At 61.3% G+C, this 70107-nt stretch overlaps 1 protein-coding gene across 10 annotated transcripts; it reads right to left on the reverse strand.

Annotated features, from left to right (window-relative positions):
• Positions 1-1353: 1353 nt before the first annotated feature.
• ACSF3 (acyl-CoA synthetase family member 3) lies at positions 1354-55040 on the reverse strand. Of its 10 annotated transcripts, none has more exons than XR_013968354.1 (13): positions 48417-51608; positions 46536-46621; positions 45730-46413; positions 44401-44556; positions 32299-32453; positions 31194-31339; positions 27216-27328; positions 14768-14894; positions 14288-14410; positions 12364-12927; positions 6152-6286; positions 5355-5466; positions 1354-1915 (listed from the first exon to the last, which is right to left on the reverse strand). XR_013968354.1 is itself a non-coding variant. In XM_080829437.1 (11 exons), the coding sequence occupies exons 2-11, from the start codon at positions 46536-46538 to the stop codon at positions 1747-1749; spliced, it is 1800 nt and encodes a 599-aa protein (XP_080685563.1). In that variant the 5' UTR covers positions 46539-46621; positions 54092-54455; the 3' UTR covers positions 1354-1746. The 10 variants fall into 10 exon arrangements, 7 of the variants coding, with proteins under 7 accessions (XP_080685563.1, XP_080685564.1, XP_080685567.1 ...); XR_013968355.1 differs by having other exon boundaries at positions 14288-14407; positions 48417-51607; XR_013968353.1 differs by lacking the exon at positions 14288-14410 and having other exon boundaries at positions 12364-12641.
• Between the last annotated feature and the right edge of the window lie 15067 nt (positions 55041-70107).

Raw genomic sequence — 70107 nt, forward strand, 5'->3', positions numbered from 1 at the left:
CAGAGCCCGGCTCCGACGCCGCTCCCTGACGGCAAGGCCAGCCTTCGCGCACCAGGACCTGGCTCTCAGCGCCGCCCGCCCTCCGTGGGCCTCGGAGCACTCCCACCACTTCGTCCCTCGGGGCACCTGGCTCCCGCCCTGGGCTGTGGGGGGTCGGAGGTGGTGTCCCAGCCTCACCTGGACTGGCCGGGGCCACGGTGGCAGGCAGCTCTGCCCACAGACACACCTGGAGTGTCCAGTCCCCAGGCCTACACCCCCACGCCGGCGCCTGTCCTGACCCCGAGGGCCCAGCAAGGAGGACTTCTCCCAGCCGGCCAGATGTCCATCCTGGGAGCAGCGTGGGAGGAAGCTTCCAGGGGAGGGCCCAGGGCACAGACGGCGGACACAGAAGGACCTGAACGTGGACACCGTGGTCGTGGGCTAGCCGTGGGCCTGGGTGAGTCCCTGATCACCAGGAACCCGGTGCTGCTCAGTGGCCCCAGGGTACCAGACATACGAGGCCAGGCACGCCTGCAGCTGAGCGCACACGGAAGAGATCAGTGGGGGCGCGGCAGCCTGGCCCGCGCTGACCCTCGGCTGCCCCAGTCCCGTCATCAGCCTCAGCGCTGTCTGGCACGGCCTGTGAGGGAGCTGGAGAGGCCAGGAGGTCTTGGCCCACGGGAGGCCGTGCTGGGGTCTCCAGCCTCGAGGGACCGGGCCCCAGGGAAGCGAAGTCCTCAGTCCTTGGTCAGAGCCAGAAAAGCCAGCCTCATGCCATGAACAGGGAAACTGAGGCAGCAATGAGGCTGTTTTGGGCCTGTTCCCCACCCTGTGGGCCCCAGCTTTGGCTGCCCTGGGGCTACGTGCGTGCGTGTGGACATCCACCACCTGGACACACTAGGCACACAGGCCGTCTCCCCTCTGCTCCCAGCAGGCAACACGCCAGGCACCCTGGACCCGCCCACCGCCTTCCAACAGGCTCAGCCCTGGGGTGAGTGGGCGGCTGACACCCCCGCAGGACGCCTCCAGGCGGAGCGAAGGCACTGATGGGCGGCGGACCAAGCCGCCGATGGTCCATCCCCAGGGCCCCTGTGCCTGGCCGTGTGCCGGAGTGGAGGGCAGGAGGGCCTGGGGCTGTCTGGCCGAGGATCGTGCCCACAGGGAGCGGGCCTGGATGTGTGTGGGTGGGAGGCCATCCCAGCCCGGGGGGGGCCCTGTGGGAGCCTCGTGACGTGTGGTCGCACCGATGCAGGACGGGGGCTGCGTTCTATGTCCTTAGAGACACGCGTCCTAAAGACAAGTCAGCGTCCTTCTGTGGCCTCCTCAGCCGAAGACGACGACTATTTGTTTTGCAATTACTTGATAAAAACCATAGCATAAACCAAATAATTACATAATATTTTTGGGAATCAAAATGTTCAGTATTGAGAGATACAATGTCAGATCAGTAGGATTAAGCGAAGACCCCGCACGGCTCGATCTGGTTTTCCCCGGTGGCACGTAGGTCTAGGTACCACGAGGAAGGCCACGGAAGCTGGAAGCCCGGTCACGTGGAGTGGGTGTGGTGCAGCGAGCGTCCTGAGTTTTGCTGGGAGACCTGCTGCCCTCGGGGACACTGCCGGGCACCACGGGGGCCCGCCCGGCAGACGGCACACGGGGCCGGGCGCCAGCGTGGGGTGGCGACGGGGCAGAGGTCCGGCCGAAAGCCAGCCGGGGCTGACGAAGCCTCGCCCTGTGCCCTCACTCGTTCCCTCTGCGGGAGGCCCTCTAGCTTAACGGGGATGCTGGCTCACTGGTGCCCGGCCTCGGGGCACCCTGGCCACCCGGGTAGAACCGCCTGACGAGGTCCTGCTTGTTGATCTTCCCCATCTGGTTCCGCGGGATCTCCTCCACCAGCAGGAACTCCGAGGGCACAGCATAGGGGGCCAGGACACCCCTGCGGAGATAAGCAGCCTCTGAGGAGCAGGCACTAGGGCCCGGACAGCTCCCCGGGATAAGCATCCTGGTCCCCCGGGGCCCCGAAGCCCAAGCATATCCCGTGCCCGCCCCGTGTTGCTGCCGTGGACGCGAACGTGGGGGGGGGGCCCGTGTTCCAGGCCCACCACGGCAGAGGCCAGGCCTCCCGGAATGGGAGAACAGGTCCCACCCTGGCTGACGGTCACAAGAGCAGGCCGCGGCCAGACGTGGGGCGCAGGCAGGTGGACAGACCCCCGGGCCGGTGGTCCCATGGGCCGGGGCAGCACTCCCCACAGAGCCCCGTGCTGAGCAGTGGGAGGGGCTAGTCTGTTGGTCCAAGAGCTGCTCTGCTGCCTGTGCCCCCACAGGGGCCCCGTTCGACGGTGCGTTCTCCGGTGAGGGGCCCCGTGGACGGGTCTGGCCACCCCCAGGCTCTACTTGGAAACGTCTCCTTAGGTGGCAGGCACCGGTTTTCTCCAGAGGCCCCGTCCAAACCACCAGGCAGTGGTGGGTCTGGGGAGCATGTGGCCTTCCGGCCCGCAAGCCGTGGGGGCGAGCTCAGCCACAGGGGCGGCATTGTGGTGAGCTCACCGTGTGCGGTGGCAGAGACCCCGACTCTCAGCCGTCGCCGCCGGTGCTCCTCCCCTTCGTGGGCAGGGCCCACGCGCACACCGACCCCGCGCGTCAGCAACAGCCCACGGAAGGCAACGTCCGCCTGGGGCGGCTCGCGCTGAAGGCGGCGGCTCAGGCCAGCACATGGGTGGGGGTGGCTTGGGGTTCAGGCGCTGGCCTGTCGGGGCCCACGGTGCCGGCAGCTATGGGAGACAGCCGGCGGCACACAGGGGAGGACTGGGCTGGACTTGGCGGGATGAGCCACGGGAATGTCCAAGGGACTCTGGTGGCACGGAGCCGGCATCAAGAAACGCAGCCCCTCGGAGCACCCCGGCCTCGCTGCCCAAACCCCTTGTGTCCAGGGATGTGTGCTTCCCCTGTGGCACCGGCAAGCCAATGCCAGGGCCCAGGGCAGAAGCCCCGAGACTCTGCTGGTCCCCGTGCTGGGCGGCCTGGTGAGCTGGCAGCGGAGCGCCGTCCCCCATCGCCTGAGCAAAGCGCCCTCAAGAACGAAGCCAAACTTAAGGCATTTTCAGGCAGAGATGCGGACAGACCCCGGGCGGTCCAGCCGCAGAGATGAGCGGGCAGCCGCCGAGGAGCCTGGGCCCGGGGGGCACAGGCTGGGACACACATCATTTCCTGGGGACTGAACCCTTTTGGAGAGATGACGCTGGGACAGAAATACATCGGTTTGAGTCGCACGAATCCGCTTACGTGGGGACTTTTTGATAAACACAGCGGGGGACTGAAAATGCGTTTGGTCTCCCTTGTGATTTTTCTCCCCGTTTCCTTTCCTGCAGCTCCCGCCCCTGCAAGAACACGGGACAGGACACGCACAGCGCAGAAACTACGTGCCGACCGGCCGTTCTCGGTAAGCGGGTGAGTCTGTTCCAGGCCCAGCCAAGCTAAGAACGAGGCGAGCCCCAGGGGAGAGCCACGGAGGCGGGTGGCCTGCACAGGTGGGGACGGTACGTGAGAGCCCGGCGTTAGGAACCCTAACCTGCAGCCACTTCTGAGAAAAGGAACGAAAGCCACAGGAGTTAGAAAGTGACGGAGAAGCGTCCGGAAGGGTGGCCGTGGGCCCCGGCATTTCCCACGTGTCCGCACGGCAGACGCCCGGCGCTGGCCGGGGCTCCTGTGAAGGGCTGAGCTCGGCGAGTGGCGGAGCGGAGCTGTTTGGGGAAAAGCAGGCTTCCCGGAGATGCAGGCCGCGGAGCAGGTGCTCTCCCGGGAGGAAGGGCGGCCTCCACAAAGCGAGGACGGGACGCTAAGCCAAAGCCCCCCACTCCTCTGGGGTCTCATCAGACATCAACTGTGGGTCAAGACCACGGATCCCGGATTCCTCCTTGGGTGTAAACCCCACGTCCCTTTCTGACTTGGTATCTCGGGGATAGGAGGGTAGTGGGTGGGCCGTGTCCCAGGCACAAACGTGGTGCTGCTGCCCTGGTCCACGCCACACTCACTGACTCGCAGGGACATGTGGCCTGAGCCCCCAACTCTTGGCCTGGGGAGCACCGGCTGAGGGAGGAATCGTCAGAAAGGAAAAACGTGGGAGCGCAGAGCTGACAGGGAGGGCCACACCTTCACTAAGGGCCACATCCAGGAGAGGCAGACCTGCCCGCCATGGGCTGTGTGGCCTCGGCGTCACCGCCCAGCGACTGCCTGGCTTGAGGACACAGAAGCCTGGACGTCGGCCTCACTGTGGGACAGTCCTGGAGGCGGCAGTCGGCCGCCGGCCCTGACCTCTTAGGGGTGTCGCCTGCTCCCACCCCAAGTGCACAGAGTACCCGCATCAGGTCTTCCTGCGGCCACGGTCCCAAGCCTGACCCGTGTGCACGGGCCGCCCGAGACCGGACCCCGACTCTCGGCGGACAGCTCCACACTGGTGACTGGAGTTTAATCGAAACCGCAACGGCGACTAGAATGCCCTCCTTCATTGAACACCCGGCTCCCAGTGTGCGTCGGCAAACCCAGCGGAGTGCATTGCGCAGCCCCGCTGGCCCTCACGGACAAGGGTTTCTGCTCCTTGCGGAATCGTGCTGGACGAAGCAAAAATACCTTTAGCACCGAGGAGGGAGGCACGTTGGGAAGGAGGGGTGCAGAGAGAGAGCAGAGGAAGGAGAAACTTCCTAGACTGGAAATCAAGAATTTGGGGGACATTACTAACCGCGTCCTGAGCTTGGGACCGTGGCCACACTGCCTGCAGCCCCCACCCCCGCGGTCCCTCGGGTTCTGGCGTGACTGACCGTGGGGCACCGCAGGCACAGGGAAGGGAGCCTGTGGGTGTCGGCACACGGAGAAAACCCTGGAGCCATGGCCCGTGGGCACCGAGGCCTGGGGACAGTCTAACGTAAGACGAAGCTGAGCCTGCAGGGACACACGGTGACGGGACAGGGCTGCGGTGCGGGTGCAGGCCAGGGGAGGGCTGTGGCCCCAGCTCCCAAAGGCCATGTTCAGCACAGGGTGGGTGGGTGGGTGGGTGAGGGAGGACGGAGGCTCTGTGCCTGTGGGTTCCTCCCGGAGCCGGGAGAACACCCTGTGCCCCTGTCCTGTGGCTGGGCCACCCACCCCGTGGTCCTGGCTCTCTCCATCCCCGGCGACCATTACACGGCTTCCCTGCAGCCCTTTGTGTGTTGGGGGCAGCCTTGGGAATATAACATGTCACCTGACCTTCCAGGCACCCCCCCGACCCTGAGATGGACAGTGGCCAAGACCCAAGTACCCCCCCCATCCTGACCCCGGGACAGTGCGTCCCCCCCACGTCCCCTCCTCCAGCCCCACAAGTGCCCCCGCCTGCCCCTACCTACCTTGCCCACTCTTTGAGCTCCCTGTGGGACGGCGAGTGTCCCTCTTGAAGGGTCACCACTGCAGTGACCCGCTGGCCCCACGTCATGTCTGGAACTCCAATCACAGCCACATCTGTGGACAAAGGAGATGCCATGCTGACTGCTGCAGGCTGGGGACATGCCCACGGGGGTGGGGTCAGCATGGGCTCAGCACAGCTGGTCCTGCCAGGGACGGGGCGAGGCCTGGTCCCCGCATGTCTCCCAGGTGGAGCTCAGGGTGGGGGCTGGCTTTCCTGAGTCCCTGCCCTCCCTGCACTGCCCAGGGACGGCGACAACCAGTGAGCCCTGTGGGCGAGTCTCCACCATCTCCAGGATCCTCAGCCTGTGACCTGAGGTCAGGGGCAGGTCTGGGTAGGCTCCATGCTTCCCGGACCAGCAAGCATCAGTGCCCACTCTGGCACAAGCAGGGGGCTCAGCCCACGGTCAAGGCGAGCAGGCCGGTGCTGCTGAGGTCCGGCCGGGACCCTGGCCGCAGTGCCGAGGCTGGTGCTGCTGAGGTCAGGCGGGGACCCTGGCCGCAGTGCCGAGGCTGGTGCTGCTGAGGTCTGGCTGGGACCCTGGCCGCAGTGCCAAGGTGGGGGGCATGCAGCTGGCAGGCGAGGGTCCCCACTGGGTGCGGCCCACTGGGTGCGAGTCACCTGCCCGGGTGTGTCCACAAGCAAACACAGTTGGAGGCACGTCTGGAGTGTTTCCAGGACCGGGGCTCTGTAGCCAGCTTGCTGTCGGAGGTCCCTGCCCCGGGGCTGGGGGCCACGTACCTGTGATGCTGGGGTGCGCCAGCAGCAGCCGCTCCACCTCCAGGGCGCTGACCTTGTAGCCACCGCTCTTGATGATATCCACGGATGTGCGGCCCCGGATCCAGTAGGTGCCGTCCTTAAACACTGCCGTGTCGCCTGAGGATGGGGCTCTGGTCAGCAAGACGTGCGTCCCGGGGCCCCGCCAGTTTCGAGGGGCACACGTGTGGAAGCAGCGTCCCCGCTGTCACAGGCCGGCTGTGTCTGGGGCACTGACACCCCCACACGGTGACCCGTGCTGGGACGGCATTGCACGTGGGCCGTTTCGGGACAAGGTAGCAAGGATGAGGCTCGCTGGCTGTGACCTCTGCCTGGGGTCTGACCGCGGACGGCCCCATGCAGACAGCAGTGTCCCCAGTGGCTGACGGAGTGAAGACCAGGGCTCTGAGAAGGGACGGCTGGGCTGTCACCACCCAGCTCGGTCCCTTCCCGCCCTCTCTTAGGCCCACTGTGGGGTCCCGGTCATGGCAGGGTCCTGGTGGAGAGGACCTCACTGCAGCACCTCCCATTCGTGGGGTCTCCCAGGCTGCAAGCAGCCCCACAGACTCTCCGAAGCCCTCCTGCCCCTCCACATCCATGGTGTGGTTTCCCACCGGGCTTCCCTGCGTGCTGGCCCCCCGGAAGCCCACCTGGTCCTCTTCTAGGCCATGCTGGGCAGTGGGATGGTCAGTGGGGTAGGGGCCAGCGGGGGCCAGCCCAGAGCAGGGAGGATGCAGGAGTGGCGGGCCTGAGTGTGTGTGTGGACACACATGGACGTGTGCACGTGGACATGCATGTGTGGACACGTGTATGGACGTGTGCACGTGGATGCACGTCCCTGTGCAGCGGGCCCCTGGGAACAGCACTGGCGCCGCCTGCCTGTGCTCCCGTGGCCCGAGCGCTGGGTCATCAGCTGGGGCACAGCTGGGGTTTCATCACGAGTCACGGCACCCACGCAGGAAGGCGCCATCCATCACCTGCCGACCCGCCGCGCCCTGGGCACGAGCCAGTCTACTAAACCAGAGAGACGCTGTGCGTGGGCGGGTGGCCGGCTCACTGATGGTGGCGTGGGAGGGCCAGGCTCCAAGAGGACAGGCCACGAGCGTGGCGGGTTCTCACTGACAGCAGGCAGAGGGAGCCAGAGATGTTGCAAGTGCCTCAAGGGCGTTGTGGCCACAGGCCGGCCTGACGGGGTGGCGGCTGGCCGGTGGGAAGGTGGGAAGGCTGCAGGGGTGAGGGGCCGCAGGGAGGACTGGGGTGGGCGACCTGCTGTGGGTGCTGCGAGGCCCACTGTGCTCCCCATACCTGGGGGCAGCCCCTGCTCTGGCTGCGTCCCCTCCCCACCGGACGGTTGTGTGCGCCCCCGAGAGCTTCCTGACCGCCAGCCACCTGCTCCTTAAAGGCACCGCCGGGCCCAGTCCAACCTGTCACTGGCTCGTGCTGTTGGACGGACACTGCACCACCCCTGAGTCCCTCCAGGGCTTTCCTGGCCCTGCTCCCAGCACCTCCACTCACCCAGAGACCCCGCGGGGTGAGAGACCCTGCCCCGGGCTCCGGTTCCTGTCTCTGGTCCTGCCAGAGACATCCCGCACTGCCCAGATCATGGCTGCTGAGGCTGGGGGGGGGGTCTCCCCAACACGGCAGCTGCCCCCCAGGCTCTTCCTCCAGTCCTGTGCTGACCGCCAGGAGAGGAGGTGGCAGGCTCTGGCTCGCCTCCCCGGATGGGCCTGCCCTGCTCTCCGGGGACCCCTCTCCACGCTGCCTGGAGACCCAGAGAAGCCGGCCACATCAGTTCTGAGTGCAGGACCTTGCGGGGGAGGGGTGCGCAGGCGGATCAGGGGACACACTCGGAACCGAGGCCCAGTCTGCAAGGCTGCTCGATGTCCCGGAGACAAGGGCCCTCAACGCCCTTTCCAGGCCCTTCTGCTCTGTTTGCTTGATGCTAAATCCCAGCAGAGACCATGGCTGGAGGCCCGCACTGTCCCCCAAACTCCCATGAGTCTCTAACCCACGGGCAGCCCACTTCCGGAGGGCAGGACGTGCTCAGGGCTGGGACGGGGATCAGAAAGAGGGGTCCTGGGCAGCGAGGGTGGGAGCCGTGTGTGCAGACCCTGACATCTGGGTGCAGCTGGCCGGCCACCTGCCGTGCTCCTCAGCGGGACACAGCCCTGAACGCAGGGGTGTGGGGAGGTTCTGGGGAAACTGAACCGAGCAGGAGAGTGGGACAGGTGTGCTACGACATCTGGGGAGGTGCTGGTAGTCCTCATGGCCTCTGTGGGCCCGGTAGCGCCTGCCACCCACGGGGGAAGAAACGCAAGCCTCCCAGACACAGGGGCACGACGGCCACACCGACCTGTATACACGCATGCTCAGAGGAAGTGGGATACTCCCTGACCAGCACACCCACCCCGGGCTCCCGTGGGGACCCGGAGCCTTCCCTCTGGCACCATGTGATGCACTTGAGGCCTGGCCTGGGGATGGACGACGCTGCCTCACCTGGGACACCAAGTCGCCCGCCCTGCGGCCAGCGTCTGGCCCTGGCGCTAGGGAGATGTGGGCTGAGCCTGGCCTGCGGCACCCAAGGGCCCTGTTTTGGGCAGTGACACCCGGCCTGGGCCTGCTCTGACTGCCCCAGGCCACACAGTTGGAACTCCTTCCCAGGTGACTGTCCCGTGCTTTCCCAGAGTGTCTGCCTCACCCGAGATCGGGTGTGGCACACAGAGCCCCGGCCAGGGGCCATGATTTCGAGGGAGTGACGTAGAGGGAAAAGGCCAGTCCGCAGAGGGTCTGCTTGTAGCGTCTGTCTTCACGCCATTCCCTGGATGAAAAGCAATGGGGGTGGAGGGGGACAGACGCGAGGCCGCAAACCAGCACGGACGTACACGCCTGATGAGGGCAGTGAGCACACACAGCCGGGCACACGTGTGTCAGGCTGGTGGGCCCTGGATGAGCCCCAGCATGGGCTCTGGTGTCGTGCTGGTGACGAGGACGCGGACACTGGGCAGAGGGATGGGGGTGCACAGGGCCACCCAGCCCGCCACCAGCATCTGCCCACGAATCTCTCCCGACCGCAAAGAAAACACATTAAGAAACCGCCGTTCGGTTTGTGAAGTCTCTGCCTCCCCTGGGGGCTCACCCAAAGCTGAGTCACCCCAGTGTCTGCACACACACACGATGACTCAGCGAGTTTCAGGAAGGTTTCTGCGCTGACTCAGGACCCAGAAGCAAGCCCGGCAACCCCCGCTGTGAGGCCGCCTCCTGCGCCGCTGAGGTCATCTGTCCGCCAGGGGTCAGCACCCTGCGCCTGCTGGGAAGCACCCGCCCTGCTCTCCGGGGCGGAAACGGGGGTGCGTGGGGGTGCAGGGCGGCAGCTGAGAACCCAGCCCTCCCCTCTGAGCCTGCACGTCAGGTCCCGTAGGCCCCGCGAGCCTGGCACGGGCTGTTCCTGGCATCGCCCCCCCACGGTGCTGGGGGGCGGGGGGCAGGTCGGGGACAGCTCGTGTTGGGTCGGCTCCCCCTGGCCATGGGGCAGCTCGGCCTCCGCTGTGTCCTTCCCGCTCTCAGCCCCCGGGTGACGGCCAGGCTCTGCAGAGCAGAGAATCAGCTGAACGGCTCCCAGAACCACAGGATGTGGTGTCCCGAGCGCCAGCAGGAGGAGGGACGTCAGCGTCAGAGCACCCACGGTGCTCAGCTTGTCCGATGTGGACTCTGGGATCGAGAAAATTCTCTTCCAAATTTTCCTGGAGGGAAAGGTCGTATGGTGCCAGGAAGGACACGGCCGCGGAACTGGGGAACGGATAAGGAGGATTTCTAACCCTGGAGTCTACCTCGCCCGCTGAGCAAAGACACTACAGGACACACGTCCCCCTGAAGTGCACACCCACACACCTGCCGTCAGGAGGCTCCTGGGGACGCAGCCCCACGCTCCGGAGCAGAAGGGCAGGAGGGGCCTGGTGGGGCGGCGGGCACAGGGGACTCCCAAGCAGGCAGGGTGGCCCTCATGGAAACAAGAGGACAGAAGGACCACGGTCCCCAGGAGACCCAGGCCTCACGGTGCATACATGGCACTGGAACCACGAAACGTGGCCCCTCCGAGGGGAGGATGGGTGTGAGGAGCGGCCTCAGAGCCCAGGTGTGAGCGGCTCCTGCTCTCAAGCTGGTAAAACCAGCGGCTCTTCCGGCCACGCACGTCGCTGTGAAATAAACCCAAGAGCCTACACACACGCACCCTGCGCCCAGGGGCCTGGGACGGACGAGGGGACAGTGCGGCGACCGCAGGAGCCAGCCCGCGTGCCGCTGGAGCCTGATGTCGACAGAGGGAACGCAGTCTCGTGTCACCACTGGGCACCGTGTCACCGCACACGGAGGCCCGTTCCTGCGGGTCCAAGACTAGCTTCACGAAGGCAATACCACGCAAGGGCGGAAGAGCCCCAGGAAACAAAGGACTTTGAAGACAGATGACAAAATACGGCACCGCACGCCCAAACCTTCCACGCACAGCGGCCTGCCCACGTGCAGACTGCACCGCCGGTCCTGAGCGTCCCCGCAGGGGCGACCCTGCCTCCCGGGTCAGCGAGGCGCACGGGTCGTGACGGCCGTGCCCTCCGCGTACCCACACCTGCGAACACGCAGCCCGTGGCCCAGTTCCTAACTGTGACTCACCGGCCAAGATGGAAGCTCTCCCGCCGGAGAAGGAAAGCAGAGCCCCAGCTGCGGCCAGGCAGGGCGGGAGCAGAGCAGACACCGTGTCCGTTGGAGAGGCGTGATGTCAGCCCAGCCTGTGCCCACTGTGCCCTGAGAGCAGCGATGCTCATGGAGGGAGCGCCGAGAGCTTTAGGGGAAGAAGGAGTCCTCCCCGAGGTGACCGCAGCCGGTGGCTGTGGGAGCCCAGCACGCACACAGACGTCACCCGTTCCTGTCATCACTCTCCAGAACCCGGTTTCTAAAGGCCTCCCGACCCCTGCGGCCGGACACCTCCCAACACTGGCAGCAGCCCCCAAGGCCGGGCGCGGGGGTCCTGCCTCGCACTTCACAAGTAATACCGTGGATGTCCGTGCCTGGCTCTGCCTGCCTCTCAGCTCCCCCTGCGATGGGGGTCCCAGAAACACTCCTGACCCACGGGCCCACCTGCAGAGGGAACGCAGCTGCCTCGCGGTCAGGATCTTTTAAATTCAGTGACAGGGGGCACCTGGGTGGCTCAGTGGGTTGAGCCTCTGCTTCGCTCGGGTCATGATCTCAGGGTCCTGGGATCGAGCCCCGCGTCGGGCTCTCTGCCCAGCACAGAGCCTGCTTCCTCCTCTCTCTGTCTGCCTCTCTGCCTACGTGGTCTCTCTCTGTCAAATAAATAAAATCTTTAAAAAAAAATTATAAATTCGGGGGCAGCAGTCCATCTCTGTGTCTGTACTTCTCTTGCTCGTTGTGAGGAAGTGAGACCGTATCTTATGTATTTTCATGGCCAGCTGCTCTGCCCTCCTGGGATCCGCCGGTCGCCTCTGCCATCCCCCCCAGGGCTGCCCGGGCCCCGTGAGCGAGCCACGGGGGCGCAGCTCTGGAGAGCTCTGGAGAGCCGATGCCCACCACGGCCCCCTCCGTCCCTCTGCCGCGTCGCTGGGATGCTGGGCTCTGGGAGGGACGTCATGTGCGTGCCGTGGGGAAGGCAGGGACCCATGATGCTCTGGCAGCTTCTCCCAGGGTCCTCGCCACCCATCCTCAGCCCCTCAACCAGGGCACCGGCGCGGAACAAGTGTGCCGTTTACCAGGCCCACGTCTTGACGCGAGACAGTGGACGAAGGAGCATCGTTAGAGGAAGTCACAGGCCGTCTGCGTCCGGACACTCAGCCGTGTCTTTAACACAGAACCGCTCGGCGGGAGGCCTCAAAGGCAGCAGAACCGTAACGTCTGCTCCCTCGGTCCCCCTCTGTCCACGTCCTCACCTCCCTCCCAGGTCACCTCCGTGTCCTCGTCTCCATGTCATCTCCATCCCGTGTCCTCATCCTCCTCACCCCTGCCCCGTGCCCGCACCTCCGCGTCCTCACCCCTGCCCCGTGCCCGCACCTCCGCGTCCTCACCCCTGCCCCGTGCCCGCACCTCCGCGTCCTCACCCCTGCCCCGTGCCCGCACCTCCGCGTCCTCACCCCTGTCTTATGTCCTCACGTCCGTGTCACCTCCATCCCATGTTCTCATCCTCGTGTCCTCACCTCCGTCCTGTGTCCCCACCTCTGTGTCCTCTGCTCTGGCAGCGAAGTCAACAAAAAGGGATGAGGGCTGAGGGCGCCCGGAACCCCCGTCCCGCTGCCCTGGGCTAGCGCCGGGGCCGTGTGTGTGTCGAACGGCTTCTCTCGGGGCGCTGCTGTGCCCGGGAGTTAGGGTTGGGAGGAGATGCCTGTGGCGCTTGGCAGAGTTTCTGGGGGTGACGGTGAGTCTCCTCTGCAGCAGCCACGACCGCTGGGGGCTTTCCGAGGGGCTCCTTGCGCATCTGGGGAAGGAGAGGAAGGGCGGCGGGGCAGGGCGGGACGGGGCGGGCGGGACTGCCAGTGACCTCTCTGCTCTTGTCCAGAGGCGGACCAGGCCCTCCCCCAGGCCCCCGGCAGCAGCGCTCCAGCTCCTGCCAGAATCCCGCGGCAGGAGGGGCTGGCCAGGGAAAGGGTTAAGTTTAACTTACCCTGATTTCTACTTAATATCACGCTCTCCGCTCTCCCCGCAGGAGCGGCAGCTGCGAGCTGATTGCGCCCGCTCATTATGCAGCCTGTGTCGCTAATGGCCTGTGACAAAGGCACACGGCTTCCAGGCCTCACCCCCGAGAGCCAATTAAACACACACACTCCCTTCCTGTTTGCGGCGCATTACAATGAAATTAAACTGAATTTCAAAATCATTTTCTTCTAAAGACATCTCTTTACAATAATTAATGCACGCTATTCCTTTCCAGCTCAAACATTCATCAGCAGCAGCGACTGAACGTTCTCATGCTGACGGCCCTGCACTTGGCCTTGGGGAGACCGGGCACCAGCGAGCTGCGACCAGCGAATCCACAGGGCTTGGGGTCCAGTGCCCGTAACGAAAAACCCTTTTATTTGAATTTAAAAATAAAAGATGATGACCACAGAGCAAGTCGGGCTTGCACACTTGGACCATTCAGAGGCTGCGGGAGGGACGTCCAAACCTGCACGGGAGGGACGACGACGGAGAGAGGCCCGCAGTCAGAGCGGCTCACGGGAACACCACGCTCACCAGGGAAACCAGCTGGGTGTGTCCCCATGCTGACACGCACCCGCGCACAGGGACAGGACGTCCCGAGAAACGGGACCAGGGCTCCCGGGGCCCGACCACAGAACACTCTGCTCCCGCATCAGGTTCCCAAGGTCCAGCCTTGCTCTGAAGGCTGACACACGTCCACGCTGCCAGCCCTCCCTAACCATCACATGCCCACGTCCTGTGTCCGGCATAAGGGATGGGGAGCCTGGACACCGCCCCTAGAGGCCGCCGGGACGCACGCTTTGCAGGCGCAGAGCCGAGAACCACAGACACGCCCCGGGACCACGGGGTGGATGTGGGACTGGCCAGGACCACGAAGTGTGGACCCAGTGCCACCTGGCAGGCAGAGAGGAAGGGGGTCCTTGACACCCCCACCAGGAAGACCCTCCATTGGCCGCCTTCAAACCAAACCCTCACCTGTGTCGGGAGCCGCCACAGACCCTGAGACTGCCAGGGTCCACGAGTCCCTGCTCTGCCACTCGGTGACCTCAGGACTGTGACAGCAGCAGAGGAGAGTGGACACAAGATCTCCCACTCCCCCAGACCCACGCCGACCCGAGCCCAGCGAGGGGCCCAAGCAAACGCTGTGTGGCCGCGAGACTAAGGACCACGGCCGCCATCCCTCTGAGAGGCGCACGGCCGCCCGCCCCCCCCCGCTGCCCCGCTCCTCGGCTCTGCGCCCCGCAGGACAGGGATGGAGGCAGACTTCTGACGGTGGGGCCGCACGTGGTGGTGCATGAAGCAAGCCTCTCTTTTCGGAAAATACTGTCCGGAGGTCACTATGCAACGATGCACTGTCAGCAACAAAGTTGTACAAATACAGACAGGCAAAAAGAAAGGAGGAACCGCCCAAACCCGGCCACCTACCCGCCAGGAGGTCGTTCTCAGTGAGCTACAACTGTAATGTTCAGTGTCTGCTTCCAAGTCCCCATTTCGGGACCACTGCGTCCAAGGAGGGAGCCGGGGGACCCTGAGCAGCTCTGGGTCCTGCTGGAAGGGACCACGGGTACACCAAGCACAGGGCCCCCCGGGCGTTGGGGGAGAATAATGGAAAATGACCCAAAAGAACAAGGAACCATATTCTGCCAGAAGGACCTGGACCCTGGGGGGTGGGGATGGGCAAGACGATTTATAAAGCGGGGCTCGGGGCAGGCGGGGGAAGGGCCGAGGAGGCTCTCTATATCCAGGCCCTGCCGCGACCCTCCTTCTAGAGGTTGCTGGGGCCCTGGGGCAGGGTGAGGACGCAGCCTCGAAGACGGGAGACACAGAGTGCATCCCACCCCATCTCTGCCCCGGACAGAAGATCCTGGGGTGTCTAGGCTGCCCCCCCACTGGTCCCCCTCCTACCTGTCTTGAACCAGCCATCCCAGGTGAAGGCACGTCTCGTTTCTTCTGGTTTGTCCCAGTATTCTCGGAACACGGATGGCCCTCTGACCAACAGCTCCCCTTCCTTCTCCCTGAACCCTGGGGTCACCTGCAGCGTGGGAGACAGTGGACCCCTCTCAGGATGGGGGGCCCCACCTTTCTCGTGACCCCCCTCACCACACCTTCTTCTGAAATCGGACACTTCTTTGGAAATGATTGAAGATGCATCTTTCAACACTGGACCTCAGTTGGACACCACGGCAGGGAGTGTGCGTCCCCGTGTTCATCCTCCAGACTCGAAGCCAAGAGTCGCTGACCCACGTCACAGGGCCTGGCTGGACTTGAGCTGCCCGTCCACGTCTCAGAGTGCGCTCCTGGCATCGAAGACTCTCCCTTTTCAGGGTGTTTCCTGCCCACTCCATGGCACACGGGAGGTTCGGGGACATGGCCAGCCGCCACAGCACACATCTGCTTCCGGCGGCTCCCGTGGGGCCTTCTGGACGTGGTCATTTTGCTTGGGGAGAAGGAAGCCGAGCCCGCAGCCACGCAAGAGAGGACGGGCCAGCCTCAGGTGCCCGGGACAGAGCGGCGCCCAGATCACGTGGTCCTGGGGGCGGCGGGGGGCCGCTGTGACCACAGGGCAGGGCAGCGCAGGAGGGAGGCAGGGCTTTGTAAGAAACGGAGAAGGGCTCCAGCGAAGCCAGGAAAAGGCGCAGAGCACGTGCACCTGCGGAGGCCCTGCGGGGGGCCGTCCTCACACGGAGCAAAGGTGACCGAACGGAGGCCAGGGACCCTCCGTTCTGAAGCATCCGCTCCCACCCGGAATGAACTTATTCTGGGGAAGAATCATCCCTTTGAAAAGGCTGTCAAACTGTCGGGCTCATCGTCTGAGGCCTGGACGCAGTCCACACTTCCAAGGCCGACGGCGGGCGGCCGACCAGAGCCGGTCCAGCCCCCACAGCCCTCCGCTGACACCGCAGCCCACTCCCCACGTCAGGGCCCAGCCGTCCGGCCTGCCTGGAGGATGTCTGTTTTCCAACCAAACCAGACTTTATTTCACCCATCTTCCCACTGCTGCCGAGATGGCGAGACCATCTTCTTGCCGGAAATGGGGGACCTACTCCCAAGCATCAGCCCCGAATCCCAGATCCAGGGAAAGTAACGAGCAGAGGATGCCTGGGGGGCTCCGTCGGTGAAGCGTCTGCCTTCGGCTCAGGTCATGATCTTGGGGTCCTGGGACGGAGCCCCGCGTCAGGTTCCCTGCTCAGCAGAGTCTGCTTCTCCCTCTCCTTCAGCCCTTCCCCCCAGCTCATGCGCGCGCGCTCTCTCTCTCTCTCTCTCACACAAATAAATAAATAAAAATCTTAAAAAAAAAAAAAAAGTAACGTTCAGGATGGAGGAAAAGACAAAGACACCTGTAGATACAGAAGAACCAACAGAACTTGTGGCCAACTGGTCTCACCTAAGGAATTACCAGGGAACGTTCCTCAGACAGAAGGGAAATGATGCCACAGTTAACATGAAAACTCAGAAATGAAATAAAACCAACAGAATCAGTAAATCCTTGGGTGAGTAACACTGACCATTCTGCTGCTCACGAGTTCTTTAAAACAGTTTAGAAGGCAGAAAGCAAACACGGTAACACTGCCTCACCGGCTTTACCCCCCATGCAGGATTCCACATGACAACCAGGCTGCAGAGGGAGACGGCAAAGTGACCAGGATTCTGTGCCTGACCAGGCTGCAGTCGGGCTCCCGAAGCTTCTCCTAGGCCACGTGGGCCCCTCCTGTGACATCCGGTTCTAGCAAGAACCCCGCTCCGTCAGTTCAGCAGGAGCCCCCCACCCTGATACCCGTCACCCTCAAATCTGCTATCACCCCCAGGTGACATCTGATCACCCCAGCCTGCCCTCAGAAGAGATCCTGACAGGTCGGTTTAGCCAGAATCCCCACTCAGCCCTGACGTGTCCCCTCAGCAAGTCTCCACCCGCTGACCCCACCCGCTGCTTGGGAGTGAACGTCCACTGGCCCGCGCGACACTCAGAGCTGGGACACCTGGCTGCGGGGGGCCCACAGCTTCCCCGTGGTCCTGAGTCCCGTCTGCCTCACCACCTCCAACAAGGGTCACTGAACGTCTTCTCTCTGACCGTAGCAGTTCTGTTTCTCCAGGACTGGTGAGGACTGGTCTGAGCAGGTCTCAATACGTATCGTAGCCCCCAGAACTATGAAACCTGTCCAAGAGCATAAGGTCAGGAACTCCAGCGCTGAATGACAGTGTGATACTGAGGAATGAGTTCAAAGAGGTCTGAAAGGGCAGCTGAGCGCCACGGAGCCGAGGGGGCAGCACGCGGCGGCGGGAGAAGTTCGAGCATCTCAACCACCAGGTCAAATGTAAGCACTGTTCTGGACATGCCAATCAGAAGACTGCGGACTGGACTGAAAAGCCGTACGTGATCCAACCTTACACCATCTGTGAGAAACTCACCTCCAGGGCAGCGCCACAGGCAGGTGAGAAGCGAGGGGACAGGGCCACGCACAGCACGGACACTGATCAGAGCAAAGTACACTGTACACAAAGTACACAAAGTACACTGACCACAGCTTCAACAACACCAGCCAAACTCAACATACGAGCAAAGGACTGATGACTGGACGGTCAGGTCACCGAGACGACAGAACAATTAAACGCATGCATTCACCAAGTAAGAGACTTTCAAAATACATCAGCAAAAATGCAAAAGCAGAAACAGACAAGGATGGTGGGGGAGTCACACATATCCCTCCCACCCCCCCACCCAAGAACTGGACCGACGCTCACAGAGCAGTGGGGCCGGGCAGCACCGACCACGGTCGGTGGCCTGATGTCTGTGTTGCAGCCCTACCAGAAGCATGCGCGTCCACCAGGAAGGCCACGTTTGGGGGCACACACACACTTTCACAAATTTAAGAGAACTGGAATTGTATCCAATATGCTTTGACTATAACAGAATTACACTAAAAATGAGTAACAGAAACATAACAATCTCCAAACACTTGGAAAACAAACATGCTTCAAATAATCCATGAGTCCAAGATGTCTTAAGGGATATAAGAAAATCAGAAAATATTTGGAACTGAATGGAAATGAAAACACATCAGAATTTGTGGGGGGCAGGGCGAGCCCCCACGGAGCTGAGGAAGGTCTGGCCAGTAAATGCGTGAACTGGGAAAGGGGAAAGTAATAGAGAAAACTCACGGAATCCAAAACCAAGTTCTTTGAAAACGGTTCAGTAACAGATAAACATCTAGGAAGGGTAACAACAAAAAAAGCAGAAGACACACACTGTCCACGAGATTAACGGGCAGGCGCTACCTCAGACCACACAGTGTCCACGAGAGAAACGGGCAGGAGCTACCTCAGACCACACTGTCCACGAGAGAAACGGGCAGGCGCTACCTCAGATCACACAGTGTCCACGAGAGAAACGGGCAGGCGCTACCTCAGACCACACTGTCCACGAGAGAAACGGGCAGGCGCTACCTCAGACCACACAGTGTCCACGAGAGAAACGGGCAGGCGCTACCTCAGACCACACAGTGTCCACGAGAGAAACGGGCAGGAGCTACCTCAGACCACACTGTCCACGAGAGAAACGGGCAGGCGCTACCTCAGACCACACTGTCCACGAGAGAAACGGGCAGGCGCTACCTCAGACCACACTGTCCACGAGATTAACGGGCAGGCGCTACCTCAGACCACACTGTCCACGAGAGAAACGGGCAGGCGCTACCTCAGACCATACAGTGTCTATGAGAAAAACGGGCAGACACTACCTCAGACCACACTGTCCATGAGAGAAACGGGCAGGCGCTACCTCAGATCACACAGTGTCCACGAGAGAAACGGGCAGGCGCTACCTCAGACCACACTGTCCACGAGAGAAACGGGCAGGCGCTACCTCAGACCATACAGTGTCTATGAGAAAAACGGGCAGACACTACCTCAGACCACACTGTCCATGAGAGAAACGGGCAGGCGCTACCTCAGATCACACAGTGTCCACGAGAGAAACGGGCAGGCGCTACCTCAGACCACACTGTCCACGAGAGAAACGGGCAGGCGCTACCTCAGACCACACTGTCCACGAGAGAAACGGGCAGGCGCTACCTCAGACCACATTGTCCACGAGAGAAACGGGCAGGCGCTACCTCAGACCATACAGTGTCTATGAGAAAAACGGGCAGACACTACCTCAGACCACACTGTCCACGAGAGAAACGGGCAGGCGCTACCTCAGACCACACTGTCCACGAGAGAAACGGGCAGGCGCTACCTCAGACCACACTGTCCACGAGAGAAACGGGCAGGCGCTACCTCAGACCATACAGTGTCTATGAGAAAAACGGGCAGACACTACCTCAGACCACACTGTCCATGAGAGAAACGGGCAGGCGCTACCTCAGATCACACAGTGTCCACGAGAGAAACGGGCAGGCGCTACCTCAGACCACACTGTCCACGAGAGAAACGGGCAGGCGCTACCTCAGACCACACTGTCCACGAGAGAAACGGGCAGGCGCTACCTCAGACCACACTGTCCACGAGAGAAACGGGCAGGCGCTACCTCAGACCATACAGTGTCTATGAGAAAAACGGGCAGACACTACCTCAGACCACACTGTCCATGAGAGAAACGGGCAGGCGCTACCTCAGATCACACAGTGTCCACGAGAGAAACGGGCAGGCGCTACCTCAGACCACACTGTCCACGAGAGAAACGGGCAGGCGCTACCTCAGACCACACTGTCCACGAGAGAAACGGGCAGGCGCTACCTCAGACCACACTGTCCACGAGAGAAACGGGCAGGCGCTACCTCAGACCACACTGTCCACGAGAGAAACGGGCAGGCGCTACCTCAGACCATACAGTGTCTATGAGAAAAACGGGCAGACACTACCTCAGACCACACTGTCCACGAGAGAAACGGGCAGGCGCTACCTCAGACCACACAGTGTCCACGAGAGAAACGGGCAGGAGCTACCTCAGACCACACTGTCCACGAGAGAAACGGGCAGGCGCTACCTCAGACCACACTGTCCACGAGAGAAACGGGCAGGCGCTACCTCAGACCACACTGTCCACGAGAGAAACGGGCAGGCGCTACCTCAGACCACACTGTCCACGAGAGAAACGGGCAGGCGCTACCTCAGACCACACTGTCCACGAGAGAAACGGGCAGGCGCTACCTCAGACCATACAGTGTCTATGAGAAAAACGGGCAGACACTACCTCAGACCACACTGTCCACGAGAGAAACGGGCAGGCGCTACCTCAGACCACACAGTGTCCACGAGAGAAACGGGCAGGAGCTACCTCAGACCACACTGTCCACGAGAGAAACGGGCAGGCGCTACCTCAGACCACACTGTCCACGAGAGAAACGGGCAGGCGCTACCTCAGACCACACTGTCCACGAGAGAAACGGGCAGGCGCTACCTCAGACCACACTGTCCACGAGAGAAACGGGCAGGCGCTACCTCAGACCACACTGTCCACGAGAGAAACGGGCAGGCGCTACCTCAGACCATACAGTGTCTATGAGAAAAACGGGCAGACACTACCTCAGACCACACTGTCCACGAGAGAAACGGGCAGGCGCTACCTCAGACCACACAGTGTCCACGAGAGAAACGGGCAGGAGCTACCTCAGACCACACTGTCCACGAGAGAAACGGGCAGGCGCTACCTCAGACCATACAGTGTCTATGAGAAAAACGGGCAGACACTACCTCAGACCACACTGTCCACGAGATTAACGGGCAGGCACTACCTCAGACCACACAGTGTCCACGAGAGAAACGGGCAGGCGCTCCGTCAGACCACACAGTGTCCACGAGAGAAATGGGCAGGTGCTACCTCAGACCACACTGTCCATGAGATTAATGGGCAGGCGCTACTTCAGACCACACAGGCACGAAAGGATGAATAAGGAGACTCTGAGAAACACTGTGTGCAAAAATCCAACAACTTAAATGGATCAATTTCTCAAAAACCACACTCTACCGGGGCGCCTGGGTGGCTCAGTGGGTTAAGCCACCGCCTTCGGCTCAGGTCATGGTTCCGGGGTCCTGGGATCGAGTCCCGCATCGGGCTCTCTGCTCGGCAGGGAGCCTGCTTCCCTCTCACTCTCTCTGCCTGCCTCTCTGCCTACTTGTGATCCCTGTCAAATAAATAAATAAAATCTTTAAAAAAAAAAAAAAACCACACTCTACCAAAATTCACCCAGGATGCTTTAGAGGACCTGAATAGTCCTATAACAATTAAAGAAAATGAAATCATAGTTAAAAATCTTCCAAAAAAGAAGCCTCTGAGCCCAGATCGTTTCACTGGTAAATTCTAGTCAACATTTCAATATGTATCTAATACCAATTATATGCAGAAAGCACAAGAGGAGGGAATAATTCCCAACTCACTTTATGACGCTAGCACTACCCTGATACCCAAACAGGATAAAGAAGCACAACAAAAGGAAACCTTAGATGAAAACACCCTCAGCGAAATGCTGGCAGACCCAATCCAGCACATCTAAAATAAATGACACACCACAAGCAAGTGGGGTTTGTCCCAGGAATGCGAGGCTGATTCAATACTAGAAAATCAAACGATGTGATCTACTATATTAGCAGCCTAATGAGGAAAAACCAGTGGATGTAAAAAAGCATCTGGAAATACGTCATCCAGGAGCACCAGGGGGGCTCAGCTGGGTAACCATCCGAGTCTTGATTTCGCGTCAGGTCATGATCTCAGGGCCATGAGACTGAGCCCCACGTTGGGCTCCCTGTTCCTTGGAAGCCTGCTTCTTCCTCTCCCCGTTCCCCTCCTCCAGGAAAAAAAAAAAAAAGAAAATATTTCATTTCATCCACTCACAATAAGAACTCAACAAATCATAAGTAGAATGGAATCCACAAAAAGCCTACAGCCAATGTTATTTTTAATACTCTTCCCATTCATCGTCACACTGGAAATCCTCATCAGGGCAATTAAGACAAGAAGAAGAAATGAAAACATACAGATTGAAAAGGAGGAAGTAAAACTACTCATACTTGGAGAAAACATGACTGTTGATATAAAAAGTCCTAAAAAACCTACAAAAATACCTTCTAACTCTAAAAAGAGAATTTAACAAGATTACTAAAGGATATGAAGCCAATATACTAAAATTGATTATATTTTTATACCCCAGCAATGAACAGTTCAAAAACAAACAGAAAAGTCCACACCTAAAGTGACTGAAAAAGGAAAGGAGGAGGATGGTGGAAGGAGAAGAGAAGAGAAATACCTGGTTATAAGCCTAGCGGGACACACGCCAAAGCAGACCTAAGTGAGTGCGGAGGCATACCATGTTCATGGATCAGAAGACTTGGCAGAGTGAAGATGTTAATTCTCCCTAAACTGATTTACAGATTTAATGCAATTTTATTTTTTTAATTTGTTCTTATTTTTTAAAGATTTACTTATTTGAGAGAGGAAGAGAGAGATAGAGAAAGTGATTACAGAGAGAGAGAGAGAGAGACAGGTTTCCAAGGAGCAGGGAGCCCAACACAGGGCTCGATCCCAGGACCCTGAGAACATGACCTGAGCCGAAGGCAGACACTTAACGACTGAGCTACCCAGGCACGTCTTTAATGCAATTGTAAAAAATATGTATTTATTTGAAAAAGAGAACGAGAATGTGAATGATGGGAGGGGCAGAGGAAGAGGGAGAGAACTTCAAGCAGACTCCGTGCTGAGCAGGGAGCCTGACGTGGGGCTCGACCCCACAACCCTGAGATCACGACCTGAGCTGAAACTAAGAGTTGGGTGTTTTGAGCCAACCAGGCACTCCATATTTAATACAATTTTGATCAAGATCCCAAGAGGACTTTTTTTTCTGTTAAAGATTTGTATTTATTTATTTCTCCTCTCTGAGAGGGGAGAAGGTCAGAGGGAGAATCAGGATCCCCATGTAGCCGGGAGCCCGATGCGGGACTCAATCCCGGGACTCCGGGACCATGACCTGAGCGGAAGGCAGTCACTTAACTGACTGAGCCACCCAGGTGCCCCCAAGAGGACTTTTTGTAGATAGAGACAAGCTATTTATAAAATTGGCTTGGCAGGTGGGGCACCTGGGTGGCTCAGGTCATGATCCCAGGGTCCTGGGATTGAGCCCCACACTCAGCAGGAAGTCTGCTTCTCTCGGCTGCCCCCCTTGCCCATGCTTGCTCTCTCTCTCAAATAAGTAAACAAAATCTTTTAAAAATAAGCTGGTGTGGTAGACAAAATAACTAGAATAGCGAGGACGACTCAATGAGAATAAACTTGGTGGCACAGCACGACCGTTCTGAGACTCACCGTAAAGCCACCGTAAGCCTGGTGTTGTCGGAGAACCAGACACACAGACCGATGGGGAGCATACAACCTGTGTACAGACCCCGCTGAACGTGTGACGCCCGCCACAGTTTCAACACCACAAACACAGGCACTTCTACCAATCCTAATTCCTGTCCGATTTGCCAGGGAATCTTGGCTCGAGGCAAAGCAAGTGCAAAGCAAGATACACCATCATTTTCTTTATGCACCCCTGCCCCCAAAAGGAAAAAGACAAAGCATTTTTTTTTTTTTTTTTCAGGGAGAGAGAAAAGTCATCCGGCGATATAAAGGTCGAAAGACACACCCCCCGTCACACGCTGGCTCACGCTCCCAACTCATCGCACAGACCCTGGACTACACGGTCAATCTGATTTCACTCGCTGACGTTCATGAATTTTAGAGACAGGAGAGCGGTGATACCACGAGGGAAGACAAATCAGGGGAGCAGAGCCGTCTGAGAGGAGCACTACCAGAAAAATGAGCGGTGTGAATCCTGCACAACACATTCTCTTAGACTGACCCATCGCCTGGACCAGCAGGTCACAAGCAGAGCAAGAGCCCCGCAGGGGTTCCGACGGACTCAGCATTAACACCCACCTCTGCTGGGAAGAGAGCAGGGCTGGGCAGGTGTGCAGCTCCGGGCACCCCGGTGTTCCCAAGGACACGCAGGTGCAGGCTGGAGAGGGCAGAGGGCCAGACCCGGGTGCCCGGCAGGCAACACACGCAGCTGCTGTTTTCACAGGGGCCTCCGGTCTTCGGGCATCGCATCTCTGCACGAGCACCCCCCCCCCCATCGTACTCTGACCGGGGGCCGTGCTAGAGAAACCCCAGGCCTCAAGGAAGCCTTCTCATCTGAAGGCGGCCTGACCGTCTTCCCTATCAGCAGCAGGTGTGGGCAAGGCCCTCGATGCCTACCCACGTTCATGACGAGGGGTCTGCTCCACGCTTCTGAGGGGGGGGGTGTGGTGGGAGGATGCGAGGGAAGGCAGGCGGGGGTGGGGGGGGGCTCTGGACCACGGAGGCCGGCGAGGAGAGGCAGAACCCGAGGCAGAGCTCTCGAGCCTGTGGGTCTCTCCTTGGCCGTGGGCTCCCGCTGCGTCCTGGTGAGTGGGTGCCCACTTCTCAGGCCTCAGGATGTGGCCTGGACCAGGAGGGTCTGGACGCTCACACAGGATAAGCCCACGGCAGGAAGGAGGACGCCTCTCGGGGGTATCTGGGGGCAGGCTCAGGTTGTCGGGAACAGCGAAGCACGGGGTGGCTAAGTGCTCGCAGCGCTCGTGCGGTGCATCAGGGCCACCGGTCTTCCTCGTCCCCGTGAAGCTTCCCCGCGGGGGGCAGGGCCACCTCCCACCTGCTTCTTGCTGGAGAGGGGGTCAACCCACCACCTCCCAAGAGACCAGGGACACACGGCCGCTGACGGGCTGCTCTTCGTCCGAGGTGAGTGCCTCTGTGGGCCAGTTTGGTGGCCTGCCCCCCCACCGTCGCAGGGCCAGAGCCTGGGCCCTCAGGCACTCCGCCCCCAGTCCTCGCCCTGCTGTGGGTCACATGCAGCAGCTGGCGGCACGCAGCTGTGACAGATGGCAGTGACAGGCAGGGGTGGGAGAAGACGCAGGTGGGGAGCCTGGGAGACGCTGGTGGCCGTCGGGAGAAGAGGCAGCCGAGCCGGCTGCTGGCCACAATGACAGCATATGGATAAACAAGATAATTAATTTTTAAGGGGAAATTTAAGGCGAAGCTGAGCTCGCCGCGGCCGCCCTGCTCCGGCCCGGACACCAGGCGCGGTGTGTCTGCGTCCTCAGCCACAGAAGATGTTTCTGGGTGGAGGACAGCGGCGACCTTCAGCTGTGTGGCATTTGTCCGCTGATGGACCCGGTGCTGCCGGCAGGCACTGGGTTCTCCGGAGAGTGAACACTTGGAAGACAAATACACAGACAGAGACGTATTTTAAAGGTGAAGCCGGCGGGCGGCCATGGCTTGTGGACGCACGGTGGCAAACAGGCACGGGGTCCCCAGGGCAGCTGTGGGACTCTCTGCGGCCCCGCAGGGAGAGGGAACAGAAGCCAGATGAGACTGTGGCAGCAGAGCAGGAGGCCCATCCAGGTGGGGGGCCTGCGTCTGCAGCACCCCGACTCCTGCCGGACAGAGCTGTGCACGGCAGGGATGACGGGGTGCCCTGGGCTGCTGGCCACATCACCAACCGGCCACAGCCAGAGCCACCCCATGATGGGGACCTGGCTGAGACATGCCAGTTTCACCACACAAGGACCAACAGTGGCAGCCCAGACTGTGCCCTATGGGGCCCACAAGTGAGCCCCCCTCCTGAGCAGTCAAGGCCTTTCCCAGACTCCAGCCCCACCCCGCTGCCACGGCCCTGGGAGCCCCAGGCATGTGCTCCTCCCCCTCCTGCCCCGGGGCTGTGGGAGCCAATGTGGATTCTCCCTCCTGTCTGGGAAGCACCGCTTGGCCCAGCCACCCCCAGGGCCCCCCGGCCACTCACTCCTGGTTCCTGGTCCTGGGTTCTGGCTAGAGAAGCGCCACGGGCCCCCGGGCTGCAGAGGCCCAGGGAAAACCTCGCTCCACACTGCCTCTGGGCCCCATTGATGCCGACACCTGTCTCTGGGCCAGGTGGCTCCAGGGGACACTGCGCCTGGCCCAGACTGAGGACCCCCGCCTGCCGGCCGGCCGGAAAAAATACATGACAGAACCCGAGGTCAAGGTGCCTCCAGCAGGCTGGCCCGGGGAGGTCTCCGGGAAGGCCTCCTGGGCATCGCTGTGCTTCCCACTCCCTGTCAGCACCCAGCGCGCTCCTGCTCAGGCTTCCCTGTCCCTGAGAAGTGTGGACATCATGCCTGTTCCTCAGGCCTCGGGTGGCATTGCCAAGCTCTGGGTCCCCTCGCTGTGAGGAGTAAAGGCGTCACCTGAGCCCAGACGGAACCCACGTGAAGGCCCCGTACCTGACGTCACCTGCTCAACAGACAAGAGGGACCGATGGTGGTGGGTGAGAGACCCCAAGGATATGACACAGGCCATGCTGGTCGCGTCAGGGACGCCCATGGTGCTGGAAGGGTGGGGTGGGCGCATGGATGGCAGGTGGGTCTGGGTGGGGGCATAGGCACGGCCAGCGTGGAGCCTGCCCACACACCAGGGAGGGGAGCAAGGGTGGGCCTGGAGCCCTGTCACCACCGGGGAGGAGAAGCCCCGGGAGCCTGGCGAGGGGCCACGGGGTGGCCCTCCACACGGGGCCCAGGTGAGGGGTCCCGGGCAGGCAGAACACCTTCCTCACGTCACGGTGAACGTTATCACAGGGTCACACCTAAAAGCACCCTGACCCACCGACCCGTGTGCTCGGCCGCCTCCTCGACCCCTCACTTTGGACACAGACGCGAAGACCACAGACGCGGCTGCCCTCTCCGAGCAGAGACCACTCCCACGGGGTGTCCAGCCGCGCATCGGCTTAGACCACCTCCTTTCATCAGGATCCGAGCCCCCAGCCCCCGAGGTCTTCCGTGATTGCCGCTCCCTTGCCATCAGTCGACTGTACCTACGGGATGCTCTGCGGAAGACAGAACACCCCCTTCTCCTGCCTCACCCTTGTTAACTCAGAGGAGCAGCGAGAGCCAGCAGTCGTTCCAGCAGCCGGGCAACCTTCATGTCTGGGGCTCTGGGAGTCGCCCACACCGGCCTCAGGAGGCTCCCGGAGCTGGCACACCCACCCCGGCTTCACTAAGTGGAGACAGGACCCCGCCAGCACGGTACTTTTAACCAGATGGCGCCTACAACAACCTCCGTTTTAACAAGGGCTCTGTGAGGCTGTCACGACCCACCTCATGGCGTCCCGGTGGACGGAGCCTGGGGGCAGCGGGGCAGAGCACTGGAGGTCGGGCCCAGCACTGTCTACACGGCCACGATGCCTGGAAACACCAGCAGCTCTGCTGTCCGGAAGGAGCTGTCCCCACGCAAGGGGGGCTCAGACTGGAAGCAGAGAGCCTCACCCTCTGGGGCTGGGCGGTCACGGCCACACGATGCCCGCGTGCTGCCCACCTGTGTTTCCCTTTCGTTTCCTTCCGCGTGGAGCACGTAGGGGCGGCCCTCCTTCTTCGGGTTTTCTGAGACTATGCGCACCTCCACGGCTGGCAGCGGGGTCCCCACGGAGCCTGCAGAAGAGAGACGAGAGGGCTGCACAGAAAGCCGTAGACCCCAGAGCCAAGGGTACAGGGCTCGGCTCAGTGCACGCAGGGGGCCGCCCGGCTCCACGGCTGCCAGTGCTCACAGCCGCCCACAGCCCGCGAGGCCCGGTTCTGGACATCCGCCCACTTGGGGAGGCTCCCAGCACCTGGGCTGGAGGCTGGGGCTGGGGCCGCTTCCCCACTAGTGGCCGGCTGGGCAGTAAGGGCCCAGGGGACATGGAGGCCACCCGCACACGGAAGGCCCAAGAGGGATGGGGCTGGCAGGTGGAGAAGGCCGCCAGCATGCTGGTTCATTTAGTAGGCACCCACGGTTTGCTCCCGAAGCACCTGGTGGAGCGGCCTGCCGTGCCGAGTCCCCACGACCCCCCTAACAAAGGACCAATGCGGGCAGAGGTCCCAACGCCAAACGCTCAGCCCCGGGAGGACCCCCGTGAAGGACTCCAGGCGCTTTATCTTAACCCCTGCAAGCAGCAAGCGTCTGTCCGGGGACTAATGCCTGGGGCACTGACGCTGCCACCTGACACCTGCTCAGGATTCCGGGACCCGGACTTCCGGGCAGCTCAGTCCCACAGCCGCGTGCGCTGGAATGGCACCGCGCTGTCCCTGTGGCCTGTCTTTTGCATCTGAGGGCGGGGCTGGAACCAGAGGGCTCTCAGCTGTCCTATCCCCGGCGGCCTCGTACCTCCACTCTGGTCGGAAGCCATATCCTTGCCTGGTGGGGAGCACAGCTAGCAGCTCCCTCCCAGCCCTCTGTCTTCTCGGTTTGCTTCCAAAAGATTTGCAAATCCAAGTTAAATGTACGTGAGACACAGTGAGTCATCACAAAGGGCTCCAGGACCTCTGCACTAGCTATGGATGGAGAACAAATGTCTGTCTTACCAGAAGAGGGTCCTCTGACCGTCCTCCTCAGCCAGAAGCACCAGCCTCCCCACTCGCCGTCCTCCTCCCGCCTTTCTGTTCACCGCCTTCTCCTTCGAATATTTTTTAAAAAGGAAGAAACCCTCTTCCCAGCTTCCTCCTGCTCCGCTCTGGCCCCTCTCCCATCTCAAGAGTGAACGCTGTCATGGCCATCACGACCTGCGAGGGAAGTGCCGACGGAACCCCAGCTGGCGACAGCATCAGACACGACCGACATCTCCAGGCAGACGACGACCACAGTCCCGTAGGCCCGAGGTCCCGCCGGGTGAGGGCCCCGCACGGGAGACGCTGCAGTCCGTGCGGGGCAGCCCTGGCTCCAGACCACGTCCACCGCCCAAGTGGGCCAGACGGAGCAGGGCCATCAGCAGCGGCCGTCTCCTGCCCCTGCGGGGACGCTGCCCCCTCCTGTGCTGTCCTGCCCCCCCGCGGGGACGGCGCCCCCCCCCGTCCTGTCCTGCCCCCGCGGGGACGGCGCCCCCCCCGTCCTGTCCTGCCCCCGCGAGGACGGCACCCCTCCTGGTGTCCACCTGGGCGGCAGTGTGGGCCACAGTCAGAGGTGCACCTCGTTCTTCTGAATCTCTCCAAACCACTGCCGGCTCTCCCCAGATAAGCGTAACTGGCCTGCGGCCCTGTCCAGCATCTAGGGAGGGAGGCTGCTCTGCAGCTGGTCCCGAGAGGACGGGAAGGGGCGGCTAAGGTCCTGGAGCCCCTGGCAGTGCGCCACGGAGCCTGCCCAGGAGCTGTTCACGCCTCTGATCTCCAATTACCGCTGGTTAGGCCCGGCCGCGCGAGGCCATGAATTATTCATCCCCCTCCGTGGTAACCGCCAGGGACGCAGAGAAGGATCCGTCAGAAGATCCGACCCAGAGCTTGGCACGCGGCAAACGACACTCTTCGTGCGGCACGTCCCTCTTTCAAGGCCGGCTTTGCCCTGTGCGCCTGCCAGCCTTTGAGCACCTCTAACGGACCCGGTGTTCACCGCAGGGACCGTGAGAGCCGCGCAGCTCAGAGGCCATGCAGGCAGCCGGAAGGAGGGGCCGGGCTGGAGTGACCCTGAGTGACCCTGAGCTGGAAGCAGGTGTGGGGCCCAGGGGTGGTTGGTCACGTCCCACCCGCATCGTGAGCCCAGCCCCGGCGTCGAGAATGGACAAGACCCAAGATGCCGAGGAAAGCCCTCAACCAGGTTTCTCCAGAAACGACACCACTTTGTTTTCCAAACCGAACAACCAGCATTGTACTCGACCGCTGGCGGCCTGCTTCACGGACACGGTCACGGGCATCTGATCCTGAGGCAAGAGGAGGGACTGCACCCACGCCTGCATGTACCTCACGGCGTCCTCGAGGCCGGGTCACAGCTGCTGCCACCACCTCAGACCCAAGGATTTCTGCCCAATAAACCTTGGGGATCGGAGCCTTCGTGTTCTACCTTCCTGGAAAAGGCCAGGTGAGTTGGGGACGCTCGTGGGACCTCTGTCCTGACCTCTGCTTTCCCCGCTCAGCTGGGGGTGCTCCCTCCAGCACCAGCGTGAGCCCCCGCTGGGCCTCCCTTGCACAATGCTTCCCGTCCTGGCGCCCAGTCTCGTGTTTGCTCTTCTAATGAACAAGGGGGTTCCCCATGCATCTCTACTCCCTCCTTTCCCCCGACACCATGCGCTCCTGGCAAAGCAGGTGTCCCAGGGCGACAGTGCAGACACCCGCTCCGCCCCAGGCCAGCCGTGCAGCCCCGGCCACTTGTGTGGTTGCCTAAAGCCTGTGTCAAGGGGGTATGGTCACCCCTGCGTCGGGGCTGCTCTGGACACACTGTGGCTGCTTCTGGGGAGGCTAAGTACTCACCCACCTTTTGACCAGCAACCCCACCCTGGGTGTTGACCCACGAAAAATAAAGGCACGAGTTTGCAGAGGGCCTGCACACACAAATGTCCACAACAGCTCTGCCGGTAACTGTCCCCAAACAGACACAAGCCCGTGTCCTTTGGTGGGGGAGCAGGCTAAGAAACAGTGGCCTATGCACACCATGGGATTCTACTCAGTGAGGGAAAGGAACCTGCGTCCACATGGGTGAGTCTTGGACACATCCTGCTGAATAGGACCCAAAGGCCGTGTCCTGTACGAGTCATTGTATGACATTCCGGAAGCAGCACGACTACAAGAGGAGAGAACAGACGCATGCTGGCCTGGCCTGGGGTGGAGGAGGTGCTGAGCCGTCACAGTCGTCCGCATCTCAAGCCTGGATCGGCTTTTCAAAACCTGTTTTCAGAACCTCACAGAAGCAGACATGGGCAGGGCGAGCGTGACTGTGTGTGCGAGATGAACGGATGCAGAGTGTAATCACGGAGTCAGAGGTATGCTGCTGGGACTTCTGTGCTGTGGGCCCCCGGGGCTGGGGGGGACACCGCGTGGAGACCAGGAGAGCACCGAGAGCAGAGCGGGGCACATCCACATCTCGGGCTGCGGTTCTGTCGGCAGGGTCCCTGCTAAGGATCCAGGACGTGCAAGTCTGACTTAATGTCAGACCGTCTCAGAGAAGGCTGGACACTGAGCCCAGGGCGCGGAGCCCCATGCCTGGATGACCCCCACCCCCACGGCCCCCGTGCCGTGCATGGCTCCAGGTGCCTGCGCGGGAGGCTCCGGCCAGTAGCCCACGCGGCCCGCACGGAAGCAGCGCCTGCCCCGGGACGCGCTCTGCTGGGCACACGGTCCTGGTCATTCTCGTTCTTCCATTTGTCACCCGGGAAGGACACTGGTTTCAAGGACACCTTTCTGTCCTGTCCCTGACAGGCCACGTGGGAAAAATGTGAGTGCCCACGGGGAAGAGGCCACGGCCGCCCCAAGGAATTCCCTGGCCCGGCAAGACGGCATCCTCCCCGGCCCAGCCCAGCTGAGGGCGAGGACACAGCCAGGAGGCTACTTGTACCTGGCACACGCGTGGCGGTCAAGGGGTTGGACAGGGCCATGCCGATCTCCGTCATGCCGTAGCGCTCCAGCAGAGTGTGGCCCGTGATGCCCTGCCACCTCTCCAGCACGGGCAGGGGCAGGGCGGCCGACCCCGAGACCATCAACCTATGAGCACAAGAGAGGCAGCCTCAGCTTCCTGCAGCCAGCCCTGGGCTGGACAGCGCCACGCTCTCCACTCAACCCCTGTGTCCCCAAGCTCACGACGAGAACGCCCACCGGCGGCTAAACCCGAACTCTGTTCTTTTCAAAGAGTTTGTGGGGGCATCTTCGAGTAAAACAGGTCTTCAAAAGGAACAGGTAACTACAGTAAAAACACAATTTTAGGGTCTTTGGAGGTGTTCTTTGCACACGACGAATACACTGTAAGCGGCCCTAGACCACAGCTATGACCGTAAGGATTCCGTCTGTGGGTAAACTGCTTCCGGGTCTAAGGAGCAGGAGGGGCAGCCGCGGGGACAGCCCAGGGCCGAGCACCAAGGCAGCCGGCGGGCTTGTGGCGTGACACCGGTCACTCGCACCACACCGAGTGCAGCCCATTCACGCCAGCCAGGCCGCGCGCTCTGTGTGCCGTGAGAGGCTGTGCTTGCCACGGAACGCGTGTCACGTGGCTCTGGTCCCGGTAGAAGTCGCCAAGCCACCCACCCGTGTGTGCACTGTCTCGGGGCTCACACCCGAGCAGGAATCAGGCCAAACGACGCTGTGTCTGTGGGCTTGTGAGAGAGGGCAGAATAAGCCTCATGCCGCGGAAGGGCCCAGAAGGTCCAGCACGTGTCTGTCAATGGGGCTTCGAGGGGCAGGGTAGGGGTGGGCGCTCCATGGGGAGAGGGGCTCGAGGGCCAGAACGGGGGCCTGAGCCCTCACCCTTCCAACTGGACCATGAGACAGACAGAGACAGACGCAGAGAGGGACAGAACACCGACAGACCAGCAGAAAACGCAGCTCGCTACAGCTCTAAAGGCTGGAAAATACTGCTTCCTACCCCCTGGACCTGTTCGGCCGAACATGTGTGATGTCAGCTGCCCTCTAAGGCCTTCAGGGCAGGAGAGCGGGTCGCTTCCATTTACCTAATTCTCTGCTCACAAACTGCGCGGACAAAAGCCCGGACGTGAGGCTCGGTGAAATGTCTGTCGTAATAATCCATCAGCTTGGCGTAGATCGTGGGCACCGCCATAAACACGTTAATCCGCGGACTCTCACCACCTAAGAGCTTTTCCCAAACCTAGAAAGGAAGCAGGAGGGATACAGGGAGACGTGAGAAAACTCGCACAGGCTCAAGGCGGCCAGCCACGGCTGGCTCCCGTGCGGCTCCCCGCACAGAGGCCGCCCCCTCCCTCAGCTTTAAAGGGCCCGGATGCAGCTCCCACAATGAGGCGTGTCACCTCAGTGACTCTGACCGTTCCTGTGAGAGCCGGATACTGGTGTCCGGCTGCAGGGGGACCTGTGAGGGGGGACAGTCTGCAGGGAGAGAGCAGGGGCACGGGTCCAGCCTTGGGTCTGCTGTCAGGAGAGGTGACGCACCTCCCCCTCTCCCAGGTGGCACTGGTGAGCCTGCGGGTCGGCCCTGGGCCTGGCCCCAGCAGACACGCGGGGATGGTGGATGCATGTCCGTCCGGTGAGGTGAGAAAAAACCGTGTGCGTTCTGTGTTTTGTTGGGTAGCAGATGCTCCCTGTGTCCATACAGAGATGCCCCAAGACCTCCCTGTTGGCAGGTGTCCCCCCCAGTCTTAGAGAAACTGGCGCGGCGTCCCACTCTGTCTTCACCACATCGCTGCCAAGTAAGCCTCCGGTGACTGGACCTCGCCCCAAAGTGTTCGAGGGGCCAATCCCATGCACCCTGACCCATAAGAGGAAGGGCTGCATGGAGGGCGGGCGTATCAGGGGAAATAATGCCATTCTTTTAAAGACAACAATCAGCACCGCCACAAGCAAAGCATGTAGGGAAACAGGAAAAAGTGACCCATGATTATGGAGAAGAAGTCAAAAGAGGCCGACCCGCAGGAGATCCAGATGTTGGAGTTAATCAGACAAGGAATTCAAGGTCATTACAACAAACAGGCCTATGGAATTTTGCAAAAAAGATGAAAAAAATGAGGGAAAATCAAGGGTTTCATCAGAGAAGTGGAAATCCAAAAGAGAACCATTACAAAAACGGAGACGTGTTATCTGAAGTCAGGAATTCACCGGGCAGACTCAGACGCAGACGGGGCAGCACAGAAGAAAGGACAGAAACGGTGAGACACAGGCTCACGGAGAAGGTCCACGCAGAAGCAGGACAGGACAAGACAGAGCAGAGAGAGCGACATGCGGGCCACGGAGGAAACACCACACGGCACAGCTGTGGGCCTGGCAGGAACACCCCACGTCCGTGGGCTTGTGGCCTCGACACAGACCAGACAGTGCGTCTCCCCCACCTGAGCTCAGCGTCAACGCGCCCCCCCCAGAACCCCACGGAGCCCTGGTGCAGAAACTGACCGGCTGACCCGGCGCTCACACGGGAGGGTAGAGACCCGATGGTGCCAAGAGGAGCGTGAAAGGGGAATCATCGTGGAGAACTCACACCTCTCAGCTCCTGACCTTGCTCCAGATAAGAGTGACCACAGCAGGGCGGTGCCGGTGGAAGGCCAGAGCCCCAGATCGACAGCCCGACCAGGGCCCAGGATAAGCAACACTTGCACGGCCTGTTGTCTGTTTGTAAAGACTCTGTGTATTTAATTATCTTAGAGAGAGCGCGCTGCGTGAGCGAGTGAGCACAGGGGAGGGGCAGAGGGAGAGGGAGAAGCAGACGCCCCACTGAGCGCTGAGCCATGGGTGACTCAGCCTCACAACCCTGAGGTCACGACCTGAGCCAAAACCAAGAGCCACTGGGTGGCTCAGTGGGTTAAAGCCTCTGTCTTCGGCTCAGGTCATGATCCCAGGGTCCTGGGATCGAGCCCCACATCCGGCTCTCTGCTCAGCGGGGAGCCTGCTCCCGCCCCCCCCCCGCCTCTGCCTGCCTCTCTGCCTACTTGTGATCTCTGTCTGTCCAATAAATAAATAAAATCTTTAAAACAAAACAAAACAAAACAAAAAAAAACCCCCAAGAGTCAGACACTCAGCTGACTGACTGCTCCAACCAGGCGCCCTGTGCCCGACTGGTTTTTGACAAGAGAGAGAGCCCTCACTTCAGCTGTAGAAAGACCGATCTTTCCAACAGACAGCATAAGGGGGACTGAGCAGCCACCTACAGAGGGACGGATTCCAGACCTTTGCCAGACAAAAAAATTCACCCAAAGTGAACCAGAGACTTAAATGCATGAGCTCAAACTAGACAACTTCTAGGAAAAAATCTCTATGATTTTGGATGAGCAAAGATTTCTCAGATATCACACCAAAAGCACGATCTATGAAATTAACTGATACAATGGATTTCATCCAAACTAAAATCACGTGTTTCAGAAGACACCATTAAGAAAATGAAGAGACAAACGAGACTGGGAGAAAACACCTGTAAACATCTGTCTGACGAAAGACTGACGTGTGGAACGTACACTGACGCCTAGAGACTCAATGAGATCAATAACCCGATGCAAACATGGGCAAAGGTCTAAAGACCTCACCAAGGAAGACACAGAAATGCGACTGAGACCATGAAAAAACGCTCAGCATCACTGCTCATCAAGGAAACGCAAATCGAGGGGCGCCTGGGTGGCACCGTCGGTTAAGTGTCCAATTCTTGGATTTGGCTCAGGTCATGATCTCAGGGTTCTGGGATCAGGCCCCATGTCGGGCTCTGCATTCAGTACAGACTCTGCTTCAGACTCCCTCTCCCTCTGCCCCTCCCTGCTCACATACTCTCTCTCAAATAAATAATCTTTAAAAAAGAAAAAGAAATGCGAATTGAAAGCTCGGCAGACCTCACCTCCGTCTGCTAGAACTGGAACAATGACTGAACACAACAATAAGGGCTGGCCTGATGTGGAGAGACTAGGGTCCTTGCACACTGCTGGTGAGAGTGGAAACAACAGCCCATGTGGAAAATAGTTTGGAAGTTTCTTAAAATACGAAACATAAACTTGCCCTATAATCTGACAATTCCATTACTGCATACCTCTGTAAGGTAAATGAAAACATGTCCACACAAGGGCCTGGGTGCAAATTTTCATAGAGCATTACTCTTAACAGACCCAAACTGGAAGCAACCCACAGCCCACGAGACAGCTGCTGGGCGAACAGAGCGCGCGCGCCCACACAACAGGGTGCTCTTTGGGAACAAAAAGGCGACCACTGCCCCACGCCCTGCAACGTGGGTGAAACTCTGAGATGTTTTGCAGAAAGAAGGAAGCCAGACATAAAACACTGCAAGCTGTAGGACTCAGTACACATGCACTGTCCAGGAAAGGGACTGTGTGGAGACACAGGCTGATGGCAGTCACCAGGGGTGGCGTGGGAGCAGGGGGTGAGACAATGGCGGACAACTCTAGATTTATGAAGAATCACTGAATTATTTGCAACAGTGGCTTCCAGAGTGTGTGAATCACACCTGGACAGAGCTGCAAGAAAGACACGATATGAACACTGGAGGGCAACAAGCTGGGAGACTGGTGAGCCGAGCCAAAAAGGGCACGGCTGAGAGGAGCACACGGGGAACGCCACAGGAGAGGCCTGGCAATCAGCGTCGGCGTTACGGGCTCCTGACTGCTTAAAGCAACGACAGTGACGACGTGTTGTGAAGATAAAGGAAGGAATAACGGACGGAAGTCAAACACACAGGAAGCACACGTGCATTAGAGAAAAGCCTCTGACACAACAATGACCAAGAGGAATAGAAGAGAAACATAAACGACCCACGTCAGAGCTAAATGAGACATCACCACAGACCCCAGAGGCACTAAATGCACAAGGAGAGAACTTACAGTGAATTTCACAGTTGTGATGAGAGGGACCATTTCCTTTAAAAAGCAAAACTTACCGAGACAGATACAAGAAACAAAATATAAACATTAGAAGTCTTATATCTGTTAAAGGAATCGAACCCTTAACTAAAAGCCTTCCTGGAGAGGTCTGGCCCGGATGGCTTCCACGGCAAGCTTGAGCAGACACTCAAGGGAAGGAGAGTTTCAGCCCCACACCAACTGGCCCAGGAAGAAGCCCTTCCCAAGGGAGCACTGTGCCGACATGGGAGCCCAGCGAGAAGGTCCCGAGAGAGCTGCAGACCACGCTCCTCATGAACACACGTGTAGAAGCCTGAGCAAAGTATCAGCAAATGAAATCTAGCAATACAGAAAATGACAGTACATCCCGACCCTAGGTCATCTGCTGCAGGGCTGCCAGGTGAGGAAGCTAGAAACATGGAAGAAGTGTGTGAGCAGACCACAGCGACGGGAGGAAACAGACAACAAATGAAGGGGCAGATGCCACGTGATCATCACAGCAGACACGGCCATCTAATACTCTATCCTCGAAGGTAAAAGCTCTCAGCAGACAAGGAGGTGCCAGGTACGTCCTCCAGCTAACATGTGGCATCTACAAAACCAACAGCTAGCATCACACTTAACCGTGAAATGTTAATGCCTTCCCCGACTCTGAGTAAGCCAATGATCGCCACACCATTACTGCTTCCAAATCAGTGCTTCAAAAGTAAAAATTCTCTGTATCACAAGACACTGTTAAAAAAGACACTGGTTTGTGAAACAAAAACCAGACTGGAAAAAGATTCACAATATGTCATTCTGACAAAGGCCTTTTATCCAGAATATATAAAGAACACCTACAGATCAATAACAAAGAGATGGCTCAATATGAAAAGATCTCTGAATGACCAGCAAGCACACAGAAAGGTGCTCACGAGAAACGCAAGTTTTATAACAAAAGTGAGGGCACCCACCGCACACCCAGGAGGGCAGCTAAAATGTAACAAGTCCGAACAGCTGAGCGTTGGCAGGGTGGAGCCCTGTGGCCCTTGTCCCTGCGGACAGAAGCACAGGACAGAAACAAGAGTCGACAGTTTCTCAAGTTAACCGCACATGACTCCACGACCCACTAATCCTATCCCTGGTATTTACTCCAGAGAAATGAATACAACAGGATAACAATGCCCAGCTGTGGGACCCCTGGCCATGAGAAGGAATTAGCTGTTGCCACGTGAATGTGGATAAATCTCAAAGGTATTATGGGGACACACGAGACACAGGAGCACAGTCGCCGTGGGTCCATCCCACGCAAGCTTCAGAAACAGATCAGCTGTCTTAGAGTAAGAAAATGCAATGAGGTGGCTATCTTCAGTGGGGTAGCTGGAAGGAGGCACAACAGACCTTCCGGCAGGCCGGGAACATTTCATATCCAACCTGGTGTGCCCCACACACTCACCACGACATGGTGAACCACACACTGAGATCTGTGAGTCACACTGCATGCACACCACACCTCAACAAAAGGAAGCGAAAACACACCCACGGACATGATGGACAATGCCCAGTGTGGATGAGAATACGGAGCAACACGGAGCAAGCCTCACCCTCGCTGTCTTGGAGAAGTCTGCAGGTTTCAGCACAATTAAAGCCCCATCCAGCCCAGCTAGTGTCTGGCACCGGCAGGCACAGACCCAGGAGAAGCACCCACAGAGAGATCCCGATGAGAATGTCCACAGCAGCTTATTCATAATGTCCCCAAACTGGAAACAACCCAATGTCCTTCATGGCAGCGGGGATAAGCGACGGAACACAACGCAGCAACACAAAAGACCGAGTGACAAGCGACGCAGCACGAGAATGAATCCCGGTGCAGCGCCATGAGCTGCAGGGCACAAGGGAGCACATGTTGTCGTGTTCATTCACATGAGGAGTACGCGGAACGTACCCACGGCAACAGAGCCGGGCCAGTGTCAGCTCTGGTGGGTGCGGGGGAGGGGTGCTGAGGCAGGAGAGGACCTTCCGGGGGGAGGAGAACGTCCTCTGTCTTCACCTGGGTGCAGACAGCAGCATGGGGGGCACAGGCGTAAAGGCAGATGCGGCACATGCCTGACGCACATACGCCTGAACGTGGCCTGAACGTGCGCAGATCATCGTCCGCGGAAGCGAGCGTCCCCGCCGCTCAGACCCTGAGCCCGAGCTCTCGGCAGTGAGCGTCGGTGAGTGCGGACGGCAGGTGCCCTGCGGGACTGCTAGGCAGGTGGGCCACCCACCACCGGGAAGTCTCCCCCTCACCATCACAAAATGGGAACCTGAATCCCATCTCTCAAGCCAGCCACAGAATCTCAGGGGATACAAGGGACAGGGGACACGTTAAATGACACTACCGGGATGCAATGTGCAAAAGGACACGCAGCCCGACTTCTTAAAACAAAACACGCCAGGAAGATGCAGAGGGAAGCCTGCGGGTAAAGCCATCCAGCAGGAGCCGGGCGTCACCGGGACCCAAGCCCGACACACTGGAGGCCACGGGCAGCCCTGGCACTGAGGACCCTGCTGGTGATGCCTGATATCGGGGGTTCTGGCTCGTCGCTCCGTGGTGACGGCGCTGTCACAACTCTAAGAAAAAGCATCCTTAGCTTCAGGGGTGCAGAAATCATCTGACACCTGCGGTTCCTTTCGATTGACCGACATAGGAGACGACGTTTCCAGCTGAAACCAGAGCGACCCCAAGCCCGGAGCCGCTGAGGCCGGGTGACGGCGCACGGGCAGTCATCGCTCTCGAAGGGCTCTGAGACACAACCGACTTTAGAAAGTTTTAAGACTTGATGAAGGAGGTTAGATTAGGTGATCTCTCTAAAGGCCCTTAGCTGATATGGTACAATTCTTCCCAAGCACAGAAGTGAACTAATATTTATTAGCAAGAAAATATTAAGAATTGATGTACAATCAACATTTGGTACGACTGAGGAAGTCCACTTAGGTGAACACAAGCCCACTTATTACTGAGCAGAGAAACGAGAAGCGAAGATAAAAAAAATGGGTGTGGTGAGCTTCCGGCAGCTGAGTGGAAGACAGAGAGCCAACAGCTCCGGATCACGGTGCACCGAGCGGCGAGCAAGGACGGAACCCGCGGGGACAGGACGGCTGCCTGACGAGGCCCTTGTGGCCCAGGTGTGGCCGTGAGCTTGACCAGCCGCTCTCTCTCCCCCCACACACCATGGCACTGATCTCTGCGGGCCCCCTCCAAGCTCTGGAACGCAGATTTGCTGGAAATTCTGGGTAGCCTCTTACTTCCCACTGGCTTGTAAAGACCCATGGGTCCGCCAGATTGGCGCTGCCTGTCACTGGGGAACATGTGGCCTTGAGATGAGGGCAGCTAAAAAGTGTGTGGCCGTCCCGATCCGGCTAAGGTGAACTGCCCAACGCTACGTGGCACTCATATGTGTGGCTGACCTGTGTGCAGACCCTGCCAGCTCCTGGCCTGATGAGCCCCGACAACACCCTCCCCTTGGCCAGACCTCATTCTGCCCACCAAGGTCTCACCTGTTGCCAGGAGCATGTGGACAAGAGGACACAACGGGACAGACTCCCACATCCCAGGGGAGGTACCACGGGGCAGCTCCTCCCTCACAGGCTGCTTGGCGCGAGATGGGGGAGGACAGGCCCCACAAGCTGTCCATCCACTCTGGGGAGCCGTCGTCTGCTCCCCAGGCTTCGCACTCAAGGCTACAGGAAGGAGGGAACATGTGCTGACTGGTGCTGTGGTCCTCCAGCCTGGCCTCTGACCCCAGCACACAGGTGACAACCAGATGCCACCTCCTGAGGGCACCTGTTCTGGCACTCACCCAAGTCAGCAAAGGGGGCAGCGGCTGTCCTGAAATGCCACATTTCCTCCCCGCTGTCCCAGCTCCTCCGGAAACTAACACTCGTCCATCTCGGGATCCCGTGCGGCCAGCGGGCCTCCCTGGAGCTCGCCTCTCGCTGGCAAGAGCTCTTCTGAGGCAGCCGGACCGCAAAGCGCTGCTGTGCTGTGAGCGGCCACAGCAGATCAGACAGTGGTTCCCAAATCAGGCTGCCCACAGGAACCCCTGTGAGCTTGCAAACTTGCTGGGCCGGGACGCCACCCACCACGGAGGCAGCCGTGGGAGGGGCCCAGGCACCTCTCTCACTCTCCTCTCCCCACTACGCCCTGCTGTGTCACCAGGACGGGAACGAGAGCTCAGGTCCCAGGCCCGTGGGACTGCTAGGCAGGTGGGGGACCGCAGGGAAGCCTTAACCAGCTGGACACAGTGACCCCAAGGGTCAAACCATCACTCGTTTTTTGGCAATCCTAAACAACACAGAAAGCTGTTCTTGTGTTCTGAGGTGCTCCGGTCAAAAGTGGGCGACGAGGCCTCAGCTCCTGTGGTCTGTGGGCACACCCTGCCCGAGAAGCCCCCACACTACGGCTCCGACCTGAGACTATGGGAGTCTCGCGCGCTCTGCCCCCCCCCAACTCTGCAGACACCGTAATGTACATTCAGACTGAAGACACCCCCCCCAACCCCACCAAGATGCCCATTGCTCAGATCCCAGAATGAACTTGGTCTGGGGTCACAGGTCTCCTGGGGCAGCATGGTTACGCCAGGGAGAGTGTCCTGGGCAAGGGCGGGGACCCCAGCAGCCTACATGGCTGAGCCCCTGGGAGCCCCAACCCCATGTGACCAGGGTTCTGGGGCGGCCGGCACAGCCTCTGCCCGGCAGGCAGGTTCCCAGGAGGTCCCACGGCACCACCGTGATTTAGTGCCTTTGGCAGAAATCGCCCCCTTGGCCAGAGGCGGAGATCCTGGGGTGTCAACCAGAGGGAATCCACGGAGACACAGGAGGGACACGGCCTCATCAGCAGCTGGCATGTCCCGCTGTGATGCCAGCATTTGGCCTACCCACCTCCCCGCCTGCCCTCACGTTAATAAGGCCATCTCGTGAGGCCCCATCATGGGCCACGGAGAGCCTGTCACCCCAGAGCCGGCCCATGCCGGGCTTGGTGGGGAGACCCCCCAGAGCCCAGGACCCCAGGCCGTCTACCGCCACCGCAGAAACCTTACATAGAGTTCCTCAGCAGAAGCTACGAACCGTCTCCTAAGCCCACATGGTACAAAGCAAAGAAGCTGTTGCTGCTAATTTACATGGAAAACTGTTGAGCGTTTCCAGATTCCCCTCAGAACCCGAGGCTTTTCTGATACCTTGGAATTCATCTTGCTAATGGACGCACAAAATAAACTGAGAAAAAGCACAAATGTTCACAGACACAAAAGTGTACACACCCAGACCTTTGCAGGGAAGTTACTGTTTCAAGGGTGATGGATTTTAAGTGGACAGCTGTGTTACACTGATCTACTTACACTGATTCTTCACTTGATACAAAAAAACTTATTAAACCAACAACTGTACCCCCTCCACGGCTGAATGCCCGTGCCACAAATCCACACACTCACAACGTACTTAAGTGAGACGGCACACATAGGTTTTGAGCTGGCCGCCCACCAGCGCACCCTCATTGTCGCTCACACAGCGAGAGGGGTCCACGTGCCATCCAGTCACCCACAAACGCCCAGACCCTGTACTGCTTTACGTCCTCGGGACACCCCACGGACAGAAGGGGCGACATCCTAGGGGGAGTGAGGAGATGCGCAGGACACCTGGCCAGAGGTGGTGACCAGTGCAGGTGCAGGGGCAGAAGCAGGGCCACAGTGAGGAGGGCAGTGGCCTCGGGCATCATGGCTATGGGCACATTTACTTCAAGAGAGGCTCGAGTGTCGGAAGGGGAGGGGGAGAGAGGCAAGGGGACACAGAGCGCCCTCGGAGATGAGGCCCGGGCTAGCGGGCTGTGAGGGCACCGGGTCCGGGTGAGTTGCCTGGGGGGAGACCAGGCTTGGGTTGGGGGGGGCAGTGCTTCCTTCCTGTTCCTTCTCTGTGGTTCCTGGGTCTGTGGTTTGGGGAAGAAAAGGTCTGCTCGGTCTCATACTGCTGCCCCGATGGGTGTCCCTGCCACCCCCACCAGGAGCACACACGTCACTCCCAAATCAGGAGCTGGGACATGGGGATTTTCACAACATCGGCCAGTGTCGGCTGTCAGCCACTGGGGCTGCAAGTCAGCGTGGGTCGGCCTCTCCCTCTGTTTAAAGGGAACCTGGAAGCTTAGGTCTCTAGAGATCTGGTTCTGCCCCTCCCTCTTCCCGCCTCTAAAACCAAGCCGAGGATGGGGGGCCCTGGGCAGCACGGCAGTGGCTCCCGAGAAGGGCTGGCCATTCGTCCAGGTCAGGGCAGCCATCCATCCGGTCAGGGTTGGGGAGAGCAGGGCCCTCGGTCAGAGTCCTGCCAAGAAGGGGCGCGTGCATGGGGGGGTCACACATCACGTCTGCTGGGAGGCCTTTATGTCTAGAAAGCTGACAGCGCCCTAGCCTGCTGCCCCAAAGGGCATCTGCAAGCAGCAGACTCTCTGTCCGCATAAGACCACTCGGGACCCTGCTGCTCAGGAACAGCTGGAGGCGGAGCTGTGGCGGCTGAAGGGGCTGAAGGGGTGGACAGCAGGCCCCGAGCCCTCCAGGAGCTGTGCCCTGGGCTCTCGGGACAGGTCCGAAGCAACCACCTGGTCCCGAGGACCTCCAGCCCTGTTGTCCAGTCCGAGGCTACTCCTTCTCTAACTCCTACCACCGGCCGTCAACAGACAGGCTCACCGGCTCATCCAAGGCGAGTTCCTCCTGGACTGAAACTCTAGCGGCCGCCAGAGAAGAAAGGGTCCCCTTCTCCATGCTCTGTCTTCCTGGGAGAGGCCCTTCCTGGGAGGGGCTGCGACGCCCCTGCTGCGTGCTGGGCGCTCCTGCACATCCCCGGGGCAGCGCTCACACGGCTCCTCCTCCCCAGAGGCCGACACCGAGGGTCAGAGAGGCAGAAGGTTGTCTGGGCCGTGCTGTTCCGCGCGGCTGAGCTGGGGCTAGGCCAGCCCACCCCCAGGGCCTCACCCCGGACACGCGTGTGGATCAGGGCTCTGGGCTGCGAGGGGAGGATGGCGCCTACGGCAGACAGGAAGGTGGACGCTGCTGAACGCGGGAGACCAGGAACCCTGAGGCGCCTCCGGGAGGGCTGCTGGGCAGGGAACCTGGGCGCTCTCCCGAACAGACCGTCCGTTGGGCCGGGAGCCTTCAGGCAGCCGGAGTGCTGGGTGAGCGCCCGCCGGAGCGCGAGCTCGGTCTCCTCCGGCTGGGGATGGGCCCCCCCTGCGGGACAGCGCCCACAGGGCCACCGATCCACACCATGAGCCCGGCCTCAGGGGTGCCCTGGGCTCTTCACCTTGGCAATCTGACGATTTGGTGTTTTGAAAAGTAGTATGACATGACCTAACCATTCTCTTTGCAACATCTTCCCTGTGACTAGAAGCTCTGTTCATCACATAAATTACAGCAAAAGTCAACGCACGTTTCAAAGCGCCATGCTTCAGCGTCTCCGCGGAGCGAACGCAGTCAGCCAGCCGTGCGGGGTGGCCCCTCCCAGGATGCAGCCCCAGCCGCTTTCTCCGGGGGTGGTCTGTGTGGAGCCCGGCCTCAACCACCACAGATGGGAAACCGAGGCTCAAACAGAGTCCAGCAGCAGGTCCGCACCTGACCAGGTCTGTCTTCCCTGCAAAGTGGCCTCGTCATCACTGTGCTCTGTTCCACAGGGGAGCCCGGGGGGGCTGCCCTGCCGGGCTGATTGGGCGGGGAAGGAACACCACACTGCAAAAACGCGCACACCGGGGACCAACCAAGGCCCCCAGCTGCACCTCCTGCTCCAGAACAAAGGAAAGCTGGTGCTCTTGGCTGAGCAACGGGCCCAAAACGTCCTGTTCTAATCCACGTGGATACGCCACCTCGTGGGGCAAAGGGACTCTGCAGACGCGGTTAAGGCTTGTGAGAAAGCAGGGTGCCCTGGCCGCGCACACAGACCCTATGTGCTCACGGGGTGCAGAGGCGGCGGGCAGAGCTGCGGTGAGGCGGCTGACAGGCAAGGGCACGGGGCCGTGGGATGCCAGAAGCGGCAAGAAACGGCCTTTCCAGACGCAGGCAGCCCCGCCCACACTCCGACGTTCGCTCCCCAAGACTCCCAGAAGTCTGGGTGTTGATTCAGGCTCTCCCAGTCTGGGATCACTTGTTAGAGCAGCAACAGGGACTCACACAGCCGGCAAAGCTGACACCGCCGAGGAAGGCGCCTGGTCCACGGGCACCGGGACCCAGCCACAGCGCGACCCTGACCCCAACTCACCAGCTGCGCACTGAACTCGGGGAGCATCACACAGGTGGCCCCCACCCAGAGCGGACACAGCAGCTTGTTGACCACGCCGTGCACGTGGTGCAGTGGGAGGACGTGGAGAATCACGTCGTCTTTACTCCACGCCCACTTGTGGACCAGCCCCGTCACCTGTGGGATGACAGCACAGCCTCAGACGGGAAGGAAGCCACCAGGCCAGCCAGGGCCTCCACAGCCGGGGAGACAAGCTGGGAGGCTCGCGCTCTGCCGGCCAGCCCTTCACAGCATCTGGAGGGGACGGCGGCCACGTGCCCAAGGGTCTGCTGGCTTGCCTGCAGACCCCCAGTCCAAGAACAGAACTGGACACGGTCAGAGCTTTGATGTGGGGGCCCCAAGGCCTCCACGTGCGCTCTTGGCGGCCCCCTTCCCCGGCAGGCAGAGGTGTGGTCCCGGCTCCGGTGGGCCCTGGGGTTCCAGGCGTCCGCAGGGTCCGGGCCTGAATCCGAGCGCCCACCCTACTCTGCCTGCTGACTCGGCGCCTCCCTCACCCCAGCTGCACGGTCACAGCACCCGGAGGTGGGTTCCCACTACGTCCTAAGCTTTGAGTGAGATGCACCGTGAAACACGCCCACTGGAATCTTCTGAAAGTCACCCGTGAGGACGCCGCCCACAAGCCTCCATGACCACTACGGGCAAACACAGGGACATACGCACCCTCACAGGCACTGGGCAGCACACGGTCTCTGCAGACAAGAGGTACGTCTTGCAGGAGACAGAGAGAACCTACCAACGATGCCGTGGCTGCAGTCAGCCCGGACTCAGTTTACCCCGCCGCTGAGACTCAGTGGCACTGACCTCACACCTCACCTCTGGTTCTGAGCGTCTCCTATTTTACTGCTCCTAGAGAACGAGAGTCTGGACCATGTATTTCGGAAGCAGGGAGGACAGAAACGGCAGGTAAGTGAAGCAGCTTGGGGAGCTCGGCTGAGATGCTGAGCCCCGGGATGCGAGAACGGCACCCGAACGTGGGACCCGAGGCCTGCACTCAGATCTCGAGAGAAGGCCGGTTCTCAGTGCCGAACCTGCGTCCAAATGTTCGTGCCCCAGCTGCTGCCTCTGAAACCCTCAGCATCATATACGGGCCACGCTGTCCTTCACTGGCTGGGGAGCCCTAAGGAGCCCTCGGGGGGCTCCCACTTTCCCAGAGCCCACCCCACGGGTCTGAGGGACTGGTGGCCACTTCCGGCCACAGGCTTTAGGGAGGGCCATTAGAATGGGGGCAGCCACAGGTGGTGGCCTGGGAAAGGCAGGACAGCCCCCCCCCCCGGGGCCCCCAGCACTCACCATGGCCCTGATGTTGCGGTGAGTGCTCAGCACGCCCTTGGGCCTCCCCGTAGTCCCACTGGTGTAGATGATCATGGCGCCTCGGTCTGTCCAGTTCCTCTCAGGCACCCCCCACGCCCCAGGCTCCTCAGGGGCCGTACCATAGACCGTGGGTGGGAGGGGCAGCAGGGGGACCCCCAGCTTCCTGACCACCGGGCTCAGGAGCTCCAGGTACTCCTGGCTGGCGAGGACCACAGCACTCCGGGAGTCTCGGATGAAATACTCCAGCTCAGCCTGGGGGTGCTTCCGGTAGAGGGGGACAGCGATGCCTCCGCTCATCCACGAGGCCCACTGTGCCACCACGTAGGAGACGTCGTTGGAGCACATGAAGGAGACCCTCTCCTCCTGGAGGTCCCCGTCAGCACGCTCAAGGAGACGGCACAGCTCCCGGGACAGGCGCAGGCTGTGGTTGTACAGGTCCCTGTACGTGTGCTGGCCATGCTGGTCAACGAGAGCAATCCTGTCTGCGAAGGCCAGGGCGCGGGTGTACACCGGGGCACTCCTGTCAGCACAGACGGCTGGGGCCGTGTGCAGGGGGCTGCTTCCGCCGCCTCTCCAGGGGGCCAGCCGCTGGGAGGCCACAGCACAGAGCAGGCGCGGGAAGGACATCATGGGACGGGGCAGCATCACGCCAGCTTCACGGACCTGGGGCCGGAAGAGAGGAACAGCAAAGCACGGTCACCCGTCCGCTGTCCCCTCTGCCGGCCCGACGGAGCGCGCCCCCCGCACTCCCGAGGTAACCTCCCCCTGCAGAAGGCGAGGCACACCATGTGACACCTTCCGGGTTCATTCGCTGCCCAACATTCCAGCTCTTGTCTCCTCTCAGGGATGGACTTCAAAAGCAGTCAAGATGCTAAAACAATGAAACTCAGTAAAACCAAGGAAAAGCGAATTCAGTGCCCTTAAAGTAAATTCTGAAGAATGGTTTTTATTATTTTTTTTAAGATTTTATTTATTTATTTGACAGAGGGATCACAAGTAGGCAGAGAGGCAGGCAGAGAGAGAGGGGAGGAAGCAGGCTCCCCGCCAAGCAGAGAGCCTGACACGGGGCTCGATCCCAGGACCCTGAGATCATGACCTGAGCCGAAGGCAGAGGCTTAACCCACTGAGCCACCCAGGTGCCCTGAAGAATGGTTTTGAGCTGGAAAATGACTAGCCGAGAGGGGAAAGCCCCAAGGACGGCTCAGCACCCCTTTTCTGTCCACACACGGGCCAAGCCCAGACACATGGCTCACTTCTGCTCTGCACACTCCACACAGGGAGGGCATGTGGGGACACAGGGGTGTGGAGAGTCTCAAGGTGCGTGGACACGTCCTGGAAGTGTCAGTCCAGCTTTAGGCTGAATCGGGACTCCTCCCTCTCCCCTGCTATTCTTTTTTTTTTTTTTTAAAAGATTTTATTTATTTATTTAACAGACAGACATCACAAGTAGGCAGAGAAGCAGGCAGAGAGGAAGGAGGAAGCAGGCTCCCCGCTGAGCAGAGAGCCCGACGCGGGGCTCGATCCCAGGACCCCGGGATCATGACCTGAGCCGAAGGCAGAGGCTTTAACCCACTGAGCCACGCAGGCGCCCCTCCCCCTGCTATTCTAACTATTAAAATAACCGCCCAGTGTGGCCGGCCAGGAGGAAGAGCCTGCTGAAAGGGGCTGTGGCCAGCCGGCGTCCGAAGGCAATGTCCTGAGTGCCAAAGCCAGGGAGAGCCAGGCAGGGCCAGGCAGCCTCCCGCAGTGGGTCTGAAGCTCCGGCCTTTGCGGGCTGGTCTGGCTCTGTGCCCATGTCCTGCGCAGGGACAGCACCTCACAGGGACAGCCACGGACGTCGGCACCTCACAGGAACAGACGCACACCTTCCGGATTGCTTCTGCAGGCACAGCGCCATTCCAGAGTCGGGAGCCACAGACACACTGGGCCCTGCCTCCCGCGGAACTGGAAGGCTCCTTCCCAGAGCCAAGGCGGCCCGTGAGGTCAGCAAGTACAGTCCGCTCTGGTCTGCTCACCCTTCCCCACCGTCGCCTCCCTCTCCCTCTCTGGGCTCAGCCCCTCTGGGCTCCGCGTTCACGTGTTCCCCAGGGATTTCCAACGAGCACCATTTGACGCGGCAAGTGAAGACGCCCACACTCTGCCATGCTTGTGCCTCTCAACCTGACCTTCAACCCCCTGTTCAGGAAACAAGGAGGCCACCTTTGACCCCAGCTCACGCAAAAGAAAATTCAAAACTGCTCAGCCGGCAGGCAGGCACGGACAGAGCCCAGCCTGGCCGAGCACACCCACCGTTGCCACGGGCGGCTAGGCCCCGGCGACCCCAGACAGCGCCTCGGAATGCCACCAGCCGACAGGACGCCTGCCAGCCGTGAATGGCAGAACAGAAGCTGTAAGTGTTGTCCCCTCTGCGGCAGGCCCAGTGGAACAGAGATGCTTAGGAACGACCTGGGCAGGCAGGGGCCAGGCTCCCCTGCTGCCTCCCTCCGGCTCAGGCTCCCACGCCCCCCAGCTCGGCGCGCTCTCTCCCCCAGAGATCCAAGCTTTTCTCTCTCCCAGAAACTTGCTACGGGGGGAAACTAATGTGTTATTGTTTGTGATGCGTACTAAACAGCTTTGTTCTCTGTTCTTAATTTAACAACAGATTATACACAACACTCTATAATTACCTAACCAAACAGACGCTCCAGGGCAGGGAGAGCTGCCGGAACAGGGTGATGCCTTGAACTCGAGCCGCTCAGCACGCTGGTTCTGGGGCAGCTGGGGCTCCACACGGTCTCTGCGCAGGCCGGCCACACCGCAGCAGACCCCGCGGGCCTCCGAGGACCCTCTCAGCCGCGGCTCCTTGCTCTGAGGTGCTGTGCAAATATTCCCCAACGCTCCACAGCCCCCACCAGACGGCGAGCCCTCAGACGCGCCAGAGGCACGCCACTCCCGGATGAGGGAGGCGGTCCTCCCGAGCCGCGGTGTCCTACCACTTCTCTGCACCCTTGTCCCGACCCCCACACAGGGTTCAGAGGTGGACTGGGGGCCGATTCCACAACTCCGGACTTCTGTTAGCATAAAGAAACCTGACACGCGGTAAGGAAACAGTAATGCCCTGAGCGCGTCAGACACGCCAGTTTCGGGAAGAAAGAGCTGACGAGGGGCAAAGCAGCGGCGTAGCCTGACAGGTTTCCCGTCCCCACTTCCTGCAGACCCTCCTGTTCCCCCTGCAGGCGGTGGGGAAAACAAAACACAGTGTGTGCAACTAGAAAACCTGCTACCCAGCCTCTCTGGCCAGATTCTTGTTGGGGAGAGCACAAGGGAGACGTCCCGGGGTGTGCGGTGGAGGGGACAGTGTCCTCTGGGGTGCTAAGGAGCAGGGCGCCCCGGCAGCTGGAAACGCTGCTTCTCCCAGCCCTCTCCTGGGAGAGGTGGTGCCCGGCCCAGGTCTCCCCGGGGTCCCCTCCAGGATCTCAAAGCACAGACACCTCCTGCCTCCCTCACTGGGAGAGGGGAGCAAGCTGCCTGCGTCTGCCGGGGCCCGAGAAGCAGCACCATCCTGAGCCAGACGGCGGCCGTGAGAAGCTGGACCCTGGCGCTGGCGACACAGAACTGGAAAACAGGGCTGCGCCCATCTTCCTCCCTTGTGAGGCCTCGGTCGACTCCGCAAGCAGGGCTGGGGGTGGACGCCGCGAGAGGCGGTCACAGCAACAACCCCCAGAGAACCCAAGAGGGAAAGTCCCCTGCCCAAGACCACAAAATAACAGGAGAACTGGCGATCCAAGCCCAGGCCTGGCGGGTCCCCCCACATTCCCATTCGGCCGTAGGACAAGTGGCAAGGAGTGTCCATGATGGGGAGCTGCCCGGAGAGGCTGACACCTGAGTCAACTCAAGAGGCCTCAGCAGTCAGGCTGCCCCCAGGACCCGGGGGGGCCCCTCTGGCTAGGGCACCAACTCGGCCCTCCCAAAGGGTAATTCAGTATCACTTCCAAGATAAGAGAAAATTTTAAAACCTCAGAAAATACAAGCCCTCTGCTCCCAGGTTGTTCTCCTTAAAATGTACCCTCAGAAAACAATCAGAGATGCACAGAGGGGAGGTTCACGGCAGCACTATTTATGATACTGAGAACTGGTTCTAAACCAAAGGGTCCGGATGGGGGTCTACGGAGGTCAGCCGGGGAGGGCGCGTGCTGGCCGCCAGGCCGTGTCCTGCAAGAGCACCAGCCACGGGCAGGTAACCCCCCAGGTGTTCGTAAGTTACAGGGGCGCAGGGATGTCCGTGTTTTCTCAGCTCTTCCCTGTTTTCTCCAGTTTTTCTGAAATGAGCATGTACGACCTTCATAATCCGACTTTTTAAAAGCCTAATAAATGTCACTTGTTTCTTAAAACTGGAGATGCTTGAACCTCAGTATTAGTATTTTCTTTCACACAAAAAAGAAAGAAACAAAAACATTTTGTTCTGGATGGTGGATCTGCGGGTCTGTAAGTATCTGTAGCTCTCTGATTTCTCAAACGGCAGAAGCAGACACCAGGAGAGAACGGCACTCTTCTCTCGGCTAGAACTCCTGGTTCACAGACGTTTGTGTGGCCAGTGACGCCCGTCCCGCGGCACACACTCTGTGCACATGCACACGTTTGTGGCCATCTGTTGGAGGGTCCGGGCCAGGAGCGGGATGCAGGCACGCCCTCGGGGAGCGGCAGCGGAGCTGCAGCTGGGGGCTGGAGCGGGGGGCAGGAAAGGGCTGCTGAGCCAATGCGGGGGCTCCTGAGCTCACAGTGGGTCGTTCCAGGAGCGGATGTCCAGAAGAGGCCCTCCCAGTGCTCACCGGGGGCCTCACAACAAAAATAACTTAATTTGGATAAACATGGCCAGAGTCCCCTGCAAAGAGGCTGCCCTAATTTGTTCTCCCAGCAAACCTGTGGGAGCATGGGGCCGTCCCTTCAAAACAGCTTTAAGTCACTCAGGTTCGTGACCCAGAACTCACTCCTTCACACACAGCAGAGCTACATCTTCATTTTAGCTTGAACAAGCGCAATCAGGGTCAGGATCGCCTTGAACAAGCACAAACACCAACCTCTTCAGGGCAGATGACGGTGTGTCTCCCTCGCCAACACCTCTGGGTCCAGAAAGACCAAGAGACCCCTCAGGAGAGCCCCACCTTCCGACCACGGGGCCTCCTGTGGTCATGGGGTTCCCGTCACTCCCAGCGGCACGGCCTGGAGGGACACGGCCACTAAGTACATGCAGTTAGGCCATGGGCTCTCCCCGTCTCAGTTGCCCGGCTTCACGTAACTGCTCTCAACATGCCCCCGGCCCAGGATAAGCAGCGTCACCCTGCGGCAACGTCACAGAGCCTCTGCCCAGACCACAGAAACCTGCCTTTTGGGGAGCCGGGCCAGAGGGGGACACACTGCTCTCGGATTCCACAGGAGTCTGGCCAGAGACGTGGCCGCCCGGGTAGCCTGACCATCCAGGCAGACCGCCAGAGCATGTGTGCCTCGCGGAAGCCTTGCCTGACACGGGGGGTGCCCCCTGCAGTCTCAGACTCAACGCACACCCGGGCGTCTGCTCCTCCCTTTAGCTTCTTCACGCACGTAAGCCTTCTCGCCCCCGTCCGTCATAACAAGAGCTGCCACACGCCAGCCAGCGCAGGGCGGCCCGGCTGCACGGAAGGGACCAGCGGCAAAGACCACGTCCTAAGAGTGATACTTGCATTCAAACGAGGGTGGCTGGTTTCAAAACGAACAAAATGGGACCTGATGGGCCGACAACAGTCTGACCCACCTCCAGGACCCAAATGTAAAGCGGAGCCCAGCACGTCCTGTGGTCGGCTGCCTCCGTGGCCCGGGTGCAACGAGGACCACCTTCTCCTCGCGGTGGAAGGCATTCATGTCCACACCAAGCCTGCGGTTTCGGGGGCTGTTTTCAAGGTTGTATTTTTAAGTGACGGGCATTCACGGACTCTACATTCAAAACACGTGCCAAAAGGGACAGACACATGCTTAAACCCCCATCCATGTTAGGAAGTAAAGCGCCATTTCCAAAGCCCTCCGGAGGGATGAAGCTTGCCACCCCGGGTCCAGAGTCGACGCCACTGCCCAAGCCAGTCTTGAAGAGGGTGCTGGGGCCTGGGCCCTCTCGTCCCAGCGGTCACCTCCCAGCCCCCCCATGCCTGCCGGTGGCTCCACACACATCTCCCCTCTGGGGCTGCACTTCCACAGCTCCCCACAGGACGCTCTGCCTTCCCACCCCTTCCAGCAGTCTTCGGCACCCTCCAGGCCTGGCTCACTGTCTCCCCACCTCCCAGAAGGTGGCTGCTTACAGGGCCTTCCGAGTGCCTGGACCTTTGCTGTCACCGCCTATCCCCAGACCCCCCGGGCCACAGCAGACGCAGGGATCCCGTGCGCAGGGGCACCCCACACCCCGCTGACCCTCTGCGGTCACCCCTGTCCCCAGACCCCCGGGCCGCAGGAGACGCAGGGATCCCGTGCGCAGGGGCACCCCACACCCCGCTGACCCTCTGCGGTCACCCCTGTCCCCAGACCCCCGGGCCGCAGGGACCCCGTGTGCAGGGGCACCCCACACCCCGCTGACCGTCTGCGGTCACCCCTGTCCCCAGACCCCCGGGCCGCAGGGACCCCGTGCGCAGGGGCACCCCACACCCCGCTGACCCTCTGCGGTCACCCCTGTCCCCAGACCCCCGGGCCGCAGGGGCCCCGGGCCGCAGGGGCCCCGTGCGCAGGGGCACCCCACACCCCGCTGACCGTCTGCGGTCACCCCTGTCCCCAGACCCCCGGGCCGCAGGGACCCCGTGCGCAGGGGCACCCCACACCCCGCTGACCCTCTGCGGTCACCCCTGTCCCCAGACCCCCGGGCCGCAGGGGCCCCGTGCGCAGGGGCACCCCACACCCCGCTGACCGTCTGCGGTCACCCCTGTCCCCAGACCCCCGGGCCGCAGGGACCCCGTGCGCAGGGGCACCCCACACCCCGCTGACCCTCTGCGATCACCCGTCCCCAGACCCCCGGGCCGCAGGGACCCCGTGCGCAGGGGCACCCCACACCCCGCTGACCGTCTGCGGTCACCCCTGTCCCCAGACCCCCGGGCCGCAGGGGCCCCGTGCGCAGGGGCACCCCACACCCCGCTGACCCTCTGCGGTCACCCGTCCCCAGACCCCCGGGCCGCAGGAGACGCAGGGATCCCGTGCGCAGGGGCACCCCACACCCCGCTGACCCTCTGCGGTCACCCGTCCCCAGACCCCCGGGCCGCAGGAGACGCAGGGATCCTGTGCGCAGGGGCACCCCACACCCCGCTGACTCTCTGCGGTCACCCCTGTCCCCAGACCCCCGGGCCGCAGGAGACGCAGGGATCCCGTGCGCAGGGGCACCCCACACCCCGCTGACTCTCTGCGGTCACCCCTGTCCCCAGACCCCCGGGCCGCAGGAGACGCAGGGATCCCGTGCGCAGGGGCACCCCACACCCCGCTGACCCTCTGCGATCACCCGTCCCCAGACCCCCGGGCCGCAGGGACCCCGTGCGCAGGGGCACCCCACACCCCGCTGACCGTCTGCGGTCACCCCTGTCCCCAGACCCCCGGGCCGCAGGGGCCCCGTGCGCAGGGGCACCCCACACCCCGCTGACCCTCTGCGGTCACCCGTCCCCAGACCCCTGGGCCGCAGGAGACGCAGGGATCCCGTGCGCAGGGGCACCCCACACCCCGCTGACCCTCTGCGGTCACCCGTCCCCAGACCCCCGGGCCGCAGGAGACGCAGGGATCCCGTGCGCAGAGGCACCCCACACCCCGCTGACTCTCTGCGGTCACCCCTGTCCCCAGACCCCCGGGCCGCAGGAGACGCAGGGATCCCGTGCGCAGGGGCACCCCACACCCCGCTGACTCTCTGCGGTCACCCCTGTCCCCAGACCCCCGGGCCGCAGGAGACGCAGGGATCCCGTGCGCAGGGGCACCCCACACCCCGCTGACCCTCTGCGGTCACCCGTCCCCAGACCCCCGGGCCGCAGGGGCCCCGTGCGCAGGGGCACCCCACACCCCGCTGACCCTCTGCGGTCACCCGTCCCCAGACCCCCGGGCCGCAGGGACCCCGTGCGCAGGGGCACCCCACACCCCGCTGACCCTCTGCGGTCACCCGTCCCCAGACCCCCGGGCCGCAGGGACCCCACACTCGCGCGTCCGCGGAACAGAAATGCCTTCGCGCGGCACGAGGAGCCCCGCTCACCGCTCACCGGGGCGGAAGGCCGCCCGCCCGCCCGCCCGCACAGCCCCCGGAGCCGCGCCTCAGGCGGGGACGCGCACCCCACACGGGCCACCGGCGGCCACGGGGGCGGGGCGGGGACAGCCCTACCTCGGCCGTCCCGGCGCGCGCTCCTCCTCCTCCCGCGCCTGCTCGGGCCGGTCCGCGGCCGGAACCGGAACCGGAACCCCGGCTGCGCGCGCACCAACCGCGTCCGGCGCCCGAGCGCGTCCCCGGCGCGTGCGGCTCCTCGGCGGCGGGTTCCGGGCGCGGAGGCTCCCGTGGGGTCGGCGGCCGCGGTCGCGCGGGGCCGTGTACAGCCCGACGGCCCAGGCCACTGCGGCGTGCGGAGCGTGCGGGGCTCCCGCGAGGACGGCGCTGCCCTGGGGCCAACCCTCCGGACGCGGGGGGCAGAGAGACCGAGGGGTGGAGAGGGCAGAGGGACGACGGTCGGGCCGAGCTGGAGCCTGTCCGGAGGGAGCCTCGGGGAGGGAGACGGACGGCGGGCGGCCGCGGGGCTGCGGGAGGGCGGGGGCCGGGGAGGGCTGCGGGAGGGCGCCCCGGGGCCGGGGAGGGGGTGCGGGAGGGCGCCCCGGGGCCGGGGAGGGCTGCGGGAGGGCGGGGGCCGGGGCCGGGGAGGGGGTGCGGGAGGGCGGGGCCGGGGCCGAGGAGGGGTGCGGGAGGGCGCCCCGGGGTCGGAGAGGGGGTGCGGGAGGGCGCCCCGGGGTCGGGGTCGGGGAGGGGTGCGGGAGGGCGGGGGCCGGGGAGGGGGTGCGGGAGGGCGGGGCCGGGGCCGAGGAGGGGTGCGGGAGGGCGCCCCGGGGCCGGGGAGGGGGTGCGGGAGGGCGCCCCGGGGCCGGGGAGGGGGTGCGGGAGGGCGGGGGCCGGGGTCGGGGAGGGGTGCGGGAGGGCTGACCGGGCCTGGCCGGGGCTGACGAGGCCGACCCGACCTGCAGGCCGACGGCTCACTCGCCCGCGGAGACGACCCGGGACAGCGGTCCCGCCGGGTCTGGCACCGAACCTGGGTGTCCCCAAGGACTCGGGCTGCGGCCTAAGGCGGCGAGCGGTGCTGACGAGGGCGCAGAAGACTGAGGAACTCCGCCCCTGCCATCAGCAGGTGGACCTTTGGGAGGTACTTAGACTGCCAGGGACCTTCCTACCTTGGCCCCAGGGAGCTCCCCTGCCCTCTGGCTGGGCGAGGACACAGCGGACCACGGCCTGGAGCGCGTCCTCAGCAGACACGGGGCAGCTGGCGCCTGGTCTCCAACTTCCAGGGCTGTGGGTTCCAGCAGACGGCGGCCCGGGTGGAGAGCCTCCTCCCTCCTTCCCGCCGCCCGGCCTGGCCCGCTCCACCCTCCTTCCAACTCCCTCCGGAGCTAGCCACCCCTCGGCGCCCCGGAAACCCCGACTTCCCTCCAGATGCCTGAGATCGCCCCCGCTGCCCCCTGCCGCCTGGTCCCGTGGAAGCCTGAGTCAGATCCCAGCATCCGCCCGCTCCTCGAGGGGACCCCTCCGGACAGGTGGGAGCGCCCATCCCCGGGGGGAAGGTGACGCTGGCAGATGATCTGGTGCATGTGCTCCTTTGAGAGATCTGAACAAGGGAGGGAGAGTTTGGGCATAGAGAGGGACAGTCACACAGGAAGGGGATCGGGAGAAAGGGTGACCATACAGAGAACACGGGAGGACATGCAGCGGAGGCAGAGAGATCACCGTGTTCTGGAAGGCCGTTCCCCGCGGCACTTACAGACTCACAGCCGTGGACACATCTACAAGGTGCCCAATCCCTGCAAACGTTGACCTAACCAAGTCTATGGCCGAGTCTCAGAAGGAGGCATGGGGTACAGGAAGGGCACGGCTGGAGGGAGAGAGAGTGCGGTGCGTCCACCACAGGAGCAGCAGGGCCGGGGAGGCTGTTGGAGGCCGTGCAGGAGGGAAGCAACGCCACGTCTGTGGACGGAAAGGGGAGGGTGGTCCCCCCAACCCGGTGTAACTGTGATAAAATCACTTTTTTTTTTTAACTATAAAATCATCTTAAAGGGGGTGGGAACAAGGAAGCACTCCATGTAAACACCCTGGCTCTGAGCCAGCGGGAGCACCTGCCCATCACGGCCACGGGGGCTGTGTTCCTGCCTCTGGCCCCCAAGTGCACCAAGAGGACCCCCGAGGGAGGGTGTCCACCAGGCACTGTAAATCCTCATGGCCCCCTCAGTGTTTCCACAGCCTCCCCTTGGCCTCGAGGCAGTTCACAAGGCTGGGTGTGCAGATGCCCCCATGTCCCCAGGCACATTCCAGACAGACATAGAGCCCGGCCCTCCTGCAGCTCAGGGCTTTCAGATCGGCGGGGTGGGGGAGGGGGGCGTGCAGGGAGTGAGTGGTGAGTACACAGACACATGAACAAGGCATATGCCACATGAGGTCACGGACTGACTGTATCCCACCCCACCCCCCCGAGTTCCTGTGTTCAAACTGTTCCTTATGTTAAGAAGTGGGGTCTTGGCAAGGCAGCGAGGGTAGATGAGGGTGTGAGGCAGAGCCCCCGGTGAGTCCCAGGAGAGCTTGCCTCCTCTCTGCTCTCTGCTGCGCAAGGACACAGCAGGTGATGGGTCCTGGCCAGGACGCCAGCTCTCAGCAGACGCTGGGCTTGGACTGGCGTGGCTGCGTGACCATCTGGCAAGGGCCGCGCTGTCCCCGTCTCACAGATGAGGAAACAGGCTCAGAGAAGTCACAGTGCTCGTCCACACTCGTGCCTACCATGTGCTGGAGCTGGGAACCCACGTGCTGCACCCCTCCCCCCCGCCGCTGCATGCCTCCCACCGTGTCGCAGCAGAGGCTGACAGCCAGCCAGACACACGTGTCCCTTCGCTTCAGACCAGACTCCATCCCACGTACCGCCACACCAGCTTCCTCCGTAAAGAAGGAGTCATCTCCCCGAGCCGCGTCCTTGAAGCTGTTCACGGCCGCGCCACCCCCGACGGCCGCAAACCAGGAGATACCCCACATGGTCCACAGCGGGCCTGGCGAGTTCGGGGAGCAGAGTGATGAGACACTGTGTCACCATGAAAAGGGTAAGAGAAAGCCATACAGAATCCTAGAATTGCGTACAGCAGTCTGTGGTTAAATAAAAATAGCGTGAAAATACTTTCTGGGCACCCGAATGGCTTCGTCGGTTAAGGACCGACTTGGTTTCGGCTCAGGTCGTGATCTCGGTTGTGGGATCGAGCCCTGAGTCAGGCTCTGTGCTCAGTGCGGACTCTGCTCAGGGAGCTCTCTCCCCCCGCCCCTCCTCCTGCTCATGTGTGCACTCTCTTTCTAAATAAAATCTTAAAAAAAAAAGAGAACATTTAAGAAGAAGAACACAAAACTGCACGTGTAGTAGGGTGTCCCACAGTGTGCGCGGCCCGAGTGCAGGACAGCGTGAGACACGGCAGCCGGCGTCTTCTGACCGGGCGAACTCCTGCAGGCCCCGTGTCGCCCCATGAGCCCACACGTGCTCCCCGCACCTTGAGTCCTACAGCTGGCAGGCCCGAGTCAGCCTGGGGAGGTGAGCCCCTCCCTCTCCTGAAGCCCCCCAGAGGGAGGCCCCACCCGTCCCAAACCTGGGCTGCCGGTAGATCTGATCCTGGGAGGAGGGGTGCCCTGGGGAGGGAGTCTTCGGTGGGCAGGGCCTCCGTGGGGCTGTGTGCTGCCGACCCGCCCAGGCTGCTTCAACGTCCGACGGGGAGCCCCCACGAACGTAACGGGGTGCTGTTGGTGTCTGGGGCGTCTTGTCTGCAGAACGATAAGGGCGGCCCCATCCCCGTTCCTGGCGGACTCCCACTATGAGGACCTTGGGTCCGGGATGCTCACAGTTGCTCCGAGACACTAACCGCCGTCGCTGGTCATCAGCATCTGGATCAGCGGCCCCTCCGAGGACTGCCCAGAGCGGGTGCTCAGCACGTGGATGTTGGAGTAACGGGGTGGCCCCTCCAGGGGGCAGACTGGAGTGGTCGTGGCCTCTGCGTGGGGCAAGCGGCACCCCAACACTGTGGGCGGGATTGTGGGCAGCCCGGCCTCACCCTGAGGCCCCCTGTCCACTCCCGACCCCCAGCGCTTCCCGGAGGAAACCGTTCCAGCCGGAGCATCCTGGGAATGGGCAGAGAGGTGGGCTAGGAATACTGCCCCCCTCCCCCTTGGTTCTGTTCACACCTTCAGCTTACCCAGCCCAAACTGCTGGGGGAACTTGGGTCACAGCTTTTCACTTGATCAAAGCAAAACACAGGACTGGCCGGTGGCGGCTTCCACAGAAAGGGAACACATTCCGTTCCCGCTGTCAGCTCGCGACGGTTGGACGGGGAGTGGGTGTTGGCTGAGGAGGGGTTGCACGGCCCTGGATGTATGTACGGGGGGTGGGCTACTCAGCAGTGGGGGTCCTGTTCTGATCCTGCCAGCGGCCGCCAGCTTCCCAGTACCTGTGCCCACACAGGTCCCATCCCAAGCGATAGGGCTGGCCTGTGTCAACACCGGGTTTGCAAGAATGGCTGCGTGTGACTTGTAGGCAAGCTCACACGAGGCATTAGCATCCCGTCCTGCTCGCTGTCAGTCGCCCGCCTGGGGGCCCCTGGCCACCACGTTGCAGGAGGCTCAGAAGCCCCGGTAAGGCTACCTGCGAGGCCCCGGGGCCCCACCCACAGCCGCGTCAGCACCCACTGGGAAGTGGCGCCTCCAGCCCCGGCTGGGCCTCCAGACCAGCTGGCGGCCCGTGCCGACGTTCCAGCACAACCTCGGGGAGCCCGGCCTGCTGCTCCTGGACTCCTGACCTCCTGACCTCGGAAACCATGCGAGATAATAAACACTTGTGATTTTAAGCCACTAGGTTCATGTGAACACAGCAATAGAGAATGAAGCACTGCTCCGATCAGGTAGGGCTGTGTGACATTTGACAAATTACCCTCGGAGTCTGTTTCTACCTGAGATAAGAATGCCTACTTCCAGTGGACATTGCAAAAGTTACGATTTTCCATGGAAAGCCTTTAGCCTTGTGCCCGCAACATGGCAAATGCCGAATAAGTCGTTTCCCCCCACATCACTTCAGACAAACATGTGCATGGCAGCATAGGAGGGGGTCAGGAAGACCCCCGTCCAGACGGGTGGGTTCAAGGAAGGCATCCCGGGAGCAGCGTGCGAATCGGTGCCGGCAGGACAAGCAGGACTGAACACGGGGAGGGGAGTGGGGAGGGGTGGGGGGAGGGGGGGTGAGGTGGGGGCAAGCCCCTCTGTGAGCAGCCCACGCTCAGCAGAAACTGGGGGCCGGAACAGACCGTGGAGGGCGGCTGAAGGGGCTCTGGGTGCTGGGCTGAAGGACTCTAGTGCTTACACCACGAGGGCGGGGAGGGAGGTGCTCGGCCGGCCCGGGGCGGCACGGCCACGCCTGGTTCTTGGGTATGCCCGTGTGCGGGAGGCACGCAGGAGACACAGATGAGGGGATGAAGACCTCCCGACTCTCACATCTGCTCACCCCAGAGCTCGAGCTGCCGATTCTGGCGGGACCGACGATCCGAGGGGTGACACGCATTGGTAGGAACCCACAGATCACCTCTTCATTCCACGAAACTCGGGAAAACAGCTCTGGCGGATTCCGTCCATGCCCATTGGACAGACGTGCGCCGCTCTACTTCCCCTTTCCTCTGGATCCTGATTTTGTTCACATTCGTGCCTTCCCCAAGAGTCTGGTGCTTCAGGGAAAGGGGGCTCAGACCCCCCGCCCTGAGGGAGCAGATCACGACTGGCCCAAATCAGACACAGCGGGCTCGTTCTCCCTGTCGAGACTCTGGTCCAAGCCTGGGGATGTTGTTCTCACCAACGAAAGTGAGATGCACTGCGAGAAGCAGCCCCGAGCCGTCCATGGCAGACGCTGTATCTGCGATGTCTGGAGCCACCGCAGCCATTCTGTGGCCGTGAAAGGCACCACCCCAAGAGCGAGCCAACGGGAGAAGAGGCCGACAGCCTGGGTCCTGGCACATGCAGAGCCAGGGCACCCGGTATGTCAGGAGCCGTCCTGCCCCTGAACTTGGGCAGCTTCGGCCACTCTGAGTTTGGTTTCCCGTTCTTTACACTCGAAGTTACCTGAAGGTGCAGGGGAGGAGAGTTGACTCGTGGACACCCAGCAACTGACCACCGTCCTTGCTGAGTGGGGACCAGGGAGGAAGAAGTAAGGAGGGGCTATGCCGCTGGGGTTCAAACCCGAGGCCCTACAACACACCCAGCGCCGTGAGTACCGACTGTGGGGCTCCCCAGACGCAGGGTTTGGAGGCTGGGGAGGCTCTTGCCCGCGGCAGGTGGACCCGTGTTCAGAGGAACGCCGTCGTTTCACTCTTCCCCGAGCCACCCTGGCCCTGCAGTGCCTTAAAGTGGCTGAGCTGGAGCCCGGTGGACGCCACAGCCCCGGGCCCTCGGTGCCTTCCACGCGCTGCTGGGAAACTCGCTTCCCCCGGGACAGCCCTTCATGAGGCAGCAAGGAGGACCGGTTCCATGGCCTCATCCTTTGGAACCTTCTGTGACTGGCTAAGCGCACGCACACCACTTCTCTTGCTCTGGTGGTAAACTCGTGGCAACCAGCCAGGGCTCGGGGACGAGCAGGACGGCGGTGACCCCTCTTCCCGGCTGGGTCTGTGAAGGTGCTCCAGAAGGCTGGTCTCTGCACGGGTGCGTGGGGGTGAGCCCTGTCCAGTGCACCGAGGGCCCGCGTGGGACAAGAAGTGGAGGAGGTGAATCCACTCCCCGTGTGAGCGGTGACATCCACCGGCTTCTGCCCGCAGACGGCGGGGCAGCGGGGTCTTGGCCTGTGGCCTCACCCATCTCCGCAGCTCGGGCCGACAGGCTGAGGGCCGTCCGGCCCTCCACGATTGCAGACAGCAGTTCCAGGAAGAAGTGCCCTGGTGCACACACCCCTCCCACGGGCCCCGGCCCCCTGGAGAAGCCAGGACACCCTGCTAACCGCAGAACAGCGGCTGTCCTGGGAGAAGGCGTGCGCACAGGCCCTTCCAGGGAAAAGGTGAGGCCAGGGGCCACTGGAAGAGAGCTTAGGAGCAGACTCCGACATGGCGCGCAAGAGGACGGGGGTGTCCACAGAGCAAGCGAGGCTAGACTCGTGTTCGGTGAGGGCTCCTATCCCGCTCGTCCCCTCCTCCCTTCTCTCTCACGGAGAGCACTCCAGCATCTCCCTGCAGGTCTCCGCACAGCAGAAGGAGCTTACCCGGGAGTCGGGAAGCCAAGGGGCTCTGCTGAAGCAGAGGTGGGGTGTGCACAGGGGCCTATGAGGCAGGTGAGGCCGAGAGGCTTCCAGCTGGTCACTTCGATCCTTAATTGTCCCTGTCCCTTTCTCCTTGCTCCACTGGGCTTCTGAGGACAGTCTGCAAAGCACACCAGCCCGGTCTGCAGGGGGACTGTCCCTAGGCCCGGCCTCTTAACAGCGGACGTCCCTGTTTCCCCGCTGTGCGGCAGGACTCGCCCTGAGAGCAGGTCAGAGACGGTGCGTGACCTGCCAGGACGCACAGAACCTGGGCCTGCCTCCGGGAAGGCGCACAGCAGGCCTGGTCGTGTGGAGCCAGGCGCCCCCGGCAGCAGAGCTGGCTGGTGTCACAAGGTGGGCGCTGCAGGGCTGCCGGACGGCGGAGTGGGAGTGGCTGTGCCAGACAACACCCCGGACGCCCGGACACCCGGACGCCCGGACACCTGCACGGCCCTTTCTCCTGCTGTCAGGCAGGAGCCGAGAGCTCCGGAGGGGTCAGGAGCTGAGGGTCTACTCAACACGCCACAGTTCCTGGGTCCAGGAGGGTGTCAGGCTGCCCGGAGGGGTGCTATGGGGCCGAGGGGTGGGGCCATGGCGTGGGCTTCAGGGTCAACCCTGGTCTTCAGAGCCCAGTCACCGTTGGGAAGCGTCCCGGTTGTTCCAGAGCCCGGCCCCACCTAGCCTAGGCTCACACTCACATCCTGGGCTCAGCGTGGGCCTGGGGCGGGAGGGGGGCACAGCACAGCGTTGGCCCCGGGAGGCCCAGCGGATGCCCCTGTGGGGCCTGGCTTCACAGTCCCCGTCCCGGGCCCGGCCTTGGCCTCTCTCCCGGCTGTCTCCGCTGTTCTTCGCGGCAGCGACTGCGGAGCTCAGGCCGCTCTCCGCTCAACACCCCGTTTCCAGACCCGGAGCCTTCCAGATCCTTTTAAGATGTCCGCCACGTTTCATCCAGGTTTCCCCTGAGGCGTCTCAGCGAAGCGAGGAGACCCTGGGCCCCGAGCCAGCACCTGCCTGGCCCCGGCCTTCCCGCAGGCGTGGGCCGTTCTAGTGACCAGAAGCAGCTGTCAGAGGCTGGCGGGTGGAGGGGCTGCCCCACGCTGGGCTTCTGGCCGTCGGCAAGGAGCCTGGGCTTCCTTAGCCTGCTCCGTCCTTACAGGGCCCCCGCAAAGCCCGTTGCCTGCAACTCTTCTCCCGTCCTCGCGTTTTCTGTTTCAGCAGTCCCGGAGCGCAGGTGCGCCGGCCGGAGGGGCGTGTGATTCCATGAAACAGGCATCTGAGCCGTCTCTGCCCCGAGCCCCAGGCCGTTCCGGAGTGGGTGCGGTGCCAGCCGGGCCAGCGCGCTGTGCTTGTACTCTCCCTGCCGCCCCCGGCCCTCTGTGCCTCGGTCACCCTTCCCCGAGTGCAGCAGGTGGGACTGGAAGGTCCTGTCCCCTCCCAGGGCCCTTCCTGTGCAAGACTCTGTCCTGTCTCTCTGGAACCTCTGCCCCTAGGTCCCTGCACTCAGGAGAGAGTCTGAGGGCCAGCCACTACCTGCCACCCTTTGTGGCCACAGCCCCAGGGTCGGGCCGGTCCATGGTCCCACACAATGGCAGCCACAGAGGCTACATACAGAGACAGCTGGGCCCTTGGGGAACTGGACGAGGCACAGGAAGGATGAGGTGGCAATGATACAGTGACAACAGTGACATGGGTAGTACACTGAGCCCTCACCCTGGGTCAGCAGGGGCCAAGTGACTCCACAAAACTGTCCCATGGGGACTTCTTAAGCCCACAGAAGGGCCATGATCTCTCTCCATTTACAGACAAGGAGAGTGGCGTGAGGAAGACACTTGGAGTGGACAGCAGGCAGTTGCTCCTGGTAAGGGGACATGCAGGCCCCACTGCAGTACAGTACGGTCAGGCCCCTGATGCTCTGAGTCCCTGCACTACCGCTGCCGGGCTGTATGGCTTCAAGCAAGTTATTCACTCTCCCATTATGCCTCACTGTCCTCCTCTCTAATCATAGATGATCAGTAGCTAATATGAGAGTTAAATGAGTTAATATGTACAGACTGCTGCCGGCCATGGAGTAGGTGCTGTTAGATATCAGTACCACTACCATCACCGCCATGACCATGACCATCACCACCACCACTACCACCATGACCACCACAACCACCATCACCACCATCACCATCAGCACCACCATCATCACCACCATCATCACCACCATTACCATCACCACCATCACCATCACCACCACCACCATCACCATCATCACCACCATCATCACAACCACCATCACCACCATCATCATCAGCACCACCATCATCACCACCATCACCACCACCATTACCATCACCATCATCACCACCACCATCACCATCACCACCACCATCACCATCACCATCATCACCACCACCATCACCATCACCATCACCATCACCATTACCATCACCATCATCATCACCATCATCACCACCACCATCACCATCACCATCATCACCACCACCATCACCATCACCACCACCATCATCACCACCATCACCACCACCATTACCATCACCATCATTACCACCACCATCACCATCACCATCACCATTACCATCACCATCATCACCACCACCATCACCATCACCACCACCATAACCACCACCATTACCATCACCATCATCACCACCATTACCACCACCATCATCACCACCATCACCACCACCATTACCATCACCATCATCACCACCACCATCACCATCACCATCATCACCACCATCATCACCACCATTACCATCACCATCATCACCACCATCACCACCATTACCATCACCATCATCACCATCACCACCACCATTACCATCACCATCATCACCACCACCATCACCACCATCATCACCACCACCATCACGACCATCATCAGCACCGCGGTCATCACCGGCACTGTATCCGTAGACGGTCAGCTCTCTTCCATATGAGCTGCATGGCCTCGGGTGAACTGCTGAAACTCTCAGTGCCTCAGCTTCCTTGCCTACACGTGGAGGTAGGATTATGTTGGCTCCCAGAAGCCTGTGAGGGTTAGAGTGCTAACCTGTGCCCATGATATGACAGTGCACATTGGGTTGGTGTCCTCTCTTGCCAGGCATGGGCATAACGTCTCCTCATTTCATCTCAGGGACTTAGGAAGCACCTACTTTACAGATGGGAAAACTAAATTGGGGAGCACAGGGTCCTGCCAAGGCCTTAGGGTCAGTACTGGTGGAGCTGGGAGAACCACCGGGGACTGACAAGAGCTGGCCTCTGTTCACATGCCTTCCCTGACCTTCTCCTGAGTCATTCCCTGTGACCTTGATGACAACAACTGTGCTGGCAGGGCTGGTCTGGTTGGGGTCTGGGCATCAGGACTTCCCTGGGCTCCCCAGGGCTACTCTAGTTCAGCAGCCAGGCCTGAGCGCCTCTGCATGAGCTCAGCGTTGGCACTAGGACCACCCAGACCCCCCTTTGTGATCACTTGGTGATCACCCATGAGTGGTTGGCACTTTGGGCTTGGGGTGGCTGGCGGTTCCCGTGTGGGCGGTGTCCTGGAGGACCCGGCGTGCGTCTCCAGCTCTGGGTGGGGAGATGAGGGGCAGCGCTGACGCAGTGGGGCCCAGCTCCTCTGGCCAACACACTTGGCCAACAAGGGCCACAGCTGTAGGACAATGCTGAGCACCTATGCTCGGGGCCCAGGCTGCCTGCCCCACGTCTGCCTATGTGTGGGTGCCTGCAGCCCCGCCGGGAATTGTGGCACTGGGGACACACACCAGACGATAGCCCTCCGTGGCGGCTACAGCCTCGGGGCCTGGCTCGGCCGCGCCATCATTGGTGGTCTGGTTCATCCCCAGGGCTCCCCCAGCGGCTGTCCCCTCCCCAACCCCTCATCTTACTGTAGCCACAGGGATCGTGGGGACACCCTCCTCCCAAAAGCCAGACAAAATTCTGCCCCCGGGGCAGGTCTGTCCGGAACACGGGGTGGGCGCCTCATGCTGGCATCTGCCGATGCTGGTGGTGAGGTGGGTGGGGCGCCATCCACACCGGCAGCGGAGGCTCCCTCCACCTGCAGACGGCGGGGTCAGGCCCGAGCTGCACGTCCGGTCAGACCCGGCTTAGAGGCAATTCTTCTGAGCAGCGCCCTGAGCACGGTTCTTAAAAAGATTATTTACTTATTTTTGTGAGGAGGAGAGAAGAGGAAGGAGCGTGAGAGAGCAGGAGCAGGGGGGCGGCGGACGGGAGGGGGGCTCCCTGTGAGCAGGCGGCCTGGATGCGGGACTTGATCCCAGGACCCTGAGATCGTGACCTGGGCCAAGGGCAGACGCTCAAACGACTGAGCCACCCGGGTGCCCAATGACCAGATTTTTCAATGTGACTCTCTGGGTGAGGTGTGACCCCCGCCCCCCCACTTCCCTCCTCGGTCTGCACCTGCCGTGGCCCTCCTTCCCGGTCACCGCTCCTCGTCCTTGGCTGAAGACATGGGGACGGTGGCCAGGGCTGAGGGAAGGGCTGGCTTTCTGTCACCCACCTCTTCCCCACCCAGGTGACCCCACAGACAGGACAGGCCCTTCAAGATGCATGGACACAGTCCCATGAAAAGGAAACCTGTCAGTGGCCACACCCGAGGTTGTGTAAGAGCCACAGGGGGCGAACAGGGTGAGGGGCTCCTCAGGGCAGGAGCTGTGGCTGTGAGCTATAGGGTAATTCCTGGAGACGCGCAGAGCAGCAGGGACGTCCCCACAAGACGCTGACGTGGGGGAGCAGCTCTAAGCCCATCCAGCCAGCGGCCGAGGGGCAGCGGCCCACGGGCCGGCCAGGGCATCTTTCTCACACCTCTGGGGGCCCAGCCCTGCAGGATCCCCTGGTGAGGCCACCTGAGTCCACGCTGGTGCCTGGGCAGGAGACCAGCCCCCATGCCAGTCCTGGAAAACCCACCTGCGGCCTGCACACCCTGCAATTTCACTTCCCAGTCCTGGGTGGGGGGCAGAACACCCCGGCACCCACACCCTGCACACACGGGCTCCAGTGCGGAGGCCGCCGGCGCCCCCGCTGGCACAGCTGGGACTGCCCCTCCGGGCTACAGGCAGAGCAGGCCTTCCCTCCCCAGGGCGAGGACGGGCGGCCCAGCCACCACAGCCGCAGGAAGCCGTCCTAGGAAGCCACCACCCACCTTCCCCGCCGCAAGGCAGGGTCAGTATGCGCAGAGCGAAGCAAGTGACTCCTAGGAGCCTGCCTTCAAGTTCACAGACATTTCCAGAAGCAGGGCAGAGCGGCCTGGCTGGAGGCTGAGCCCTCTCATGGGATGTGGCCCTGGCTTACTGCATGCCCCCGCAGTCTCCAGGCCTCCCTGGGCTTCGTATGGAGGGACGCAGAGCCCAGAGGGAAACCCCTTCTGTGGGATGCCAGGCCTGGTCCTAGTCAGGTGTGGCCTTGGATCTGCAGGGGGACCCCGGACAAGCCCTCGCCCTCTCTGGGTGGCTGGGGACGATGCACGGAGGGTGGCAAGGGGCTGGCTCCCTGCAGGCTGGGTGCCTCGGGCCTGGAGTCACCAGGGGCAGTGGTGGGACCTCTGGGGTCGGGCTGCGCCTCTGACGTCCCCACAGGCTCAGGGGCTCCCAGAGCTAAGTGTCCACCCAGAGGTCAACCTGCCCAGGCCTTGGTACCGCAAGCCCGCAGGGCAGTGGCCCGAGCCCTGGGCACCTGGGGGTGGGGTGGGGTGGGGGCTCTTGCATTTGCCCCACCCACAAAGGGGCGTGGCTGAACGGCCTCTGAGGCCCTAGTCTTAGGATTAAGTGGTGATGCCCGTGCTAGAAGCCTGGGGCTCGAGCTAGGAGGTGTGCAAAGCTTTCAGGGCCCCGCGTAGCAGGCAAAGAGAAGATTCCCACCGGATACAAGTTTCTCCTTGAATCACCACAGGGCCCCCCCGGAGGGAGTTCACTCGGAGGGGAGAGAAGGGAGAACCTCCCCGCCCCGACTGTGCAGGGCAGGAAGGAACGGGGACCAGCAGGGCTCCGTCTCAGCCGCGCCGTCTGTGTGAGGGACCTCCAGTCCCAGCCAGCTGCAGAGAGAGACAGATGCGGACAGTGGGCAGCAGGTCACGGGCTCTGATCACCACCAGCCCAGACGAGCCCCACCCTGCCCGGAGCCCAGTTAGGGCCAGGAAGGTCCAGCAGGACCCTTGGTGCCTGAGAGGCCCTGCCTTCCTGCCACTGGCTGCTCCCCACCCCCACCCCAACCGGCCGCGCAGTGGACAGGGCTGGGCTGTGGTCATCTGCAGCGCTCAGGCCCAGGTGCAGCCAGGAGCGTGGGTCCTCCGACACAGCCGCAGAAGGGCCTGCGACCCAGGGCGGCCCCTGTACCCCGGCCCCAGCTCTAGGCCCCTTGCTGAGCAGATGGCCATGGGGGCCCCCCGGTGACATGTGATCCCAGACTGTGGACAGCTGTCCCTCGGCCTCATGATCTAGGGTGGATGGGCCCGGGCGAGTCACGAGCTCGGCCTGAATGAAGGTCAGCCTCTGTTTCCGGGGCCCCACTGGGTGTCTAATGGGGGAAAGTCCCGTGAACCGAGCCTGCCCCTTCCCCAGTCTCCCTTCCTCTTTCTCTGGTCCGGGCCTGGGCTGGCCGGACCACACCTGGGGGCCACGGTGCTGACGCCTGGCCTTTCTCAGCCTCTTCCTGCCCAGTCTTCCCTCTGGAGGCTCCGTGGATGCCCCAGCATCCCACCCCAAGAAGGGACTTGGGGTGAGGACGTATCCTGGATTCTGAGACACCCAGTACTCCTCATGGTGCAGAAGGGGAGACTGAGGCCAAGAGCAGGGACGACACCTCCTCCAGCCGCATGGCCAGTGAGTGGCCCCATAATGACCGATCTTCAGACAGTGCTGGGCTTTGGGGACCCAGCCTCCTCAGGTGTGTGGAGCTGACCCTTTACACCAGGGGTCCTGGCACTGTCCTTGGGTCACCACACAGCTGCGAGGGACTGAAGACGACGCCAGGCTCAGGACCCCCATGTCCTCCAGGCCGGGCCTGCATAGCATCCCTCCCCAGAAACACTCGTCTCCACCCCGCACGGACCACAGCCCTCCACGTGGCTTCAGAGGACCTCAGCGGAAAGCAGCGCCGTCCTTCCGGGGGGTGTGGCCTCTGAGGGGACACCCGCAGGCCAGCCTGTCACAGCTTCTCTTCAGGGCACGGGAGTCCCCACAGACGTCCTCAGACCCTGGCATGTGCGTGCTCTCCAGACCCTCCCTCTCCCTAGCGCCTGCCGAGCTCAGTGCCCCCTCGACCGGTTACAGACCAGCTCCGGCCCCAAACCAGGGCCGCTCGGTTATGGCCACACACACGGGGCACTTTCGTCTTTCTGTTCCCGCCCGTCTGTGTCCACAGCACGCCCCGGAGCCCTTCCTCCCCTGCTCCGCCCATGAGCCCCCCAGGCTCCAAGCCTGCCCCTGGGTGGGAGATGGTGGGGGGAGGGGCTGCAAAAGGTGGGTGTGTCCCGTGTCTCAGCTGTGGCTATGGGTTCATTTCTGAACGCACACGTCAAAACTTAAACCCTACGGCTTTACTGTGCGTATTTTATATGTCAGTTGCAGCTCAATAAAGCTAGTAAGAACTGGTGTTAGCACCCCCAGGGGAGCAAACCTACGGGAGCCAAGCCAGAAGGCCACGAGACCCTCAGCACAGAAGGTGGAGAGTGTGTGGGCAGCGGGCAGGCCCCACTCGGGTGGCCGACGTTCCCCCAAAGAGCCGAGGACGGGTGGGACGGGGCAGCACGCCACGGTAGGAAGGAAATGCTTCTCACGTAAAGATGAACCAGCTCAATGAAAGAAAAAGAAAAACTCAGATAATTCTCAGAGGAAAAACTATCTTAGATGTAGAGGCTGAAGAAAGGATTCTATTAATTCTCTAGGCAGGGAAACATTTTAAATACTACACTAAATTTGTCGTGCCCTTAAAATAAGTTCCGGAAATAGTAGGCGGTATTCGGTTTTGAGAGAAAAGGACTCGGATCCAAGGTTTTGCACACAAATGAGAAAGTCAGAAATTATGCCGTCGGGGAGCTGGAACCTAACAGGCGATGAACTGGGGGGAAATCCCACCAGAACACGGAAGGGGTTGTGGAGGACAGTCCGAGAGTGAAGGCTCCAACCCAGAAGCAAATCCAAATAATCGCTCTGATGGGGTTAAAACACAGGACGCCGTGGCCATGAATAATCTTCTTGAAGATTTTCTCTTGAAGTCATCTCTACCCCCAACGTGGGGCTCGGACGCACACCGCGGGACCAAGAGCCGCACATCCCACTGACTGAGCCAGCCAGGCGCCCCCGGAGCCACGAACGATTTCACAAAAGAGAATTCAATGTGCTAAAAGAACAGCGTCAACCAAGTGAGTCTTCCTTTTCCTAAGGTCCCCCCAAAATCCAGCAGGCTGGCCTCAGGAGGGCGGTGGGGGCAGGAGCCGCGTGGGTGGGGGAACTTCCTGCGGTGGCTGGAGGGGACTCGTCACTGGTGCAGCTCGTTAGAGCTACGGGACAGCAGATGCGTCTTCTGCAATCAGGGGACCGCTGGGGAGCGTCCCCCCAGCCGCTCGTGGCAGGAGCGGTAAACACAGCCAAGCAAGACGGAACCAGAAGGGCAGGCGCCCACGACAACGGGGGACAACGCGCTCGTCACTGGCCGGTGGGACAGTGACTTTAAATACATCTAACTCCTTTTCAAAGACAAAGACTCTCAGATTTGGTAAAAAAAATAAAAATCGAACTCAAGTCTGTAAGAAAAGGTCTAAGAGAAAGCAAATCAGAAAGGTTAACATTTAAGTTGGGTAAGACAGGCCAGGAACTAGAGACCGGAGGAAGTACAG

This window comes from Martes martes (genome assembly GCF_963455335.1).
Source record: "Martes martes genome assembly, chromosome: 17".
In the NCBI taxonomy this organism is placed as follows: Eukaryota; Metazoa; Chordata; class Mammalia; order Carnivora; family Mustelidae; genus Martes; species Martes martes.

Bases quoted from the DNA above. Each gene is read 5' to 3' on its own strand.
- ACSF3 (XM_080829437.1), bottom strand. The intron at 31,340-32,298 runs GTAAATGGAAGC...TTGTGCTCATAG, and splicing joins GTTTGTGAGCAGAGAATTAG to GTTGATGGTCTCGGGGTCGG. The intron at 14,895-27,215 runs GTGGGCAGCACG...CCCACGCTGCAG, and splicing joins GAAACGAAAGGGAAACACAG to GTGACCCCAGGGTTCAGGGA.